This window comes from Euprymna scolopes, chromosome 22, assembly GCF_053919585.1.
Source record: "Euprymna scolopes isolate OS-2025 chromosome 22, ASM5391958v1, whole genome shotgun sequence".
Classification (NCBI taxonomy): Eukaryota; Metazoa; Mollusca; class Cephalopoda; order Sepiida; family Sepiolidae; genus Euprymna; species Euprymna scolopes.
In genome coordinates this window covers 33,548,801-33,620,889 of record NC_136503.1, presented here as the reverse complement: position 1 = coordinate 33,620,889, position 72,089 = coordinate 33,548,801, and the positions used below count along the sequence as shown (strand labels likewise).

Genomic DNA, 72,089 nt, shown 5'->3' with positions numbered 1-72,089 from the left:
TAGTAGTTTCAGTTAAAAGAGTGCTTACACGCTGCAATTCGTTAATTCTGTCCTGTTTTGTGATGTAACACAAAGCCTTTGTGTAAAGACTGCGTTTTAAACAATAGATTCACGACTTACCAATGCTCGAAATTTGATTATTTAAGGGGACGGCTCAACAAGAACTTTCTTACATTGAACTTGTAGACGACCATGTTGTAGTCAGTTGGGAAGCAATTCCGTGGTACAGATTTCCAAGAGCGAGCAATTCTTGAAAACAAACTCTGTTCATGGAATTTACGTTTAGATTCAAACACAGATAGAGAATGGAGGGAATTTTTTTATAGTGGTTATAGCTCCACGAAAGTTTGTTGTGAATGTTTTTGCAGGAGGGAAAATGAATTGAAGCTCAGTCGACTACCTGCTATGAAAATAAAGATAGAGCAGAGATAGACTTGCAACGTCTCTTTTGTGAGAAAAAAGGTTGCAGGGAAGAGAAGCGACATCAGCTACAAGATTTGTAGCTAGTATTGAACCATGTCACGGCACAAAAGTGTGCCTCAATCAGCTCCTCCCCAGATGTGGCAACAGTACTCCATTTCCAGGGATTCTGCCGCAACACAGTTAGGCCAACATAAACCACGAAGAGAAAGTGAAAAAAGATTAATGCCTATTTTCGAAACTGTCAATGGAAGGGCCTCGTCGAGATATAAACAATAATTGTCTATGATAGTGTGTATCTAGAAAAAATGACAAATCGGGAGTTGGCTGTCAGCGATTACGTTTAAAGGCATGTTTTTAGTCTTATTCATACCAAACAAGGCATATTGTTACTTGGGCGTAAGGGACTACTATTTGGGACACGATAACTTACAAACTTTCTCTTGTCCAAAGAGAAATTCGTCACCACCCCCTCGTACGGGCAAAACACTGTTAACCTACTATATTCCAAGTAAACTAGTGAAAAAAGCCTAGGCAAAGTGAATTCCAGAATTTATCACTAATCCGGATTTATTTTTTCCTACATCAGAAGAAGATAGGACTATTTAAATAATATTCTTAATATCTACATTTACCATGAGCTCGCTTTATTGCAAATGTGGCTTCCTTGCTATCTATATAAAACCGTGAATATAGTTTGTCTTACATTCAATTATATTTGTACCTAAAACATACAGTGATCTTAGACACGTCACTAAGACTACTTTTGAATAGATACACAATGCTTTGTGCCTGACCTAATAGACTGTCTTTAACTACGAATTCCGATGCGCCATGTACTAACAGTTTCTCTCTCTTACGATACAAACACACCTACTGGCTTGCTACGTATATTCAATACATACTTTACCTCCAAGACGACTGCCTTTGTCTGATTTGCATGTTAAATTTAAAAAAAATCTTTTTTCCCTCTAAGTAAACTTTACTTGACACTCTACATTCTAATAATTATTTTCACAGTATTCTGTAAGATTAATCCCCTCCTGAAAACTAGCAATCTGCTTCTACTCCCCAAGCTGCCTCTAACACTCATCCTTAACCTTCGGATGCTGACCGATTGAAAGTCATTATCACTAAACATTTATCCATTTCTACCTTTAAGGCATGCATTAATTTATTCTTATCCAGGTAGATACCTACTAGTTATAGTATGTACTTAGATTTACAGCTATCTACATTACATAGCAATAGCTGACTCTTCCTTAGTTTAGCAATGAAAACTACAAAAACTGAACCGATACTCTGTAATGCAAAACACAACTTCCTGATTCTTAAACGAAAGCTGAAAATATCTGCATTAGAAGTGGAAACATATTTAATACCTACAACTTCCATATATTCGCATCTACTGGAAATCTGCCCATATATATCTATTTACTTTATTATACAAACTGAATACACCATAGTTTATAATCTTCTTCCAATTATACCTGTACTTTATATAAAAATGACGTTACTTGCATCTACATAGAATATACATCTTAACCCTCTTGCCATCTAAAATATTCAAAGCTTTGGCAACAAAATCTTTTTAGCTAATTCTTAATATCAAGCCACTCTGTAACACGTCATCACATTCCTAAGCCAACATTAAAAAATTTGATTATAAATTTAAAGAAAAAATATTAAACCATATAGTAACTCCTTCCAACAAACCTGTTGCTAATATAGCTGCTTCCACTGCATGAACTTTTACTCACACCCTCTCCAGTAACAATGAAATAGCAATGTCGCTCAATCATTTTGAGGAGTGTAATTTTTCAGTAGATATATAACCTGTACAAACTAACCCAGTAACATTAACTACCCATGCGGGATCGCAGAAATACCTGGATTAGGACGCAGGCGCTAGATCTTCTCAGGTCATCCGTCTAAGAGAAGGAAAACTCTGAAGATAAACCTAAGGGGAAGGAGGCCCCTCCAGTCTTGGATGACAACCTTCCTAGAGCTGGTAACTCAAACAAATTACCGGCCTGCAAATCTAAACTATTTAAGGAGTAGATAGGCACTGTCTATCGCCCGGCTTCGATACTCCTTTTTTGCTTATTAGCCAGGCGTAGAGGTCGATTTACAGGGATTCGACAGAAACATAGTGGTCGATCTTGTTTCCTGACTAGGGCAATGAACGCCGTTTTCCTTACTCCCGACATATCCCATCCCTCTAAACTGGTCGCTTGGGAGTGCTTGAATGCATAATGCCAGTGCAAGTAGATTGACCATCGTCTGATGGGTTGAGGGCACCGGATTGACAGTTCCTGGCTGTTGTTTCCGACTGGTAGTACAGGTGCCCTAACTCTTTGGTAGCGCTTAGAGCGGCTGCTCCATCAACACCTGAATAATATCGGGATGTTTGTCGCGCATGGAAAGGGACCCTGCACTCATCCCCGGTAGAATTTCCTGTGCCACAATCCTAGTAGATGGAAGGTCAACTGATGGTCTATTTGGGTTGCATGTCTGGTTTTCTGCATAACCACTTGTTCTGCACCCCTTGCCTAAACTGAAGCTTTTTAAAAAATGAAAGTATAATCTAAAATTACGTTTAAACCAGGACAAAACTCAAACAAAACGAAATTGCCTTCTCCCTTGAGGCTTGCATTTACGAACATCCGTGGGCTTAGAACTAATTTAAATTATGTTGAAGCATTTCTCCTAACAAACACTCCGGATATCTTGGCACTAAGTGAGACTAACCTACACTCCTCTATCCCGTCTAACTACTTTAACATGCCTGGATATCTCCCACTCTGCCGTAAGGACTCAGACAGACATATGCACGGGCTTGCAGTCTATATTCGAAACACCTTCCCCTTGACTAGAGAAACAAAATTAGAATCGGACGATCAAGCCTTTATGTGCTTTAGACTTAACATGCAACATAACATTAATTACTCTTATTTTCTCTACCGCTCTCCCTCGACCCAGGATTGTACCTTAATAAACAAAGTCTCTGACAGCATAGATACAGCACTCTCCTTGAACACTAGCGCACAAGTGCATGTATTTGGTGATTCAATGTCCGCCACAGCAACTGGCTTGGGTTTTCTTACACAGATGCAGCTGTTAGCACAGCACATAGCTTCTCTATATCTCATTCCCTATCACAGACGGTTATGTTTCCAACCCGTTTCCCAGACCAACAAGAACAACAAGCATCACTTCTATATCTGTTTCTGACCGTTTGCCGATGTTTGTGTTACAAATGCCCATAGCCCACTTGGGAACGCTGATCATGCAGTGATAATGGTTGGACTCGCCCTAAACTCTAGAGCCAAAACTGAAGAGCAATTGCTTAAAACAACAAGATATTATAAAAAGGCTGACTGGGAAGCCATTAGGGACCTCATCAGGGACGCTTCATGACAAAATATCTTTTCGCTTCCTGCTGAACAGTGCGTAAATCAGACCGGTGAATGGTTCAAAACGGCAATTGAAACACATGTTCTCACACGGAAATTTTATAGCAAGCCACACTCTCCTTAATGGTTTATTTCTACTTGTGCAACTGCCATTGCGCAAAGACAGCATGCGTACCTCAGATTTAACCGACATATGTCCAGTTCACACAGACAGAAGTATATAGAAGCCAGAAGTAACTGTAAGAAAAAAATAGAGACAGCTAAGAGAGAATTTACTGAAACCACCAAAAACCGCATCCAAGCACAGAAATTAGGAACCCATGATTTATGGAAAGTCTACAACAGTGTAGTAAATAATGAGCAATCAACAATTCCCCCACTATCCAACAATGATGAGATTGTTTGCTCAGCAACCCAGAAGGTTAACATACTTGCCAGTTAGTTTACCCCCAACTCCACAGTGGACCCTGCTAACCACCCTATTCTTGACTTTTTTTTTGCGGACAGACACCACACTAGACGATCTGAAAATCACCCCTTCTCAAGTGCATGCTATCATAAAACATCTTAACACTTCAAAAGCATGTGGACCTGATCTCATCCCGGGTGTGCTATTAAAAATATGCTCCGCCGAAGTAGCTCTAGTTCTCTCTAAACTTTACTTCAGATGCCTTAATCTTGCTTTCCTGCCTACTGGAAAACTGCTTCTGTGGTATCAGTTTTTAAGAATTCTGGCGAAAGAATTAGCCCAGTAAATTATCGCCCCATTAGACTCCTCACAGTTTTCGCAAAAATATTTGAGTCCATAATTAACCAAGCTCTAGTCCATCACCTTACAGATGCTAAACTTCTGACCGACCAACAATATGGATTTAGGTAAGCCCGTTCCACAGTAGACATCATAACTGTAATCTTTGAACGTATATACAATTCACTGAACAAAGCAGAGGAGAGTACAGCGGTAGCTCAAGATATATCTAAAGCTTTTGACAGGGTATGGCATGAAGGTCTTCTCAGGAAAATCACATCATACGGTATCACTGGAAGAATACTTAACATAATTAAATCCTTCTTAGATAAGATAAAAGTCCACGTTGTCTTCGACGGTCGTACATTTAAGCTATATGATATAAATGTGGGAATGCCTCAAGGGTCTATCCTTGGACCTCTATTATTCCTAATATCCATAAACAACCTCCCTGACAAAATTTTCTGTGAGATGGGTATATATGCTGATGACACCACGCTCTATAACAGACACGACAGGAAAAAAAATGAACACATATCTAAAGAAATGGCAGAAACACTAGAGGATGGCCTCCAATCTGTAGTGGAATGGGGACAAAAATGGATGGTCACATTCAATGCTGCTAAGACTAGACTTGTTTCCTTCAATAATTACAAGAAACCTTTTCTGTCACCAATAGCAATGGTCAAAGACTCTTTATCTGAAAGTACATCTTTTAAACTCCTCGGCCTAATGTTCACTGGAAATATGAGTTGGAATGATTACATTGCCAGGACCGCTGCGAAGAAAGTAGGTCCTCTCTACCGTGTTAGAAAGCTACTAACGCCCGAAAGTATCCTGTACCTCTATAAGGCCACCATCCGCCCATGTATGGAGTATTGTTGTCATATTTGGGCTGGTGCATCTGCTACTAGTCTCTCGCTCCTAGACAAGGTTCAAAAGAGAGTCGCCAACCTGATAGGTCCTGAACCTTCATCTAAAGCTCAGCCTTTGTCCGATCGACGAAATGTTGCATCCTTCTGTCTGTTCTACAAGTACTTTAACGGTGAATGTTCTGACGAACTGCAAGCACTTGTACCCCCTCGGCGTAAATACCCCCGACAAACCCGACAAGCAGGTAAAGCCCACCAATTCACAGTAGAGATCCCTAGATGTAAGAGAGTCTTCTCCTCCAATAATTTCTTCCCCAGAACCGCTAGACTTTGGAATTCCCTTCCGGGTCCCTGCTTCCCCAACTGTACTGACATGCAGAAGTTCAAGTGTACCATGAACCGACACCTTGCTGCCCAACTTCCCACATAGTACCCCTGTAGCTTATGTCCCTGACAGTAGCCCCCTACATCAAAGTAGCAATGTGCCTTGTTTGGGGTGAAAATATAATAATAAAAAAAAAACTATATAAGAAGCTGTAATTTTTTAAGCCAAGAGCTTAGTCTTATTTATATAAATAAAACAGTAGATGTATATATGCACATTTGTCTCTGTGTAAATATTTAACCGATAAACTGTTAAACTACTAGTTACATAATATTGACATTAACAAGAAATATTAATTATACAGAAATGATGGTTTATAATAAGTAAAATATTTGCTTAGCTGGATGAATAACGCGTACAGAGGTCGGCATATTAAAATTTTAAATATTCATTTCAGCTTACCGAAATTTCTATTAGTTTGTACATGCGTAAAAATTATGTAATTTTAAAACTTCATTGTCTATGAACCGTCTTAAACGGTAGCGAACCCGGCTGAAGGTTTAAGGGTTTTTGTTCAGATTCAAACTGATGGCACCGAAGTCATTTATTTTAAACGTTTGAAATCAGTAATATATATGTGGAGGAGTTAAAAGCAAAAAAGAAGATCAATTCTTTGAGAGGAGACTTATCAGGATAAATACAACAAAGCTCAACAAATTGTTTTGGAGTTTACATACAAATCAATGAAGAAAGAAAATGATGATATAAAAATATATACTGATATATATAGAGCGATTTATTTATTTATTTAATTAGGGTGATCTATTAATTACGGATATAGTACCATGGTATTTCGAAGTCTAATGCTTCTCATCAGAAGAGGAGAGAAGATGCTAGGTAACATAACAGGGATGCGACGTGATAGTGATAGTTACATTAGGAGCAAAATAATTGTGCACTGAAAACGAAAAAAGATTTAGACTGTTTGAGGGTGGAAGATCTTAATTGAACTCTGTGATATAGGAATATATATTCAATTGAGGATTGGTTCTGTAATAATAACTACGAAATCTTCATAAATTGAAATATATCTAAATGTATTTTACTAACGGCAAGTTAACATTAAATGTGATCAATTTACAATCCAATTCCACTATATATGAATATATATTGAATTGCATATAACGTTATCAAATTCATTTCGTAACGAATAAGTTAAAATATATCTTTTTCTAAAGTTTCTGTCATTGACTTAGATATGTGTCAGTAGACAATCAACCTATATATCACATGTTACTACTACATTAATGAATCAATAATATACATACATTCGAATATATTTCTTTTCATTAAAACTTTTCAAACTATTTTTCTTCCAAAACTTAAATTTTTTTTTCACAATTTATTTTTATTTCAAAATTCATTTTAAAATATTTTAATAATTAGTTTAATGCTTATTCCTACAAAGAAGAGTGTTAAAATATAGTCCATAATAACCCCAAAACCGTAAAATATAAGGGTGATACTATTTCTATTTAAAGTTTAAAATAAAAGTTATCTCTCTTACACGAGTATTTTCATCAATTTATAACAGTTTATTAAAAAATGAGTTTTAATAAAATAATATTTATGAATCTAGGGCAATGCCGGGTAAAATAATAATGAAAACTTTCCACCTTAGAAAGTACTTACAAATATTTCAAAAAATGGACGTACCTACTCTGGCTCCAGTTATAAGACGTCCGATCAACAGTACCTCCCTGGTGCTGGCCGCAACTGTGATGATTGTCCCTAAAATGTAACAGAAACAGGAAAGCATCACGCATTTCTTGCGACCAAATTTGTCGCTGAAGCAATCTCCGATCACAGAGAAAATGACGGCGCTGGGCAGAGATCTCGCCAAAATCAGTTGCTTCCAAAGTGGGGTCATGTGCATAAAGACAATGTTCTCGATGAGTAAAATAGACGTCGACATTGCACCCATTTCGGTTCCGGCACTGAACGACGATGATTTGGCTATAAAAGCCAGGTAATACATTGTTCTTGTTGATGAAGATGATGACGGTTTTTCCTTCTCTTTACATAGCGGAACAACCTCCATTTAATTGATGAAGAATTAGAATTTTAAATTGGGAAAATTTTAGTTTTCCTTTTATCTCGAACAACATAAAACAAGTGGCTGGCTGGTATCAAACAGAAATGTTTAACAGTTTAAATGTATTGTTCAAAATGCATGTCTTTAATCCGTTTTATGATTTAAATACAATTTCAAGCGTTTTCTAATATATACCGGCACAGTAAATGATCCCATTCGTTTTATTGGGTCGTATGACGTAAAAGAAATAGTTAAGAAACCTCTTCGTTTGGCGATGAAAATGCTGAGCGTGTATAATAAACAAAATATAATGTACAAAAATGATAATCTACAAGGAATACGCGAATAATCATACGCAAGAAAAATACAAATGTCTGCAACGATAATCACCAGTAACCATTAAAAGACAATAAAAAATGATATATGCTGATTGTCTTTGACAAATGCCCTTTCTCCTATTTTCAATTATGAGCAATGGTTTTTCCTTAGGGTCACTCAAAGATATGTGTAATCTGATAGATGGATGAAGTTGAATGATGCAGAATATTATGAGAGGCTTTTCATATATTTAAAAATAACACTTTTCCTTTTATTTGCTCGTAATTCTTTTCCTTTTATATGCTCGCAAAAACGTAAAAATATGTCCAGATAATCTGTACGTTTGACAACGAAAATGCTATCAGCAGGATTACATAGAAAACTGATAATCCATATAAATAAGGGAATAATCCAAGAGAAATATTCGAATATCCGGAACAATAATCACCGATAATTTATGAGAAAAAAAAAGAGAGAAGCACACATGTTTCGATTTGCATAGAAAAAATATTAATCATATATTTACACATATCTTTATGTTTTTCTCGCAATCACTAGGGGATAAGAGTAATGTGATGGACGAATAGTCCGGTAAATGATGAAGAATATTATGAGATGCTTTTTGTATATTTCTAATGTTTGGTCCCAAAGTTGTCATTTATATCGAATATATCCGAGCACAAATATTAAAAGTACAAAAATTAACGCGGATTGTGGTAATCGTTAAATTACTTGCAGTACAAATTTCATTTTATGCTAAGATGAATAAAAATAATTAAAAAATAAATAAAAATTTTGCAAGCTGACGCAGCTAAACTAATATCATTCGCTATATATTTATCAATATTTATATTCCTGCTTTAATTAATGTATATTTATTTTTGTTATCAAAATATTAATTATTCCTAGCAGTGCCCGTGGAAATTCCACGGTAGTTGAAAACCCTCACATCAGCAAAAAGAATAACCCTATTTTTCTATCATGTGTTGATATAGTTTTAAAAATACCAGCAACCAGCGAACCATCAAGGCACGATATTTGTGGTATTTCTATATCATCATTATAACTCTGGCCTGGATATTCGACAAGATTTGCGGTCCTGGATATGACCTTAAACTATATCCAGTGGTGAGACCTCAGCTTGTGGACTTTAATTACCATTGCTCCCAGGTCCACTCTGACCCGGAGTGGTAGTACCTGTTAGGGTTCCAACTATGGGTTAAATAGAAACCGACTTAAAAACAACAAATATATTCTATTAAAATTTTTTTCTTCAAAATCTTTGGATTCGGCATTAAATAACCCGAAAAGGGTTGATATGCCGTAAAACAAAAACAACCAACCAATCGACAAGATTTGATGTTCCATTTCCAAGATTCAGTTACCATGAGGCAAATTCACTTTCATTTGATGTTGCTCTAATATTTTCACACAAACTTTATTGCTTAAACTGAAGCCAAAGAGAAGAATTTTTAATGCAAAATTCAATTATTTCCTCACAACTTCCCCTTGATAATATTGGTAGGACTTGTGTGAACTCTTTTCCCCAAAAACATTTTTTCCTCCAAAAGCATTACTATTATTTTTTATGTCTTTCAAAATTTTGTCAATTGCATCTAAAGCAAACGAAAGGATCATATATACTTCATCTAATACAATCAAATCAATAGTTTTTAAATAGTTGCATGATCAAACGTAGGGGATGTATTGCAAATAGAAGTTTCTGTTAGTGGGATAAGTAATTTAAACAAACTGTGTATTGTTCCTACTCCTAAAAGTAAAGTAGAAGCAATACCTGTTCAGGCACGACAACATACTTGATAGTTATTTTTTGGATATGTAAGACTATGACATTCAACATATAAGTCTTGCCAGATCCCCTAGGTGCATCTGCATAAAAACAGGTATGTTTAGGAACTTTTCCTCTGCTCTTCATTGTAACAGATTCAATCACAATGTCACTGACCCGTTTCTGTTCATCAGTCAGTGTGTTTATATGTGGATAATTTGAGACAGCTGCATGTTCCATTTGCTGCATTTCCACAGGTCCAAGTAAACCAATTGTTAAACAATTAGTACCATTTCCAATCAGGACTGTATTTATAGATTGCAAAGCCATATTTTCAGCCTGGTCCATTGCAAATGACTGGTGTAAAAATTCTTCGATCATAGAGTTCTTGTGGCTATTCCATAAATCAAAAGGGTTTGAATAGGCACATATTGCAGCCACATGATCCGAAGTGTCGAAGGCATTTGTAATGCAGCAGCTTCAATCAAAGCATTTTCAAATGATTCATCATTTTGAAGAAGACCAAGTTTTATGCATGCTTCTTTAAATGTAGGCATAAGTTCACCTTCTACAATTCGCAATCCTTCAAAGTTTTTAGCTCCACGAACATGCAATAGAAACATCCGCAAATGAATTTTTTTTTATATCTTTAGGGTTCACAGTGTACATTCTACTAATTGTATTAATATTTCTTCTTCCTCTTGGTGTCCATGTTTTAGTATGGTTATTGAATACATAACGCAGAGAAATGTCAGGGTGCAAATAATTCTGTGTAAGAGTAGTGTCTTAGTGTGCAGCGTGTTGTGCATTACCACTATGAAAGTAAATCCTATGCTGATCTTAAAGGTTAACTGCAACTCTATATACTATGTGGGACATATCATGGAGTCTAAACTCTGATAATCGCCATATAGCTTCAGGAGGTGAAACATATCGACAGGCAATGTAATTATTTATTTCATCATGTATGCATTTTGGTTCATTATTTGATTCTACACCGCGTGTCAAATTATTAACGAGATAACATTTTTACCAGTTTCAGAAACTTACCGGTAGTTTCAGATCAAAAGCTTCGGAAACGTCGGCAATGCTGAGCTGCACGGACTGTGAAATTTTCGTACTTTTCCACGCAGTGTAAACAACTTGCTATCGAAATTGCTTAATCCAAAGTATTTGAGGTGTGTCAAATTATTAACAAGGCAGTTTGTTTCGTCAATAAAATGGGCCGTAAAGGTGGTTTGAGTAGTTCTGTAAAGAGTACTATTACAGAACAGCTAGCGAAAGGTAAAACTACCCTCGAAATATCGAAAATGATAGGAAGATTCAATGAACCTGTATAGAATTTTGTCAACGACCCTACAAAGGTACGTAAGAGAGCTGATAAAGGTAAATCTAGAGTTGCTTCAGGCCGTTCTCTACTCCAAATTAAAGTGGATCGCTGGATTGACACGAATATCAGAGACGTGCCTAGAATGATGAAAACAAAGTTTCTGGCCACGGTTATGGTCTTTGGTGTGGTTTTAAGCGAGGGCTATATCATACCATCTCACATCTTCAAAGTCGGCTTGAAAGTCAACACCAAAGTGTAACTGGATGTGCTGAAGATTGTGCTGATCCCATGGTGTAATTAGGTGGCCGCTGGCAGATACTGGATGTGGGAACTGGACCCGGCACTTGCCCACAAGTCCGAAGAGACTCAGGATTGGCTTCAGAAGGAGTACTACGACCCTTCTCTCACTGGACCTCCTTCTCTCCCGACCTGAACTCACTAGACTATTTCATTTGGTCATACGTCGAGAACATCACTAACATGACCTCCCACAGCACTAAAGCCAACACTGACCGCCGGTGCTTGTGGAAAAAGCATGCTCCTAGTTCGAGACCCGTATCGAGGCAATGGTTGAACCAGAAAGCGACTAGATTAAATAGTGTGAGCTCTACTACATAATCAACTTATCTGAATTATTTTGTAAATAAAAAGTTAAAAATAATGCTGTTGTGTTGTTTTCTTTAAGGCGAAAACTTTTTCGTTCCACCTTGTGATATAGCCTAACAGAAATATTAAAACAATAGAAATCGACAGATTCTTACATTTTTATTTTAGATAATGCCATTTTTATTTTAAATACTGTTATGGCTCGCAAGTAGCCACAAAGAAGAACAGAACAACGGAGACCAGTTTAAACATGTATTACATGAAAACAACGGAAAAGTTACAAACGAAAAGTGTAGGTAATTCATCGAGCATGCGAGGGTCGCTCTGGTATTAGATCCCTCCTGGGATCGCAATGAGTAAAATTTATATGGATTAGTCCATCTGTTCGTAATTGACGTTCGGCCAAATGTTTTTGTAATTCGGTCTGTTTGTCCTCTGTACGTTGTTGGCGTTCTGCCAATTGTTTGTGTAACTCGGCCGACTGTTTTTGAGCTTCGACCGTTTGTTTTTAAAATTCATTTTGATGGTCCTCTGTAAGTTGTTGACGCTCAACCGCTTCAATTTGTAATTTAGTTTGATGTGTCAGCACTAATTTTAGTTCGTCCATTTTGTCTGGTTGGATTTAGCAATTTTAAAATGTTCTTTGTCTAGTTAGAAAAAACCTTTTTCTGGTTGGATTTAACAAAACGTTTTGATTTTTTCTCCCAGGACAATAAAACAAGCCAAAAAGAAAAAAAAAATCAAGTGTATATTTCCCTTTGGAAAAAAAACAAAGCAACGATTTACTTTTAATAGAGAAAAACAGCGACGAAATTTTATCCCAACTCCTTTTCGTTCCGTACTTATCTGTTTTTTTTTTAAGTCAATTAAAACAGTTGTTAATCAGATTTTTTTGAAATTTCCACGAGTCCTTCAGTCGCAAGTGTTATGCTAAACCTAACTCTTTCAACTTTGACCTTTTGGCAGCCAAATTTTCGCTCCAAAACTGATTAAAATGCTTGCCACATATCTAAATACCCGTTATGCATAAATTTTAATTGTTTAGACCCAAAATACTTTTTATCAACAGGCTCTTCGCAGCATTTTAAAGTAATGAAAAAATCCTTTAGTCACATAAGATAATTCTGTTCAACAGACAAAAGATGCAATCGACGTCCAAATAAATTTGAAAATATATATTTTTTGTTTTGTTTTAAGCTTTTATGAATAAGATTGATATGATCTTCGCAGTATTTTAAACTATTGAAAAACTCCTTTACCCACACAAAATGATTTTGTTCAATTGTTGATAAAAAGTATTTGAATCTCCACAATTACCAACCTTACGTCATAGATCCTGCGGAAGATACAATACTATAGGATTGCCTCAACAGACTATACTGTCGGATGAAAGAAACACTCGTTTCAGACCTAAATCATGGCAAACGAGGATATAGTATATGGTAATCATGTAGGACCACTCATGACGGGACTGATGTAGAACATGAACTATCTAATAGACCCTAGTGACGTCATGGGGAGCAGAATGACGGTTATGCGTCTTGGCGGAAGAACTAAAGAACCAGTCAACGGCAGAGCACAAAAGACACTGAGCGGAAGAATCATTAAGAGATCAACGGTCAGGTTCAACTAGTCTAATTGAGAAATTACTGCGATTGGCCTGTAGACGTAGCTCACACAGGTATTATCCGAGCTATCGAAAGATTCAATAAAATTCGAAATCAAACCAGAATTCCATACCGCATCGACCGCCACATGGGTAACCAAGGGTCGCGACTTAGTGTGCCGGCACTGGCCATAGCTATCGACAAGTTTACTACAGCACTAAAACCTAAGCTAGCAAAAAGTAGACATATCAAAATAACCACCTTTAATGTACGGACACTTCAACCCACATCTCAAATATCAGAACTTGTTGCTTCACCCAAAGACCACGATATCGATATTGTGTGTATTCAGGAGCACCGTCTCTTCCACAACGACATGGACATAAATTACCATGAAATTGGTAACAGCTGGACATTGGTATCAGCGTCAGCATGGAAAAATTTGATAAATAGTACCATTGGGGGAGTAGGACTTCTGTTTAGCGCTCGAGCATTGAAATCATTGAACAGTCCTGAGAAGATAACACAAAGGATAATTCTTGCTGCCTTCAGTGGTAATCCTGCTATTACTGTTATTTTTGTCTACAGCCCTACCAATGTCAGTGACAAGCAAGAGATCTCGAATTTCTACGATGAACTCTCAGCAATAGTGCGCTTAATCCCCAAACATAATTTATTGGTTATCGGGGGTGACATGAATGCACACATGGGACGGAAAGACAACAAGCATAAGTTCTCTTTCCATGATGGAACAAACCGAAATAGTATCTATTAACCTTGAAAACAATCTACAATGCCTGAATACCCGTTTTCAGAAAAGACCTGATAAGCTCTGAACCCATCAATCCCCAAATAGAGACAAGGCACAACTGGACTATTTTTTATTTGATATTCATATGCTACGAACAGTATTAAATATATCTTCGCAAAATCATTCCACGAAGCAGCAACTTTATGGCAACCTACCTGCCATATCTAATACAATCAGGGAAAGACGCCTAAGATTTGCCGGTCATGTTTGAGGAGCAAGCATGAATTGGTGAGTGATGTATTGCTATGAACTCCACGACACGGACGCGCAAGCAAAGGACGACCTAGATCCACGTACATCCAGCAAATAGCATACGACGCCAACTGTGAATCTGAAGATCTGAGGCAGCTGATGGAAGACAGGAAACTCTCGAGAGGAAGAGTCACATTGGTAAGGATCCCGTGCTGCTGCTGATGATGATGATGATGGCGAGACCCAAAATTGGCTGAGTAGTTTGCTAGACACCGCAAAGGTAAAAATCTTTTGAACTTTGAGCCCTTGGCAGCTGAAATTTTCGACCCAAACTGATTAAAAAGCTTGCCCTATCTCTGAATACCCTTTATGTAAAATTTCAAATGTTTAGATTAGAAATTGGCTAATTTGGAAGAGAGCGCAAAGGTAAAATTTGTTTAACTTTGACCCTTATTTTGACCCCTTAACATTTATTTTTTGGAGCTCAAATCAAATTCAAATCAAAAACGATATATCCATGTCCAAGTAACCTACATTTACAATTTCAAGTGTTTAGACACAAAATTGGCGGAGGTAGAGTTTTCAAAGCTCGTGGAACTTTGACCCCTCAACAACCAAATGTCTGGCCGAAAACCAATTAAAAAGATTTTCGCAAATCTCAATACCCCTTATGTCAAATCTCGAGTGTATAAACTGAAAATTGACAGAGCAATTTGGTAGGGAAATGTACACAGACACACACAGAGTCTTGTTCACTTTTATAGATATATAGATTAAACATTTTAATTTTTATATACTAATTTTCTATTTTTGATACTTACATTTTCACCTAAGGTAATAACTTTTCTATTTTAGATTTTTACATTCTCATTTTTAATAATAATTTTTGATCCCCCGACAAAAAGAGGATGGACCTGTAAATTCACCCTTGTCCGTTCATCCGTTCGTCTGTTCGCACTTTTCTCAATAACTACGCCTCGAGAATTTTTTGAAATTTTGCAACAACATTAAACATGATATGAGCAAAAAAGTACAGAACGGATTTTCCGGAAAAACTCCGGTTGCCCCCGTAGGGGTACCTTTCGGGTTAAAATGGTTAAAATTGACACTTTTGTGCTTATTAAAAAATAAAAAAATTGATGCCGTGGATTTTTATATCTGGAAAGTTGCAACAAACTTATTTCTATATAATTTTGTTTGTCTATACTTTGCGATTACTCTTCTGTGTGCCCCAGGGGCTCTTTTAGGGATGATAAAACCATTTCATTTTTGGGACTATTTTACCATATTTGTCCAAAATTTTCTGTGTTTTTCTATTAAGCAGGTTTGCATGGTGCTGAACTCAAATTTAAATATGTTAAGGCATTGGGGACTTTTTGGGCTAAATAAGAGGGATGATGGACTTAGTCATTTCCTTTTTTGTATGGTGCAGAACTCAAATTTGCATATGTTAAGGCCTAAAACACCACCGTCTGTTCATTTTCACCAGAAATTTACGTCCCATGAGAACTTTTGGGGTAAATGAGGGGCGCGCAGGTGCTGCACTTTGTCATTTTTTATGCCTCGTTCACTGTGCACTCACGGGGAACCATGCATGCTTCACTTGTTTTTATTTGAGATTCTTACATTTAATTTAAGATAATATTTCATTCGTTTCAGGTTCTAGTATTTTTACTTTAGATAATTACTTAATTTTAGATACTTACATTTTCATTTTAGATAATACCTATTTTATTTCATTTTAAGTAAAAACTTTTTTTAATTTAATATTCTTACATTTCCATCTTTGATAATAACATTTCTATGTTCGATACTTACATATTTATTTTAGATAATACCAATTTGGACTATGGATTCTAACATTTAAATTTTAGATAATAACTCTCTTACATGTTCCTTTTTGATAAGGACTTTTTTTTTTAGATTTTTAGATTTCATCCAATGTAATAATATTTCAGATTCTTATATTGTTATTTTTATACTATCTTTTTTTATTTTAGATGCTTACATTTATATTTAAGAAATATGTTTTATATTCTTACATTTCATTTTAGATAATAATAATTTTAGTTTTTTATATTCTTTAACCTTAGATAATAACCTTTCTATTTTAGATTCTCACTTTTTTTTAGATACTAACTTTTACCTAAGATTATTAAATTTTATTTCAGGTAATTATATTTTTATCTTATATTCTTATATGTCTATTATAACTTCTTTCAGATATTTACATTTATATTTAAGATACTGGCTTTTATTTTAGATTCTTACATTTTCATCTATTATTATAACTCTTGTATTTTAGAGTTTTACATTACATTTTAAATAATAATATTTTATTTTTTGATCTTTACATTTTTATGTAAGATAATAACATTTTAGTTTTAGATATTAACTTTTTACATTTTATTTTAGATAATAATTTTATATAAGATATTTACTTGTTTTTAGATTATCATGTTTTTGTTTTAGATAATAACTTTAAATATAGATTCTAAAATTTTCAGAAAGATAGAATGTTTTTTTTTTATATATTTTCATTTACATTTTAGATAAAAAAATTTTTTTTATATAAAATTCTGACATTTCGTTTTATATTTATTTTTAATTTATTTTATGTTTATTTTGAATTGCTTTATATACAGTTTAGATGTATGAATTAGATTTTCTATAATAATTGTTTTATTTTAGATCTTTACATTTTAGTTCAAGATAATACCTTATTTAGTTTAGATTCTTACTTTTCAATTTAAAATAAATTTTTATTTAATAGTTTTACATTTTAATTTTACATAATAACGTTTTGATTCTTACATTTGATTTTAGATAGTAATTGTTTCATTTCAGATATATACATTTTCATCTTATTTATTTGTATTTAGGATTCTTCCATTAAATTTTAAACAACATCTTTTTTACTTTTTACATTTTCATTTTAGTAAATATCATTTTTACTGTAGAAAATTACATTTAATTTTGGATAATAAGTTTCTTATTTTAGATCTTTAAATGTTTTAAATTAAGTAGTTTTAGATTGTAACTTATACATTTTATTTTTTCCGTTTTTAATTTCAGATAGCAAATTTTATTTTTGATTCTTACATTTCTATTTTAGAAAAAAACTTTTTTATTTTGGATTCTTACATTTTAATTTTAGATAATGACATTTTTTAGATACTTACATTTGCATTTGACGTAAATAATTTTTATATAGATACTTACATTTTCATTTTAGATAATATATTTTTATTTTCGATTTTTACAAGTCATTTCTGATTATTAAGTTTTAATTTTAGATTCTTACATTTTCATTTAAGATAGTAATGTTTTTATTTTGATAATTTAATTTTCACTTAGGTAATAAAGTTTTGATTATAGATCTTATATTTTCATTATAGATAAAAACTACCTTAGATTATTTAATTTTCATATCAAATATTAACTGTTATTTTAGATACTTTTATTTTAGATATTAATCTATTTATCTTAGATTCTTACATTTCATTTTTTGATAAAAACATTTTTATTTTAGATCATTTCCATTTTAAAATTGTTTCATGTCTTATTATAACATTCTTATTTGTGATAATAATGTTTAAGATTCTTACATTTCAATGTTGAATAACAACCTATTACCTTTTTTGAGGAAGAAAGCTCAAAACTTTTGTGCATTACTATTCAGAAAGGACTTTTGAAAGGACTTTTTATTATATTTAATTTTAGGGAATTACATTTTTATGTTCGAGTCTCCTGTTTTATTTCAGATAATAACTTGTTTATATTAGATTCTTCCATTTTGGTTTGATGATATTTTTTTTTATTTTAGATTGTTACGTTTTCCTTTCAAATAAAAAATTTTCACTTTAGATTTTTACACTCTGATGGTAAATGTTTTAGATTCTAACATTTCACTTTCAATAATATTTTTTAATTATAAATATTTAACCTTATCATTTTCGATTAAAACGTTTTGTTCAGATTCTTATATTAAATAATAACATTTTTATTTTGCACTCCAAGAATTATAGTTTAGATATTAACATTTTTTATATCTTTTTTTTGTATTTTTTTGTATTTTTTGTATTTTTTTTGTATTTTTTTTTTGTATTTTTATCTTAGATGACTTTTGATATTAGATTTTTACATTATTATATACAATAATAATTTTTTCTATTATTTTTTAAAGTTTAAATAATAACATTTTTATTTAAAAGTCTTATATTTATATTTTAGATAAGACTTGTATATTTTAGATACTTACATTTTCATTTTATATAATAAATCTTATATATCAGATTCTTACATTTGTAATTTGGATAATAGCAATTATATTTTAGATAATTTAATTTAAATTTTAGATGTTAATTTTGTGTCGTAGATCCTGCCATTTTATTCTAGATAACTTTTTATTTTAGAGGTTTACATCTTTTTTAGATAATACATTTGTATTTTTATTTTAAATGGTTACATTTAGTTTAAGAGTATATGTTTTTATTTTAGATTCTTACATTTGCCATTAGATAATACTTTTTTACTTTTGCTATTTACATGTTCTTTTGGATAATATCATTTTTATTTTAGATCGTTACATATAATTTTGGATGATATTTTTTATGCAATTAAGTTATTATTAAAAACGAGATGTAAGCATCTAGGCTTACATCTCGTTTTTAATAATAACTTAATTGCACCAAGGGATCACCAAACTCTTTGATAATTATTTTCATTTTGAGACATATTCTTATTTTAGACCCATACTTTCTCATTTTAAATATTAACTTTTCTTCCTTGTCATTGATACTTGCATTTTTATATTAGGTATTTGCTTTTCATTGTCGATACTTCTCTTTTATTTTTAATTCTTATTTTAAATACTTTATCGCTTATCGATTATTAATACTTATCGAAGACATTCCTATACTAAACTTGTCTAAGAAGACTGCCAGGCACATAAAATACATTTGTGTGAAATTAAAAAAAAATCGTCTCTGCCGTTTAAAGATCCTTAAAGAAACGAACTGACACACAGAGAAAGTTATTTTACGTAATAGTACAGGTACTTCCTGATATTATTTACTTCTGTTTTTATTTTTGATACTTAGTTTGTTATTTACAGACTTACTTTCGTATTTTTCATATTTACTTTCTCATATATGTAAAGCTATTGAACTAAAATAGAATAAAAAATATGATTTATTAAAACAAAATTTATGCAAATAAGATAGTAAATAATATCACTCATTTTAATAATGTTATTTTAGTTAAAAATAATGTATTAGCGATTTACAAATTAGGCTATATCTTTTGCTGTTTACATGAATGTGTAAACAGAAAATAATAAAATAGAAATCTCGTGTAGGATGATTTCTAGCATTCCAGTAAGCAGCGGAGAAACCGGATTTATGAACAAAAACTTCAAAAATTATCTGACGAATATACCCGGTAAATCAAGTGAAAAATAGACAAACAATTGCACTCTCGAATGGGGAGTCCGATATAGCAGAGGAATGCCCACCCCCTCTCCCATACTCAGTAGAACCAAGACAAAATTGAAGAATTTTAAAAATAGTATATAGGTTTTAAAATGGTATATAGTTTATATCATAACTTGCAATTGCTTTAACAAAAAGTGTACGTATTTATCTGTAATTTTCGCATTTAGATTTGAAAATGTTTGTAATGTATTCATAGAATTTAGATCTGTTCTTTTTCTGATTTAAATAATTCTTCGATTTCTTCCAACGATTTGTTTTTCGTTTCTGGGAGAATAAAGAAGAAAAAGATGGACCCAACAAAAGCCACGGCGGCCATCACGTAGAAAACACCTGCAAAATAATAAAAAAGATACGGAAATGTTAAATGATACGAACACATTGTACGATGCGACTTACAATCCTTTACAAAATAAAATCAGTTACATTTTCTTCATGGTAATTATGTTTTACGCAACAGTCAGAGGGACACGTACTTAACGATATAACTTCACTATAATGTAAACAACTTAAATCCAATCTCAAATTTCTCTTTAGTCACATCCAATCAATCAGTGTCTGTATCCTATATTGGAGCACAGGTGTCTAATTAGCATAAGCGACTAATATATTCGTATGCCATAGCCGAGCTGTTGGTAATGAAGTTTTGCTAACATATCAAATAATATAATGTGTAAAAATCGAGCTCTTCTCTGTGTGTATTCTCAATGGCAATGCTTAACATATTTAGGGTGAGTAGTGAATAATTTGACAGAATGTGGTCAGATTTAAAATAAACCAGAAGAAAGTTTAGACATGGTGTTACATATTCAACAGTAAGTGTAAACATTATTATCCGGATGCATTGGATCATTCGGTGGATTGACATCATGATGACCAGTGGGAATGCTGTGGTACAATAATTTTATATTTCCGTTAAAGTAAAAGTTTCTATGGCACGTGATTTTGCACACGTTCCTTTTCCCTTTTAAAAGGGCTAAGTTTTTTTTCTTTTTCAACATTTCGTTACTAACAGCTCTTGCGTTTACTGCTGCTACCTGCTCTTTACTATTTGCTCTAACGTTTATTATTGGCTGTGGAATTAGTTCTGTAAAGCCTAGTAAAGAGGTTTTGCTCTGTCTTCCGTTCTATGATAAAACACCACAATTTACCGAATTAATTTTTAATTATCCTCATGGAGAAGATAAGTCGTCTGGATAAATTTGATGTTTCCTCGGCAGACAGCTTTGGAAATTATGATTCCGCAACTTTAATTACTACTTATCAACTATTGCTTCGTTAAACCCTGATAAGCTAGAATTTCTCTGTTTAAACATCGGTCCCTCTGTTGCTGACGTTATCGAAGATTGCTCTGGTTTTGAACATGCCGTGGAATTATTGAAAGGCATTTACGACAAGTCTCCAAGCGTTATTCACGTTTACAAGAAGAAAGCGAGTCTGTCGACCCAAACCTTCAGGCCTTGAATCGACTTGCCACTTACTGTTGTGTGGTCAGAAGCTAAGAAAAACAGAAGTCTTACCATGGGTGTGCAGCGAGTGAGTTCAGGCCGAGAAAAGGAAAAACAAAGATGGCGGCCAGCATTTTATTACGTGCTTTCTCGCAAAATCTCGTGTGCGCGTAAAGCTGGAAACTACAAAACGAGCTTCATTTTTCGGTAGGAGAGTAGGTGCAACGGGAGTGGTAATTCTACTTTTTCGGATTTATTCCCTTTTGTGTGTTTGACGCTATTTCGGCGATGGCCAACGTTGGCTTAAGCAACATGATTAAGCCTTTTAATGGCGACGGTGATGTGGTGGCGTGGCTTAAAAAAGTGGACATTGTGGCAAGGATTCAAAAGTTGGACGATGTGGCCGCAGTAATACCACTGTTTCTAGAAGGGAATAGTGGCGCACTCGCAGCAGATGCCCAAGCAGAAGTGATCGACACTGGCTGTACCACTACAATGGTGCACACGACCCTGGTCGGAAGACGGAAAGGGAAGGTAGAAGTAGTGGCATTCGATGGGTCGCGAGTGAAGTGTTGAGGGAGGGAGACCGTCACTATTGATATTGCTAAACACCGGATGAGGGTCCATGCAATTGTCACCGATTATCTGCTGCCTGGCGCCCAAGCCATCATTGGAATGGATGTGATATGCCGACTCGGAGGCGTTATCATCACATGCAACAACGTGACGTTCGGACTAGCTGTGTCTGCTTGGCTAAAGTCCCTCATTTCAAGCGAAGAAAGGATAAGAACGAAAGAGGCAGCAGAGATGTTAGTGAAGCGCAGGCTTGGGATGCTAGCTGAGCTGGTGCAGGAGTTTGTTTGAAGCTTCGTGTAGACATGGTGGCTTCTGAGAAGAACCGAACAGATGCTCTCACGAGAGTGAAGAAGAGCTGGCTTGTGCCAAAGAAAGCTGTTGCTGCATCGGATCTAGATGATTTTGGCGTGCGAGAGCTGCACCATATGGGGGTAGAGAGGACGTGGTACTTGGTGGAGAAAGTCGACCCGAGTGTCACCAAGGAGCAAGTGAGGCAAGTGGTCAGGACATGCGACAGATGTCAGTCGATTGATCCTGCTCCAAGCACGCATGAGGCTGGTCAATTGGGGGTGAGTGGGACCTGGGAGAGACTGGCATGCGATGTCACCCATTAGAGAGGTGGACTTTACCTGACCATGATTGACTGCGGGCCCGGGCGATTTGCCCTATGGAAGAAGCTACATGGAGGAACATGCAATGAAATAGCGGCAATCCTCGATGAGGTGTTTTTGGAGTGAGGTCCCGTGGAAGAGCTGTTAACCGACAACGGGGCCGCATTCAAGTCCTCCTTCGGATTCAAATTCGTTAAAAAGATGCCTCGGTATGTTTTCTTACTACGCGAAATGGATACCTAAGTATTCACACAAAATTCGTTCGGTAAAGCCTAGTAAAGAGGTTTTGCTCTCTCTTCCGTTCTATGATAAAACACCACAATTAGACAAGGAATGAATCTGATTGGTTTGTTTCATCATGTGACATATTAGGTACTGCATGGGTTGTAAGATCGATATACAATTATCGATATACAGTGATATTGTTATTAGATGCTTTAAAAATTGGTACAACTATTCTGATCTAAGGTGTTTCGAATGTGTCACCTCCTAGCTTCTCCAGGCGTATAAATCTGGAATCTTTCTGTCGAACTCAGCAATCTGCAGAGTATTTCGAACGGAACCCTTATTCAATCCACGAAGGTAGCATGCTCTCTTTCAGTCTTCAGAGTAGAATATCTTGTAAGTAAGTAATCGACACCCTTGAGTTTGAAGTTCAATTCTCAGTGTAGGCGATTTTCAGAACACAATTGCGAATTATTTAGGACTTCACGTGGTCAGACCAAGAGCACACTACCCCAGTGAATTAAATAAATAGTTCCGTTCGGAATTCCGTGCAAATTTTGACAGGATACACTTGAAGAAGGTAGAAGGATAAATCCACCGGCAGTTGTGAAAATAAAACTCGAGATAAGAACAGTATTCTGAATAATCCGAAGAATCCGAATTATCTCATCTCGAGTTTGTTCTTGAAATACAGTTAGCATATCATTATCATTAGCATATCATTATATAAGATGAATAATTAAAAGACTCCGTGGACCATGTTTGTTTGCATCTTGTTTTCGACGATCGGCGATTACATCTTTTAAAAAAGGGATGGAACGTGAATTGATATATAAATATTAGACTTACTTAATACATAGGTTGGAGTATAATAGATCAAGCTTGGTTATTACCTTGAAATAAGTAGCATAATGCTAGACTCATATAGCTTGTTCTCCGAAATTTTATTTGATATTTAGGACGAGTAATTTCTTTTTCCGTGATCGTTCACTCAAGGTGTTGGCAGGAACGGAAACATAATTTTTTTTAAGCAGATGAAAACCTTTAATTCCCATTTGCATACTTGGGTTACCCTTTTGGCTCTAGATCAGAAAATCACTCGAAAAGTTCTATCACTCATTTCATCCACTCGACCGACGGTCCTCGTTATATAACATACAGAATAACCGCTATAATATTTTGCTTTGTGCTACATTTTACTATTTATTCAAGTGTGCGATTTTATTTGCCCTGGTTTACATGCGCCGTTATCTTTATTATCGTTATTACACTTTAATATCATTTCAATATTGATCATCCCAGCGAGCAAACGGATTTAGTAATAACAAGGTCTATGACAAGAGAATATTCTTTTCATTATTTTGACTCTCGAGTATATATCAGTTAATATCTTATATGCTGTTTGATAGAGTGATGTGGTTCTCGAGTGATTAACTGTGTCTAACTATGTCAGATATATACTCGATAGTCCAAACAATGATAAGAATATTCTCTTCGCATAGCCCTAGTTATAACTTTCGTAACAATTAAAATAAAATTAAAAATTTAATGATTAAATGATACCCTAGTTATTGCATTTAACGTTCAAATTCCTACTTTAAAATAATTTAACAAATATTTGATTAATAAATAAATAAAAGGTATGTGTAGGGAAATTAAAGTTCAAAATCTCCCGATAAACATCGACCAAGTAGAAGTTTTATAATTATAAAATACCGAGAGTTTTATCTCGTTTTAGCAAATTTAGAACCATTTTTTTAAATGAGAAAATCGCCCATGGATTTATGTTAAAGGGCCTTTAGAAAAAGGAGAATTAATTAGCTGATGTGCCGAGCATGCGCGCAAGTGCACAAGCGTATGAGTCGGGACTACCCGCGGTGAAAACGAACTTGGAACCTTCCAATTACAAATCAAGTCCACTAATGAACTACACCCACCTTACCCGAAAGTGACGATTTAGTTTCGCCCATCAGCTATGGAAAGAACAAGCCGATAAGTGATTCGTGGGTTTTGAAATACACTGCTTTGATAACGTGTCTCGCGTTATTGCATTTTCGTATTGGCGAGATTGTTCGGTCCTGCTTGGGAACACATGTGTCGATTCAACGGTACTTGTTTGTGGTGTGGCGTGTCGATTCGGCAGCGGTGTTAGGAAATGCGTGGGCGAATTTGTTAAGGACCGTGCCGTCCCTTGTAAAAACAAATATGCATATATATATTTTTTTTTCTGGTTCTTTCAGTCCCTCGTGAAGGGACCAGCTTTCTCGGACATCATGGTCTTCGATCTTAAGCTCATACCTATTTGATTGCAGTGAACTCGTACAGTCAGTAGTGGAGTGATTGGAGAAAGCTTAACTTATATTTCAGCTGAGTGGGATGAAGCGCATCGAGTGCGTCATTCCGATGCGCTTGTCAGGCGCCACATATCTTTATCTCGTTTAAGCAAATTTAGAACCATATTTGAAATGAGAAAAGCGCCAATGGATTTATGTTAAAGGGGATTAAAAAAAATTAGATAAAACACCGGAGACTATCAATTTAAATAGTATAACACGTGATTTGCTTCCCAGTTTTTTCATTACTGAAATGTTAACTTTAACAACACAAAAAGAAATGATCAATTATTTTATAGACTAACCGTAATCATGGATTATTTCGATAAAAGACAAGAACGTCATCGATTCGATGAAGAGGCTGATAAAATAAAGCAGGAATACGATTCCGGTGCTTGTACTTCGTGCCCACAGTGGGTAGATCTCAGAGTTGATTGTACAGGGAAGTTGCCCCGCACCTTTGAAAAACATAAAATAGAATTCATAAAAATAAATAAATAAATAATAATAAGTAGCAGGATAACCCGGCGTTTCCCGGGACCATAAAAAGTAAACAAAATAAAGTGTTTATTTTAAAATTAAGTAATAGGATAAAGGGCTTTCACGTTGTTCTCACGATACTAAAAGAACTAATTATAGATGATATTTATACATCTCCTACTCCTAGCAGCTGTGCTCCAAAACTGAAAATGATCGTTCAGTTAGTTTAGGTGTGAATTTAAGCCGAACAAATATAATACATTAAAAGCTGAAATTTTACTCTGGCTATATTTAAATTCAATTGTATGGCGACGTATCGTGTTGAAATAATAACGTTATTATTTGTGTGTGTGTGTGTGTGTGTGTGTGTGTGTGCATACGCTACAGATAACGCAAGGCGTAGGCCACAGTCGGGATATTTCGTATTCTTTAAAAATAGACTAAAGACTGACGTCTAAAAATGAAACTTACTTTAAAAATGAAAATAGATTTTTAAAAGTAAAAAGTAAAAATATGTGTTAGAGAGGAAGAGATAGAGAGATATACAATATATGTGTTTTTCTTTTCAAGTTAGAAAAAATTTAAAAATGTAATAAATAAATAAAAGATTCCAACCCCGACATAATTAAATTGTGTAAGAAACAAAAAAGAAGAAAATAAAATACAAATGCATTAATAATTGTAAAGTAGAAGATTAAAAAGAAAAAAAAGAAAAAGAAGAAGAAGAAGAAGAAGAGGAAGAAGAAATGCTATCGCTTTCCCAGACGCAACAGAACCGAACACGCGCATACAAACAAACTTATGCACGAACTAAAATGAATACAATTTGAGAAGGAAAATACGTGCGGTGAGAGCGAAAGAGAGGGAAAGGGGGAGGAACCCATTACACACACTGTGAACCCCGGATAATTGAAGGGAACTATTACAGGGATTTTTATCGTTCACACACACACACACACACACACACACACACACACACACACACACACACACACACACACACACACACACACACACACACAAACAAACAAACAAACAAACAAACAAACAAAACGAACTTGTCGAAAAAAATAGAAAAGATAGTGTTGTAGTGTATAGTGTGTGTTAAAGGTTCCAAATGTAAGCATAATGTTAAAATGTGTTAGATCGTTAAAAAACCCAATCGCCATGCTGTGTAATTCTTTCTTGCTATTTTGACGACGACGACGACGACAACGGAGGAGGTTCTTGTAGTGGATAGCGTGCTTTATAATTTTTCAAAGAAAGCAAGTAAACTGGTTATTGAACGTTCGCTTAATGATTTTTATCTTTTGTATTTCTCGATATTACATGACTGAAATGACCGATGCATTATGGCGGAATAATATGTCTCTTAGTGACGCCATATATCAATGTTAGTAACCGTTCGTTTATAAAGTGAAGAACTGGGTTTTGGAATATAAGAATTATCAGAGTTTAGAATGGACGAACCTTGGCGAGAGAAGCTTTATTATTCATGAAACAGAATTTGGAAACATTATGCTAGATCTATGTAAGTATGTAAGTATTACGGTCGGTGTAATAGAATCTGTGGAACGTGTAGAATTCTTCCCGGTTGTGGTAAAATTACATATTATGAGATAAAATAGGGACTCTTTCTTCTAACGATATTGCAATTTTCATAATGTTGCTCTAGGATGTAATGTAGTATTTTATTATCACGGCTTAATGGGTCTGAAATGATGTTTGAAAGATACATAAGATAGTAGCTATTAGCTTAGCTGTATTGAATTTGTATGTGGCATGTACTGTTTCAAACCTTCGACACCTTGAAGAGAAATTGCTGTGCCTACTTTATTAATATAGAGATGACAAGCATGACCCATACAAATTCAACGTAGGCTCTCTTCATTAAATTTGAAAGACTTTGAATTGCAGATAAGGGTTTTCTTTTCATAAATTAAATAATTTATTTTGAGATTTGTTTACAAATTTCTCTTTACAAATGTTGGTAAATAACGTTCTAACATAAAAGACTCAGCAATAACTCAAGCAATGGAAATGTATTTAACAGGTCAATCAATATCTACGAAACAGCCCTAAAAATAGTGAATACGAAATATTGATATCAAATATAAGCCAAAAAGCACCATAACTATAATAAAATTAAAGATAGAAGAAAAAGAAATATAATTTGGTATACGGCGCCATACAATCAAATGTTAAAAACAAAAATTGGCAAGAAATTTCTAGATCTCATCGAAAAGCACTTCCTCGTAATCAAGCCCTTACACAAAAGTTTCAATAAAATAATCTTAAGTTATCATACAACTGCTGCGAAAATTTAGAGATGATAATTAAAGCACATTATAACAAAATATTAAATAAAAGCAATGAAAAGAACAACAAAATAAACAATAAAAAAGTGGACACCATGACAAAAATAAATCTAACACAAAGAACACATATGTAACTAGTAGAAATAATAATAATAATAATAATAATAATAATAATAATAATAATAATAAACCAACCCCAGACAAGGACAACCATACTAGAAATAAAAATAAAAATACTAATAACGAACACGATAAATGCAACTGTAGATACCGAACTCTTTGCCCACTTCAAAATAAATAAAAGCATAGTTTACCAGGCCACAATATTTGCGAAAGAAAACTCGAATAACAAGAAATATTACGTAGGTATGTCTTTCTTATATTTCAAAACCTGATATTATGACCACAAAAGTACATCAAAAAAATTAAAAAAACACCGAATGAAAACAACTCTAGCAAACAAATACTGGGAACTCAAAGTCAGCGGACGTTCGCCGGTATTCGAATGGAAAATAATAAGACAAGTAAACACATGTAGAGACCTATACGATCCATGTAGATTATGGCTTCATGAAAAATTTGCTATCCTATATTTTAAAGAACTCCAACATCTATTAAACTGTAGGAGAGAAATAGCGAACAATTGTGTCCACAGGATAAACTTTATTTGTTACTAGACTACCCGTGACCCGTTATGAGCGTGACACTTGTGGCGTAAAGAAAATAGTTTTTTATGTCATAACAGAAACATTTCTATGAAAGTATATTAAAATAAAAAAGAATATAGATATATTTCTCTAAGTCATTCTGTTTATAATTTTTTATTCTAGAAAAAAAAACTTACAGCCATTGAATTATAAGTGGTTTGCCATACTTATAGGTAAGTGTGAACTGAATAGATACCATAATACTTTAAGTTAAATTCCAATTTTGATATATCTTTTAATTTAAACGGGAAAAATAAAACAAAACAATTGGGACGCTGAAAACGTATACAGTAAAACAATATGCTCTTATGATTGTCAACGGGTTAAGTAGATTTATTTGTAAGAAAAATGCGTTATAATAACTTAAGGGTAATACGGAAATGAACGATATAAAAAATGAAATTATTAACAATTGTTTATTTGGATGATTTAAACGCGAAAAAAGTTGGGACAGTAAAAACGCACACAGTGAAACTACGTTTTATTGTCACGCTGATTATTTAGTATAATATATATTGTATATATGAAGCAGGTCGATGATTATACGTATTATTTGTAATCACGTTTTTCGTTTGCTTCCAATATCTTGGATTTTTTTATTCAATAAATTTAAGATATTCGTTTTTCTAAGGACGTCCGTTTGTTCGAACGAAACCGGTCCAGCGATTTGTGTATATTTATTTTCGCTTTTATGGGTTTATGTTTATGTACGCATGCACAACCGGAAGTCGTAAACCGGATGTTGGGTTACAACACCAGTTACAAGGGCATTTTAGTTTTATAATTATATAGATTGTTGGGTTATCCGTTTCTTACACTGTATTTAGTAGGTTTCTTTTGTCATGTAAACTATAAGTACACCGATATAATTCATAAGTTGTTTTATGAAAACTTCTTCTCCAGAATACATCATTTTTCCTTATTTTCAATACCGATACCAGGGGAAAGGGGGGATGAGGTTAGAGAAAAATAATTAAAACTAATGTCCTCATTTACTTGCATCCCCACGAGGGCAGAGTTAGTCAGACACGAGGCCAATTTTCCATGTGAGCAAAATTCATCATCCCATATATTATCTGCTCCTTTTTGTTTGTTTATAAAATTTAATCGGTGTTGCTCTGGATTTGTTATAATTATACCATAGCAAGTGTGTTTAATTGCCTGCGAAACAGATTTTCTTTATAATTTATTTGATATCTTAAATTAAAAATGGTCACTTTTTACGGCGTGACCCAGCGTCGTTTAACCCATAACAAAAAATGAAGACCTACTTTTTGGGGGCCTCATACGTTTAAACAGTCTTTATAAATAATCTGAAAGAAGAAATTTTGAAAAAATAATTAACATTTTAGCGTGGGAAATCACTTTTCTATATAAATTTAACGTAAAATGAGCACCCACTTTTTGGCCAGAAAGCGTTCAACGAGACATGTCATCTCTAGCAGTTTTTCAAGTTTGGTGATCGTAGGGGTGGGGGGCAAAACAAGAGAAATACATTTTTTTTGTTTTTTTTTTGGTGGTGGGAGCGGGAATTACATTTGAAACATAAAATAACTATAAATTTAATTAATTTATATGAGATCATTCTGTACTTTCATCTAACAATTTTATAAACAAAACGAACCTCAAAATATGACAAATTCAATTTGTTTTGTTGGGGGAGGGGAGGGTTACATTAGAAATATAAAATGACGAAAAATTTAAATTAATTGTCTTTGGAATTAATTTTTGGTAGATTTTTTTTCCGATCGCACGGGCATTTGCAGCTATTTTTGCTGAAACAAAAGTTGTAATGATTTATTTTTAATCATTTTTTTGTTGGGGGTGTTCTTTCCAGTGCTCAATATCCGGAGAATAGTTTATTCTCTTTGTAGCCTTACTGCCGAAATATTTGGTGAAGAGGGTATCACGTACTTCTTCATTTTTGGGCGATTACATTTGCATGTTTTCATCCGTTCTTTTATTTTTGTTGTGGGGGTATCCACGTTGCCCATGATGAAAAGGATTAGTATACAGGTGTGCTTCAACCGGAAATTTATGTCACACCAGGCAACGCTGGATACACATGCTAGTATATATATATATATATATATATAACCTAAAACAACAAACACATTTAACCTAGGTTTAAAATAGGTCAGAACACTAGATATCTACGTTCCCCGCTAAAATAGCACACACAAAGGAAGGGGTGAACCGGAGGTCAACTGGACCTTTGTTCTGAAAGTACCTGCTCAATGGCTGATTAGAAAGGGTGTGGTGGAAACTAGGAAGCTGATTGGCTAACTAAAAACTGAAGAGAATGTGCGTATATAAAAACGCGAGACTACAACTCCTTGCATAATCCTGATGAATCCTACCGTGGATGAAACGCGTAATATTCTGTGTAGCTTAATTGCCATATATATTTTGTAACTAACTAACTATATATATATATATATATATATACATAACGAATAAAACAGTTATAAGCTTTTATACTTTTCGTATTCTTTTTATATATTTTCACACACACACACACACACACACACACACACACACATATATATATATATATATATATATATATATATATATGCATAATAGGCATTTGAGGAGAAATAGTTACGGGCACTGATTTTTGGTCTAGTGGTTAGAGCTGCCGATGGTTGTAGGTTCGATCCACGGCTGGGAAATGGTGTATGTCTAGTCGCACATGAGTTGTGATACAACGAAGCAGTACTGTATGTCGATGACTAATAAGCTCCCCTCTTAGTGTTAAGCATTTTGTAAATATATTTTCACCCGACGCGTATTTAAGCGAATAAGCGAAGCCCACAGTTTGTTTGTAAACAAACTGACAGTTTGAGCCCTCTGCGACGGGCAAATGCTAATGTAATAGGCATTTGGGGAGAAATATTTACGGCCACTGATTCTTGGTCTAGTGGTTAGAGCTGCCGACTGTCAACACGATGGTTGTAGGTTCGATCCACGACTGAGAAAAGCCGCACTGATGAGTTGTGATACCATGAAACAGTACTGTATGTTGATGACTCTCTCTCTCTCTCTTTCTATATATATATATATTTACTTGAACCATAAATCAGTTTTATACACTGATCGTCTTATCCTGGTTTAAGAAATTATTCATATAAAAAATTGTCCCATTAAATTTTTTTTTCAACTAGAACTTTCCATCTATCTATAAAATTAAGAAAGTTTAAGCTTAATGAATGTTTTTTCAGAGCATATATATTCTAATATAATAGCTTTCAAAGTTCCAACATCAAGTCTCCTCAGTTGCTAGTTTATTATATTTCAAAAGGAAAATTATTATAATATTGTTTAGTTTGCAACTAACAAGTCAACAAAATTATGTCTTTGTCGCATTTTTAGTGGTTTACTCATCAGATATTAAATTATTGTAATATATATATGATCGGCCTATTTGGATGAAAACTTCTATTTGGAGTGAACGTGTGATCATCACGACACACGAACTTAAAATTCTATCATCAATTGATGTATTGCACAAGAAGAAAAAGAAACATGCTTTTAGTAAAATAAATAAATATTACTTACCTATAGAGTAGAATATAAGGTAAAATGAGAGTGCGACAACTGCAGCCCACGAGAACGATATGGGACAATAGTTATAAGCCCATTTCCTGGAATATTTCTGAAGAGCTAATGTTGAGTTACATGCTCCTAATTCAGATATCAGACGAGAAGTGTCGCTGACTGGAAGACAAGTTCCGTTATTCACGTATGGTTTATTTTCATAACAAAAACCACACGCGACATCGTTGATACAGTCATTACATCGGCTGAAACGAGAACCATTATATCGTTTGAGAAATATCTACACTTATTGAAATAGGTTGATCAATATAACAGTTACGTGAAGAGTAAAGTTTACATACCTGCACTACCCGTATCACACGATAATCTACAGAAAGCCATCCGTTGATATTACGCCGTTAGAAGTTAGAAGGCTTTAAAGTTTACATGATTACTGAATCTGAATCAAGTAGCCATCTTCATTTAGCAGATTTTAACGGAAACAAATGTGGCTACTTTGCTCAAAATCGATATTTACACGTAATTTACATGCGTATAGCTTCTATTGATTATTAAACATTTTTAACGTAAACAGAAGACGAATGAGTATCTAAAGCCAAATTAATTATTTTTGATTAATTGCTAAACTGTATTGCCTTTTAAATACGTTATATGTTGGCCATAGTAGTGTTTACCTATTACTATATATTATGCTACATATTAGGGACGCTACATCAGTTGCGATTAAACTAGCTGGTGTGAATTTTCACAAGGACAACGTTTAGTGCATTTCAAGGTAACCTTAATCTACAAACAATCGTTCCCAGAGAAAGTTGACGTATATTTAAGGCAGGGAGAAGAGTTTAGACACTATAGACAAAATAGGAGTCAACCGATGACGAATGATGTCATGTTTTTCGGCGAGAAAAAAAACCTATGCGTGTTTAATTAGTATCTCGGTGGAAGCCATGCGAACAAGTCATATAAGAAATTTGTAATCCAAGACGAATGTTACTTTGATGTTTGTCCGCACGCGTCACTCATTTTGTTAAGTTAGAAGATTAAGTTTAAAGAAGTAAATAACTGGCTAAGATAACATTAGTCTCTCACTCCTGAATAAATTATCCAAATAAAATCATATATGAACACTTTTGTCAAATGTCGAGTTGTTTACTTTTTGTCTGAAAACAGATTTACTCATCTTAAGTTAAGTTTAAAAATAAATCGCTAGGTACGATAATATAAGTCCCTCACCCCGTAGTATATTCGCTCCAAATATAAACATATGTGAAAACTCTCGGTGAATGTCGCCTTGTGTATTACTTTCAACATGAAAAAGAGATTTATTTATCTTAGTTGAACAGCCGTAAGATTTATATATTTTCTTGAATAAAACTGTGTAAAGGATTTCAATCCAAATTAAAATAAGGATTCTAGACATCTGGTTCAGTATCATTATATTTGGATTTTAATTTTCGTAAGAGGACATAATAGTGGTTTTGTTGAGGGAATTAATTTTAACCTTCCTGGGACGGAGCGTCCCTTCATCGCCACTCTTCATGGAAATGCCCGATTAAACTTTCTGATGCATGTATGTTGGTTCGGAAGAATCGTTTAATTAATTGTTTTTTAAAATGTTTACTTATTTAACAGATTTTAATGTTTTTTGTTTCATTCCTGAAAGACTATTGACGTTGACCATTTTCCTATTTGGATTAGTAGTACTAATAATAGTAATGTATTGTATGGTCGGCGGTATATAAACAACGCCCATTTAACAGATGTTTGTTTAATGTTGTGATATATACAGTGTGACGTCTAGTGGTTAAATGAATGTATGTGTCGGTTTTCACACATAATAAATCAGTTCATTAACATTCAGGCTCTGTCGGTGGCGCATTAGAATACGCCGACTGCCTCCCTGCAGAGGTTAAAAGTCCCTCAATGGGGGTCCTGGATATGACCTTAAACTATATCCAGTGGTGAGGTCCCAGCTTGTGGACTTTGGGGAGTGTGGAGCCACCCTTTGATTACCATTGTTCCCAGGTCCACTCTGACCCGGAGTGGTAGTACCTGTTAGGGTCCCAACTATGGGTTAAATAGAAACGGACGTGAAAACAACAAATATATTCTATTAAAAAAAATTTTCTTCAAAATCTTTGGATTCGGCATTAAATAACCCGAAAAGGGTTGATATGCCGTAAAACAAAAACAACCAACCAATCAATCATTAACATTCAATCTGTCTCTCGCAGGTAAAAACTAATATATCTCTCAGTTGTGTCTTTGTCTCTTCTCATTAATCAAGTTTATCAGCAAACAACAATAGGATATGTATTTTGTATAACTTTATTGTTGAATTGCAATTGGGGCCGCAAGACATTGTAATTTTCTACATTATATTAAAGTCGCATTTATTCCAGCTTTCAAACGGCTGAGACGATATCTTTCGTGTAAACTTGTCCGAACTTTCCCGTCTGACGTCAGACACTAAAGTAAGCTGCACCTTTCTAAATATATTTCTCGTTATGTCATTAACTTACGTAACATTACTATTAACTAAAATTATATTCACTGTTTGTGGTTTTAGCATTCCTGTGTTAACATTACTTTTAACTTTAAAGTGTGTATAATTTGGTATTAGTGCACCCTTTGAACCAGACGTAACTCAGCGTCCACTCGGCTTTCTCCGGTAATGACGTCAACAGCTCGGGTTTAGCTGTGGTCTGACATAACATGACGATCACCATATCATAACGCCACGCGCTTAGTTTCAACTCAACGCGCGTGCACGCAAATGCTTCTGCCGAGCAGCAGACGAGAAAAGAGATAAATTTTGGAAGCGGAAAAAAATCAAATAAAAAAAGGCACCATTTCTTACATGCAAGTCAGTAAGAAAGAAAAGAGCAAAACATGAATTTGACCGTCTTGGGCCAACAACTGCTGACACCAAAGGCTGTAAATTGACTTTTGTCAGATGCTGAAACTACTGGCTAAAATAATATTATGTGCAACACGCGGGAACAAGTGCAGCATAGCAAAAAGAAAGAGAGAGAGAGAAAGCATTACCGACGGCTATATATATATATATATATATATATATATATATATATATATATATATATATATATATATTTAAATAAGGGAGTAGTCACCAACAATGTGTATTTTTTAACATTATTTTATTATTCCGTGTCTTGGTTTTTCATTGAGAATTATGTTTGGGGCATTGTAATAATGTTTTTAAGTCATTGAAATCGTTTACGCGCGTTTCAGACGGTCTGTGATGCGTCCTCGTCAGAAATTATTTTCAAATGTGTTGGAGATGTAAAAATGGCGATTTTCGTAGGTAATGTGTAGTTTTTCCAAGGGGTGGAGGCTTGTAAGTGTTTATTATTCATTGGTATGCTGAATTTTTATTGCTCTTTTATTGTAATCGAAAGTTTTATTTATTGAATAAATTTATTGATTTTAATTTTATACACACATATATAGATATACACACCGACACATGCAAACACACACACACACGCATATATGTATATATGTATGTGTGTGTATGCGTGTGTGTGCGCGCGCGCGTGTGTTTAAATTTTATGAAAAAGTAAATATTTACTTACCTGTATGTGGAACAGGAGTTGTTAAAGGAAATACTTGAAGTGTTCACCCAAGGGGAATATATGGTAGCAAAGAGAAACGTGGTGGCCAAACAAAAACAGCTTACAGACACACCTGCAAGAAAGAAGATAAGAAAGTAGAACAAATAAGTGTGAATATTTAATCTGCGCATTAATCGAATAAAAGGTTATTTTAAACATGAACGTTATCGATAGAGTGACAGAGCCTCGAAGAATAGAGAGACAGGCACCCATCTAAAAATAAAACGTGCATCGAGATGAAAACGGTACTTCAAATGTATGCGCAAGCCAAGAGACAAACTCTGGACGGATACAAAAGGCATATTACGCGTATCTTGAAATAAAACCGGTATTGTGATGAAAATGCTATTGCAGATGAATGCCTGACTAACAGTTAGAGATTTGGTGGATGAAGAGCAAGGGCTATGTAAGAATAAAAAAGTGAAAAGTCTATTTTAAATGTGTTGGACAGACAGAATTTCAACGGCATATCTCGCGATGAAGACTTTTCATATTTAATCTCGACATACGTCTCGATAGACAGATTATCTTATAAATATGCGTGGTCGCTTCTAAACATATCCTAATTCTGAAGTTATCAGCATTTATGAATTGTTGAAACAATGATACCACCTATGATGCACTAAATTTATGTATTTCCGATATTGCCATACAACATGTCTAAACTTGTCTGTTTGTCACTTATAAGCTCTATTGCTACTCGTCAAATTTACGAAAATAATGTCACGGGGGATCCTTGTCATATGCGTTGCTATTACGACTATTACCGAGAAAATTAAGCACGTATTAGCTATGAAATTATTGCTTTTTATTGTGCCAGACACTTACAGAAACACTTGGGATGCCATATGTGTTTAGGGTATAAGATACGTACGATTAAGCAATCAGGTCTTCAAGAATTATACATCAGTACAAAACATTTAAAATTTAAACTTCTTCATTTTTTTTCTTCTTCATTTTCTTCTTCTTCCTCCTCTTCTTCTTCTTCTTCTTCTTCTTCTCTCTCCCCTTCCTCTATTAAGACTCGATATGTTTTCGTAAATAATATCACGAAGATGACCACCACCAGCACTACTACTACTACTACTACTACTACTACTACTACTACTACTACAGAATATTTTATAAGGTTTGAAACAACAGCTTAGAATTGCGCAGGATTTGGCATAAAAATACTTAAAATTCTGAGCATGCATAGGATGTAAAAGCGATACTTGTAAAAATCACATGCGTTCTTGTTATCATCCTATTTAAGGGGTCATAAGGAAAACATAGCGGGAATAGAGTAACAAAATACAGAAGTGAGGGTTAGCCCACAGGATATGAACTCCCGCCTTGCGGCTTTGTCTTCCGGTTTTATTGTGCATGGATCAATTCATTCGTAGATAACACAGGCAATTCCACCACAACAGTCCTTCCATATGTAGAAATCAACATTTCTATAAATTTTAAATAATTTTTTTTTCTGTAGATATTATTGATCATCATATTAAATCCGGGTCAATTTTCAATTTACTTCAATTTATTTTACAATGAAAATAAAACAAGTATACTTTCGTTGCTATTTAGGGAAATGTTGGTAGAACTTCACAAAGAAGAGGATACAGTAGTTCAGCACTTGTCAAAATTCACCTTAAATTGTTGCGTTTTTATTTCTTTAGGAAACATATTCCAAGGTCCTGTGATTCTGAACGAAAAACACGACCCACTTTTGATTCAATCAAAATCAGCGTTGAAATAGTTTCTTAAAGTGTCCATGCAGACGACTTTCTGCTGCAGAAATAAATAATACGTCCTGGTGTTAGCCAAAATTAGATTATTGCGTAATCCTTAGTGCTCAAAGAGGAAAGGAATAAATCTCTTGAAATATATTTTTAATAATAAAAATAAACATTTTTAAAACGCTCACTCTTCCAGCAATAGCAGAATTAAAGAATATAAATCTAAATCTATATAAATAAAAATGAAAAAAATATGTTTGTTCGTAATCGATAATAGGAAATACTACTGAACAGATTGCCTTGACATTTTGCGATAGCGTTTTTATCTAACCCAGGCGTGTTTTTGTATAATTACTTGCGGTTCTACCTGGCTTTGCTCGGGACCGTATAAACAATGAGAAAATTGAAGTTGATTTTGAACATATTTGTTATTCTTCGGATAGAGGGATTTTTAATGTCCATGTATCATTAGCTTTTTCGAGCAAATGAATATTTTACCTATCCTAGGACGGGTATTACACGTATCAAATAATTGTACCTTATCTAGGATAAGTAATTTATATCATATATATGAAATAATGTTTCCTTTGCGGGGATGGGTAATATACAACACATTTTAAAATAATTTTACATACCCTCGGACGGGTAATTAAAAACATAGATGAAATAATTTGACATAATATCGGCAGGTATTGTACAACATGTTAAATAATTTCTTTTACCACCAAGGCTACCATAATTTTAAGAAAACTGAAACAATTTTTAGAAAGTAGCTCGGGACCGTATAAACAATGAGAAAATTGAATTTGATTTTGAATATATTTGTAATTCTTAGGAGCGAGAAATTTTTAATGTCTATGTATCATTTGCTATTTCGAGCAAAAGAATATTTCATCTAGTTAGGACGGGTATTAGACGTATGAAATAATTGTATCTTTCCTAGGGTAGATAATTTACAGCATGTATATGAAATAATTTTACCTTTGTAAGTACGGTGAATATACAACACATATTTCAAATAATTGTACCTTTGCAAGGACGGTAAATATACAACACATATTTAAAACAATTTTACCTACACTAAGACAGGTAATTTAAATAGATATATTAAAGAATTTCACAAACTTTTTTTTACCTCAAAGCGGACATTACTTTCTCCAACTTAACCCCCAAAAGAAAACTCAAGAGCACGTTTAAAATTAACATAATCATGTTTCTTTCTACCCACTACTACAACCATCACATCGTTCCCGGATGAGTACATAAAACAGTTTAACAAATATAGACCCCTCTATAGAAACTGGCTTAGGAAACTTTCATAGAAAACCAGCAATATATATGTATTAATCTAATTGTGAAATCATTAACTGTTTAAGTCATATCTGGAATCGACTTCACAAATGAAGTAATTTGAGATAGAAAATTGTTTAAGCCATTTCCGGTACAAACTTTATATTTCACCACCCTCATTTAATCCAGGGTGACGCTGGTTATTCTGATAATATATATTTGCCCCTATCTCATTCAATCCCGGGCAACGCCAGGAATTTTGCTTATATATATTTCCATCAATCTCCTTCAATCCCGAGCGACGCCGGGGATATTGCAAATAAGTTATCTCACGTATCTCATGCAAGCTTGAGTAATGCCAGATATTCGGCTTTTGTATAAGTGCAGCTATCTAATACAATCACGGGCGACGCCAAGTATTCATCTATTCTGTATTTGTAGCTATATCATTTAATCTCAGGCGATGCCAGGTATTCTGTTAGTATTTATCTGCACCTGCATTTTTAAATCCTTTATATTTCCACAAATCTCATTCAATACGGGGCGATGCAGGGTATTCTGCTCATATATATTTCCACCTATCTCATCCAATCCCAAGCAACGCCAGGTATTTTGTTAATATATATTCTAACCTATTTCATTCGATCCCGGGCAACGCCGAATGTTCTGCTAGTATATATCTCAATCAATCCAATTAAATCCTGGGCGACGCAAGGTATTCTGTTTCTGCTAATATATATTTGTATCTATCTCATTGCATCCCAGGTGCCCATATATTCTGCTTGCATATATTTGCATGTATCTCACTCAATCCCGGAGGATTCCGGGTAATCTGTAAGTATATATGTGTTGACGTATGTCGTTGAATCCCATAATTCTTGGATATGTTACAAATTTCCACAATCATTTTTCATAATTAAACCCATATGTCTTCCCACTCTTACTAAAATAATAACTTTGATACATTTCACATGTAAGCATTTTTTCATAATTCTTGGCTTTGTTACTAATTTTGACAATTATCTTCACGATTGAATTTACATTACCCCCCCCCCCTCGTACTAAAGTAATAACTTTGATATATTGTCTGGGCTGTTTATTTTATTACAAACACACCAATAAAATAAATCACATTTCATCATTTTTCATAATTTTTGGATATGTTACTTATTTCGACAATCATTTTTAATAGTTTAACCAACATAATCGCGCCTCTATTACTAAAATATCAACCTTGAGACATTGTCGGGCTGGTTATTTCATTACAAACACACCAATCAAATAACTCACATTTCAACACTTTTCATAATTCTTGAATATGTTACTAATTTCGACAATCATGTTTCATGAGGTAATCCATATTATCGCACATCTCTTACTAGAATAATAACTTCGAGACATTGTCTAGCTGGTTCTTTCATTACAAACACATCAATCAAATAACGCACATTTCATCATTTTTCATAATTCTTGGATATGTTACTAATGTCGACAGTAATTTTTCATAAAATAACCCACATAACCCCCCTCTTCTTACTAAAGTAATAGCTTTGAGACATTGTCTGGCTGGTTATTAAATCAAATAACACAAATTTCATAATTTTTCGTAATTCTTGGATATGTTACTAATTTCCACAATCATTTTTTATGATTTAACCCACATAACACCACCCCTCTTTCTAAAATAATAAATTTGAGACTTTATCTGGGCTGTTTGTTTAATTATAACACACAAATCTAAAAACTTTTATTTCATCACTTTTCATAATTCTTGGATACGTTAATAATTTCGACCATCATTTTTCATGATTTAACCCACATAATCCCCTTCCTCTTACTAAATAACTTTGCTACATCGATCTACATAAAGCATTTTATATTCCCAAGTAGTCACCGATCTGATAATGACCAGACTCCATGTTGCTTAACTTTAGTGATCTGCATAAATCACTTGGTAATCCCAAGTAGTCACCCATCTTAGAATGACCAACGTCATTGTTGCTTAACTTTGGTGATCTACATAAAGACTTTTGTATTCCCAAGTAGTCACCCATCTGATGATGACAGACTGTATGTTGCTTAATTTTAGTGATCTACATAAATCATTTTGTAATCTCAAGTCGTCACCCATCATAGAATGACCAACCTCATTTTTACTTAACTTTAGTGTTCTACATAAAGCATTTTGTATTCCAAGTAGTCACACATCTTAGAATGACCAACCTCATTGTCGCTTAACTTTGGTGAGCTACATAAAGCATTTTGTATTCGCAAGTAGTCACCCATCTGATAATAGCCAGACTCCATGTTCCTTAACTGTAGTGATCTGCATAAATCATTTGGTAATCCCAAATAGTCACCCATTTTAGAATGACCAACCTCATTGTTGCTTAACTTTGTTGATCTACATAAAGCATTTTGTATTACCCAGTAGTCACCCATCCGATGATGACCAAGACAATGTTGCTTTACTTTGTTGATCGACAGAAAGCATTTTGCATTCCCAAGTAGTTACCCATCTGATTATGACCAGACTCCATATTGCTTAACTTTGTTGATCTACGTACAGCATTGGGTATTTCCAAGTAGTAACCCATCCAATAATGATTAGGCTACATATTGCTTAACTTTGGTGATATACATAAAGCATTTGATATTGCCAAGTGGTCACCCATCTGATAATGATCATACTCCATGTGGCTTAACATTAGTGATCTATATAGAGCATTTTGTATTCCAAAGTAGTCACCCATCTGATAAGGACACGGCCATATGTTGCTTAACTTTCCATGTAGTCAACCATCTGATAATGACCAAGACAATGTTGCTGAACTTTGGTGATCTATACAAAGCATTTGGTATTCCCAAGTTTTCCCCCATTTGTTAATGACCAAGAATATTTTGCTTAACTTGGTGGTCTACATAAAGCATTTGGTATTCCCAAGTAGTCACCCATCTGATAATGACCAAGACAATGTTGCTTTACTTTGGTTATCTACATAAAGCATTTGGTATTCCCAAGTATACACCAATCTGATAATGACCAATATAATGTCGCTTAACTTTGTTGATCTACATGAAGCATTTGGTATTTCCAAGTAGATACCTATCTGATAATGACCAGCCTACATTTTGTTAAACTTTGTTGATCTACATAAACATTTGGTATGTCCAAGTAGTCACCCATCTGATAATGACCAGTCTACAATTTGCTTAACTTTGGTGGTCTGCATTAAGCATTTGGTATTCCCAAGTAGTCACCGACCTGATAAATGCCAGACTCTATGTTGCTTAACTTTGATGATCTTCGTAAAGCTTTTGGTATTCCCAAGTAGTCACCCATATGATAATGACAACAATCAATGTTGCTTAACTTTAGTGATACACATCAATTATTCTTTATTCCCAAGTAGTCACCTATCTGAAATAACCAAGACAATGGTGCTTAACTTTGGTGATCTACAAAAAGCATTTGGTATTCCCAAATATCACCCACCTGATAATGACCAAGACAATGTCGCTTTACTTTGGTTATCTACATAAAGCATTTTCTATTTCCAAGTAGCCACCAATTTGTTAATGACCAAGACAATGTTGCTTAACTTTAGAGATCTATACAAACCATTTGGTATTCTCAAGTAATCACCCATCTGATAATGACCAAGACAATGTTTCTTAACTTTGGTGAGCTACATAAAGCATTTTGTATTCCCAAGTAGTTACCCATTTGATAATAACCAAGACAATGTTGCTTAACTTTGGTTATCTACATGAGCATTTAGTATTCCATAGTAGTAACGCATCTTAAAAATTGTCAAATTGGACCTGTAGTGCAGAAGCACCTTCAAAATTGTTAGGTCCAACCCATACTGCACAAGACCTTCAAAATTGTAAAATCGGACCTATACTGCACAAGCACTTTCAAAATTATCGAATCAGACCTATACGACAGAAGCACCTTCAAAATTTTTCAAATCAGACCTATACTACACAAGCACTTCAAACCTTTGCAAATCGGACCTATACTGCACACACACAGTTAAAATTGTCAAATCGGACCTATACAGCAAAAGCATCTTCCAATTTTTGCAAATCGGACCTATACTGCACAAGCACCTTCAAAAATTTTCAAATCGGACCTATACTGCACAAGCGCCTTCAAAATGTTTCAAATCGGACCTATACTGCCCAAGCACCTTAAAAAATTTTTCAAATCGGACCAATACTGCACAAGCTCCTTCAAAATTATAAATCGGACCTATAATGAACAAGCACCTTCACAATTGTCAAATCGGACCTATACTGCACAAGCACCTTAAAAATTGGCAAATCGGACCTATACTACACATGCGCCTTCAAAATTGTCAAATCGGACCTATACTGCACACGCACTTTCCAAATGATCAAATTAGACCTATACTGCACAATGACCTTCAAAATTGTTAAATAGGACCTATACTTCGTAATGACCTTAAAAATTGTCAAATAGGACCTATACTGCACAAGCACCTTCAAAATTTTGTCAAATCCGACCTATACTACACAAGCACCTTCAAAATTTTTCAAATCCAACCCATACTGCACAAGCACCTTCAAATTTTTCAAATTGGACCTATACTGCACAAGCACCTTTAAAATTGTCAAATCGGACCGATGCTGCACAAGCACCTTCAAAATTGTAAAATCGGACCTACACAGCACAAGCACCTTCAAAAGTATAAAATAGGACGTATACTGCACAAGCACCTTCAAAAGTATAAAATCGGACCTATACAGCACAAGCATCTTCAAAATTTTGCAAATCTGACTTATACCGCACAAACGCCTTAAAATTTTTCAAATCGGACCTATACTGCACAAGCACATTAAATTTTTTCAAATTGGAGATATACTGCACAAGCACCTTCTAAATTGTTTAAATCGGACCTATACTGCTCAACCACCTTCAAAAGTGTCAAATGGGACCTATACTGTGCAAGCACCTTAAAAATTTTCAAATCGGCCTATAATGTACAAGCAACTTAAAAATTGTCAAATTAGACCTATAATGCACAAGCACCATCAAAAATTTTAAAATCGAACCTATATTGCACAAGCCCTTTTAAAATTGTCAAATCGGACCTATACTGCACAACCACCTTCAAAATTGTCGAATCAGACCTATACTTCACCTATGTCATACAATCCCAGGCGACGCATGGTATTCTGCTCGTACACATCCACTTATGTCAGACAATCTCGGATGACATTGGCTGTTCTGCTAGTGCATATACACCTACTTCATCCAATCCTGGGCTATGCCGGGTATTTTGCTTGTACAGATATCCACCTATGTAATCCATCCCGGGCGATGCTGGGCATTTGGCTAGTACATATATCAGCCAATTTTTTCTAATCCCAGGCAACGCCAAATGTTCTGCTAAGAAAAATTCCATGAATTTTATCCAATTCCAGGCCATGTCGGGTAATCAGCTAGCATATATGTCATGCTAGTACTATGTCATACAATCCTGGGTGACGCTGGGTATTTTGCTAGTACATATACACCAATTTTATCAAATCCCGGGCTACGTCGGGTATTCTGCTAATACATCTTATCCAATCCCAGGCAACGCTGGGTATTCTGCTTGGAAACATTTCATGTATTTACACCTCTGGACAAAGCGGGGGAAGGCAGAGCGGTAGCTCTGGATATATCTAAGGCTTTTGACAGGGTATGGCATGAGGGTCTCCTCAGGAAGATTAGATCTTACGGTATCACTGGTAGAATACTTAACATAATTAAATCCTTCTTAGATAAGAGAAAAATCCAGGTAGTCCTCGACGGTCGCACATCTAAACAATATGATATAAATGCGGGAGTGCCCCAGGGTTCTATCCTTGGACCTCTATTGTTCCTGATATTCATAAATGACCTCCCCGACAACATTGCCTCTGAGATGGGTATATATGCTGATGACACTACACTCTATGGCAGACACGACAGGAAGACGAATGAACACATTTCTAAAGAAATGGCAGAAACACTAGAGGAAGACCTCCAATCTGTAGTGGGATGGGGACAAAAGTGGTTGGTCGCGTTCAATGCTGCCAAGACTAAACTAGTTTCATTCAATAATTACAAGAAACCCTCTCTACCACCAATAGCAATGGCCAACGACCCTTTATCTGAGAGTCCATCTTTCAAACTCCTTGGCCTAACGTTCACAGGAAACATGAGTTGGAACAATTACATTGAAGGCATTGCCAGGGCCGCTGCAAGAAAGGTAGGCTCTCTCTACCGTGCTAGAAAACTACTAACACCCGAAAGTATCCTGTACCTCTATAAGGCCACCATTCGCCCATGTATGGAGTATTGCTGCCACATCTGGGCTGGTGCATCTGCTACTAGTCTCTCGCTCCTTGACAAGGTTCAAAAGAGAGTCGCAAATCTGATAGGCCCTGAACTGGCATCTAAGCTTCAGCCTCTGTCCCATCGACGAAATGTTGCATCCCTCTGCCTGTTCTACAAGTATTTTAGTGGTGAATGCTCTGATGAACTGCAATCACTTGTGCCCCCACGACGCGAGCACCCTCGACAAACCCGACAGGCTACTAGATCCCACCCCCACACTGTAGAGGTCCCTAGATGTAAAAGATCTTTTTACTCCAATAGTTTCTTCCCCAGAACCGCAAGACTCTGGAATTCCATTCCAGGTCCCTGCTTCCCCAACAGTACTGACGTGCAGAAGTTCAAGTGTAACGTGAACCGACACCTTGCTGCCCAAATCCCTACATAGTACCCCAGTAGTTGTTGCCCCTGATAGTAGCCCCCTACACCAAAGTGGCAATTTGCCTTGTTTGGGGTGAAAATGTAATAAAAAAAAAAAAAAAAAAACCTACATCGGCAAATTATTTCAACCATTTTTTTCCAATCCCAGGCGACGCCGAGTGTTCTGCTAGGAAAAATTCCATGAATTTTATCTAATCCCAGGCTGTGATGTTTGGAATATGACATCTTGTCTTAATTTAATATACGAAAAATATATAATACACGTCTTTTTTTTTTTTACTTGGCCTTTTGGCTAAGATAAAAGTTTAGTATCTGTTCTTAGAATTAAAGCGGTTTCATCTTTCGGCCCCACCTCCTCCAGAAGAAAATAAAGAGGAGGTCATACCCGGGATCTCAAGTTGTAGAGAAAAAAAACGTTACTCGAAAATAAGGAGGATGTCACCAAATCCGTTAACTCTCATTTCGTATTATATTAAAATGTGTAAGTAAACAAACGCTGATTAACTCATATTATGCCTCCCACCTTCCTCCCTCTAAATAGAATCAGGTCATAGTGTAACTAATATAAAAAAAGAAAATGGCGGTTTGATTTTGTTTTGTTTTATTGTGAAAACAGGCATCGGCCGTCTCATGCTAAATATTTTTAAGCGTAATTTTTTTATTTACTTATCATTTTTGCTTATTATTTGAGGTTTAAATCTCGTATTTTACTATTTTTAAACTTTGGTAACGTTTTCATAACGTATAAGTTCATAGTTTAAGTTGTATGAGTGTTACATTTTTTTACCGATAACAATGCAATGTTTTTATATACAGATCGCCATTACAGCTTGCTGACATCAAGATCACGTGACATGACTCAGTGGCTTTTGAATACAGGGTGACGGCAAAAAAACCCCGGCCCCGTGTATACTTTATGTGGTAGAGTTGGGCCCGTTTTTTGGGGGTACTTATCAATCGATTTAAAAATACGTAATGTTTAACGTTAAAATGTCAGTTTTTTGCTTCCCCCTGCAGAAAATCGGTTAGCTAACCCAGTTCTAGTGGTCCTCTTGGGCCCAAATTTCAATATTTGTCATCCAGTGGGTGGAGCTTCAATATGATACCAAGTTTGTTAAGTTTTGTTCTGTCTGTCGAACGTTTTTAGCGGACATACAAACACACACACATTTTGTTTTTTATATATTAGAAGATAAAAAAATATTACAATGTTAAAAATATTTTTCGAAATCGTTTCTTTTCGGCAAAAGTCGTCCACTTTTGAACGTGACAAAAATTCGTTTTTTGTTTTCATTTTTTCCTTAACGATTGTTTTACTATGTGGCTTTGCACTAATATTGCTTATTTTCATACATTTACTAACAACAACAACAACAACAACAACAACAACAGCAACAGCAACAGCAACAACAACAACAACAGCAGCAGCAATAATAATAATTATAATAATAATAATAATAAAAATAATAACATTAAAATCATATTGCTTAAATAACGATTGTTACTTTACACGTATGTAATAACATTTTTACCAATCGTTCAAGAACAAAATAATTTCCACCCAAATCTACATATCATCACCAACCGCTGGCGTAATATAAATCTGGTTATTTGTTTATCCAAACCAAACTTTATATTTTCCTGTGTTTTCCAAAATCTCATTCGTCTTGTAGTTGTTTATTATTTCAGCTGTCAATCACTTTTCCCCAATCTAATTGTTTATTTTTCGAATCATAATAATCGATCCAGCGACCCTCCCTTGTTCAAATCAATTATTATTATTATTATTATTATTATTATTATTATTATTATTATTATTATTAATAATAATAATAATAATAATAATAATAATAAAGTTTTGACCCATGACCCTGCCTGCCACAGTTAACACAGATACTACGCTATGATCAAAGCCAAAGGGTCACAATATTACAAGACGTTGGTTCTTTTTTTAATTCTGTTAATTTTTTCTGGTGATTGTATGATATTTACATGTTTTATTCAGTATTTTCCCTGATAACTTTTTTATGCTGTGATAATCGGTGACGCACAGCGAAAACCAACGTCATGTTTCGAGCAAAACCAAACGGCCAGTTAGTTACGTCTGGTTCAAATTCCGCACAAGTAACAACATTTAAAGTTTTGCAAACGACCATCGAATTCATAAACTGAAATGGCGTATTCGGTGGAATCAAATGTGAAATGTCCTGTGAAAATTGTTGCTTCTATGTTGTTCATTAATTTTTTATCTGCAAGCCATGTACCATTGCAAAGCTTGGGTTGGTTTACACTTTGCAACATGATAATTGGTACACCAATTTTCAATTGCAATATATGCGATGGAATCACTGGAAAATCTAGTGAATTCAAAAATTATGTTAGATAATTAACCACTTCATCATTTTCCACAACAGGCGTTTCGAATTTTACACTAACAACCACAAAACGCGTTATTTTGTTTTCTCGCAATTGCGACGCAATTTAGTGACTTGGTCTTTTTTATTTAATTCATTGAACATATGAAGACCTTTTATTTTTTTCCAAAATGAAGCATTATCATTGGGCGATACTTTCAAATACATTTAACACGGAACTACCTGACAATGATAACGTTGAATATATTGAATATAATTGTTCTGTTGTAACACAATAGTAAAAGAAGAAAATCAAGTCGAGGTTGGTTTAACAAACGAAGTGTATTAACATCACAGGTACAAAGGTACGGGAATAAAATCATGTTGCCTTTTCTAGAGCGAAAATTTTATCATTTCCCCCGTTTACAGTTAACTGGATGCTAGCCTCGATTCTATCTTCAAGTGTTTAAATTCACAAGATTATATCAGGAATACTCTTTTGTGATCTCTCCCTTCTTCCAAAAAAAAAAAAAAAAAAACTTTACGCATTATCATGTGACCTTGTTCGAACAATCACGGCTTTTTATTCATCAGCCTACCCTCTTAATATTCTCAAACACTGAATGGTAATTTCCCAAGTGTGGTCAATCTAGCCACATTTACTTTATGTGACACGATTTGCAACATTCTTCACAATGAAAAACTTTACTTAATGCATTCGGTAAGACGATCTCAGACGATGGCATTGTGTTAGGATTGTATAGATGATAATTTAAAACAGTATAATAAGATATAAATATTAGGCTACAACCAGCGAACAGAATTGATTGGTCAGGTGTTCACGTTTATGTGGATATATTGAAAGTGGAAAAGTGGAGAACTGAGAGACCGGGGATAGAAAGCAATAGCTAGACCACCGCTGGTTGAGTGCAAAGAGGCTTATTGCCACCTGGAATTTTGTAAGCATCAGTGGTCGCCGCATACGAGATATCAATGGTAAGCGACTGTTATGGTAACGCAATTTAATCTGCAAATTTTATCGAAAAAGGTGGAGAGTACCATGTATCTGAGGATATTTTTTGTCACTCAGACTCCAGAGAACATCGCAAGTTGTTCTCAAGAAGAAATCCTAGATGCTGGCTTGTGTGACTACTTCCTGTGAGTGAGTAACTACTACTACTACTACTACTACTACTACTACTACTACTGCTGCTACTGCTACTACTACTACTAATAATAATAATACAACAACAACAACAACAAAAAGATTAATACTTTCTTTTCTCTTCGGTGCTAATAGATCACGTTTATATGGATATATTTAAAACTGATAATAATAATAAAAAAATATAATAATAATAATAATAATAATAATAATAAGAAGAAGAAGAAGAAGAAGAAAAGAAAAAATGAATACGTTTTAGTTTTCTCTTCGACGCTAATCAGATCAGCCATCGAAATATTTGTTCTCGCGGTTTCATCTTAGATCGTGCACAAACCAACGAAAAAAGACACAAAAAGATACACACTTTCACCTTAAATTTGGTACTGGCATTCTCTGCAGGACTTTATAACCAGTGTAACTAATAAAATAATACTTACCAAACAGAGTAAAAAGTAATAGAGTCCTTCTATTGACACGGTGCATCGCCCACACTCCGACAATTGAAAGCACAAAAGTAAGGAAATTAACAAGCCCAGTATCCAACATGGCGGATGTTACGTCACCAATGCCAGACATTTGGATGATCACACTGCTGTAGTATCTAGACATTAAGTAAAAAGAAGAAACGACTTAAGCATCTATATAAAATTGATAAATATGAAGACACATGATGAGTCTCCGTGAATCCAGGTGAGTAAAGTTATACTAATTGTAATTATAATGATATTACGGCTTATAACTGTAATAGTTTTTATTACAGGAAGCCCATAGAGCCTCAAAAAGACTTTAGATATATAATTTTTCATTATTTTGTTCGTCCTAAACGTATGTTTGATATCTAGGCCATTCGTACCGAGAAATCATTTTGACAATAGAGTACACCTGGCGACAAATTCAAGAAACGTTTATATATCTGCTGCAGCCTGTTGTCAAATATGATTCAAAGACTATATATTTTCTAAACATCAACCTTTGTCATGTCTCGATGTAAACACTCGTTAGCGATAAAAACACACGCAGATGATTATAAAAATATTTTGTTTATTCAAAAAAAACTTTTCGGTTTCCGAATGACAGTTTTGACATTACTGACGGCGTGCGTGGTGGGGTTTATGTATGGAGAAAAAGTGTCGTTTCTTGTAGTTGCTCTCCCTTTTCCTGTTGTCTCCGATTTCTTTTATTGGCCCAGATGACATCAACATTCAAACCTGCATTGTCCTGAAAATATCGGGTCATCTCATTGATACAATCTGCGAGGATTGTACATTCCACATTTTAACCTCATTTGACGTCATTTCCGGGCATCTACCCAGGCTTCTGACCGACTTTATTTTTTTAAGTAATTCCTGCGAATCTGGATTATCCAAAAAATTACAAAATAATCATGAGTGTTTCAGTTTCTGTCGGGCCGATTGTCGAGGTCGAGTCAAGTTTTTACCCAAGTTAACCCGACGCGAGCCTTCATCTAGACTTGTCTTAATCAAACCTATGCATAGTGTCTGGAAGAGTCCATTTAGTCATGAATAGGATGAATAGCCATCAATACCTAACAGATATCTTTAGAGTTAGCGTTACTTGTAAATTCTCCACCACTATTGTAAATAATCTTTTTTTCATCGTCTGTATACCTACGCCTTAATGGAACCTCTAAGAGCATATTGTCTTTTCAAGGACATATAACATAACACCACGTACTGCTTCATAGCTGGCTACAACATGATCTCTAAGTACTTGAAAAACTCATTGATCCTCGAGTGGAGAGGTGACAGAGGTCAAGTGGAAAATGACAAGAACTGAGAAACATGGGTGTTCCAAGTTCTAATCCAGTTGGTTCCACTTAGGTTGCTGGTAACTTTTATGCGGTCCCTCGTGTAAGTACTTGACTTCTTTCTAGAAAGAATTCTGACTTGAAAAATATCGAGGAACCTATGCAAGCGATGGAATCTTAGATTTATACGATATGATGATGGTGATGATGATGATCTTTAATAGGCCTTTGACCTTAATAAATAGTGACACATGAGTACAAAAAGTGAATGTCTTACATCATTGTATGAATGCCAGAAAACTCTGTAAACAGTACTAATCCACAGCCGACAATCAGAGTTCGCCTTATGGAACTGCTTTTAAGCATTTTCACAAGCAAATTGCCACCACCTACAAAATATTAAAAAAATATCATTCATATTACGACTGATTATTTTTACAGCGCGGAACGATCAATTTGTCGCTCTAACGAAAACAACACTACAGATTTATTTTAAAAATGTTATTGAAAAAAATCAATTACGGTAACTTGATTAGTAGTTGAGCTGACATCCATTCAATGTAACCGACTTCAGCCTCAATTACTGTCTCGATATGGGAATGCATAGAAATGGGAAAATGCCTTTTCCACAAGCGTAATGGAAACATATTATAAGGTATTTACAGCTTCTCTTACAATTTTCGGATTTTAATCATGTCAAAACGCACTTTATTTCCTTTTGATGTATTGATTGTCGATATTTCTTCTGATGAGTTAAGGGCAAAATAATTGGTGCACTAATTAAGTGATTGATTTTGTGCTAGGAAAATTGTCAAGAATTGTATATCTTAACTGAAATAAAGGAATAAATTGTAAGATGGTCAACATCATGAACTTTGGAATATAGAATTTTGTCATTCATTCATTCTCTCTCTCTCTTTATATATATATATATATATATATATATATATATATATATAGATAGATAGATAGATAGACAGATAGATAGGTATACCACCATTTTTGGCAATTTTGTAAGTTCCAAATCTCAGCGACTATTGATAATGATTTTACAAATGAAGGCTCGTTGGAAAGATAATGACCTGAATTGTACAGTGGGCTATGTGTACATTTGTCCTTAAGGTCGCACATTAAGGGGATCAATCATCATCCAAACACTTTTGGGTACTTTTTTTACAGATATAAAATATTTCAATCATAGTCATTTGTTTTACTAGTTTTGCATATGAATTACAAAATATCTGATATTTCCCCAAAACTTCTGGCCTTGATGGAGGGTAACCTCAAACTTGCTGCTATGGTTTCAAATGATCTTAAATAACAGCAAGGAAAGATTTGATTCCAAATATTTCTCATATGTTATATCTCCCCTTTTGTTTTTCATCCATAAATTCATACCGAAAAGTTTGTAAAAAATCGGAACTTTTGGAGGTATCAGAATTGAAAAAATCTGTCCCTAATTTACGATTGGACGATTCCAAATATTTTTAACTTACGATTGGACGATTCCAAATTTTTCCCCGATTCCGATTCAATTACCGATTCTTTCTTAAATTCCTGATCCTTTACGATTCCTGATTCCGATTCTTTTTAAATGTCTAAATATTTAATCAGTGATTTGTTTTTGTCCTTTTTTAATTACTCTAAAACCTCATGTTTGCATATATTTTTGCAAACACAAAATGTACTTAGTGTGTGTGTGGGGGGGACATATATTAAATATACGGAGGAGGGTTCTTAATATTTTTCTCGAATGTTTTCCTTTTAATTGATTGAAAATTTATGAAACAACTAAAGATGCATTCTCTTTTAAAACAAAGCCGATTTACATTTGTCATTATTTGGCAAAATGCTATTGGAGTATTTCATAAACAATTAAAAATAATTAACGATTGTTATGCAAAATAAAACGGTATAGAAAAATAGTTAACAAAGTCCCCTCTCAATTTTAAACATGAGTTTCTGAATAACATAGTTACTATATAGAAACAATTCTCAATTTTAGAACGGATGTGAATGTAATCTTAACTATTCTATACGTACTCTCTACCAAAGAATGTTCATAATCATAAATCTTTGCCAATGTCATAGATATGTAGTAGATTGATTTGTTTTAATACAAAAAACAAAACAAACTAAAACAACAACAAAAAAATGAAACAAAAAACAAGATACAGATAATTAATTATAGAAATACTTATTGATAATATTGTGAGAATTTTAGACTAAAATCCTTGGCTAAAAATTATATTTTCATTTTGTTTCATGCGATTGCATATGGACACCTTGAAAATCTGTCCGGAAAAAAAGCACAAACAATTATTTTTAAATTTAAACTTTCGTACAATAATTTAACCTTAAATGATGCATCATCATCAGCTACTCTAACATTGTAGAAATGTTCACTAACCCGAGGTTTGACTGGCAAGGTTGTGAAACTATGCGTAATCATTTAGACCCCGCCTCAAGGGCTTACAGAATTTATTTCCATGAGGAAAATAATTTTTGGTCAGTATTCTAAAATGCTACAATGTCTCGGAAATAAAAAAATAATTTTACGTTTTTTTTTTTTTTACATTTTAATCCCAAACAAGGCACATTGCCACTTTGGTGTAGGGGGCTACTATCAGGGGTAACATCTACTGGAGTACTATGTGGGGATTTGGTAAGCAAGATGTCTGTTCACGTTCAATTAATATTGAAGCATTAAGAAGAAAGAAGTAGTGTCGAATGTTACGTGAGAACACAGGAAAATATCCGACATGAGGGATCATATCTTGGAAGCCTCGATAAATATGTTTAATCCTACACATTTTTGCAAAACTATTTTTGAAGTTTTAATAGGAAAGTTACGTGATTTACAAGTCACACATATTCGAAAATGTTTCAGCATAAGTTGCGCTGTTTGCACGCGGCTATTTTTTGTTGTTCTCGTACCGCTTGAGACTACGTGTTTTTCCAGCTCAATAAACATTTTACATTAAGTAACACCACTAAAAACTTATCCAGAAGAGTAACTTATCTTGCCTTTGGTAACATTTATTTATTGATATTTTTTGTTTTTTTTTTGCACATTTTCGAATCTCTTTGGATTGTAAAACAAACACTAAAAACTTTTCAAACATTTATAATAAATAGATTATTGAAAAATAATAAAATATATTCTTTATAATGTTTGTAAAAGTTCAAATAACACTCTACATGCAACCCGTACTTTATAACATCCATACTGACTCGAGAATTGTGAGAATTTTAGACTAAAATCCTTGGCTAAAAATTATATTTTCATTTTGTTTTATGCGATTGCATATGGACACTTTGAAAATCTGTCCGGAAAAAAAGCACAAACAATTATTTTTAAATTTAAACTTTCGTACATTAATTTAACCTTAAATGATGCATCATCATCAGCTACTCTAACATTGTAGAAATGTTCACTAACCCGAGGTTTGACTGGCAAGGTTGTGAAACTATGCGTAATCATTTAGACCCCGCCTCAAGGGCTTACAGAATTTATTTCCATGAGGAAAATAATTTTTGGTCAGTATTCTAAAATGCTACAATGTCTCGGAAATAAAAAATAATTTTACGTTTTTTTTTTTTTTACATTTTCATCCCAAACAAGGCACATTGCCACTTTGGTGTAGGGGGCTACTATCAGGGGTAACATCTACTGGAGTACTATGTGGGGATTTGGTAAGCAAGATGTCTGTTCACGTTCAATTAATATTGAAGCATTAAGAAGAAAGAAGTAGTGTCGAATGTTACGTGAGAACACAGGAAAATATCCGACATGAGGGATCATATCTTGGAAGCCTCGATAAATATGTTTAATCCTACACATTTTTGCAAAACTATTTTTGAAGTTTTAATAGGAAAGTTACGTGATTTACAAGTCACACATATTCGAAAATGTTTCAGCATAAGTTGCGCTGTTTGCACGCGGCTATTTTTTGTTGTTCTCGTACCGCTTGAGACTACGTGTTTTTCCAGCTCAATAAACATTTTACATTAAGTAACACCACTAAAAACTTATCCAGAAGAGTAACTTATCTTGCCTTTGGTAACATTTATTTATTGATATTTTTTGTTTTTTTTTTGCACATTTTCGAATCTCTTTGGATTGTAAAACAAACACTAAAAACTTTTCAAACATTTATAATAAATAGATTATTGAAAAATAATAAAATATATTCTTTATAATGTTTGTAAAAGTTCAAATAACACTCTACATGCAACCCGTACTTTATAACATCCATACTGACTCGAGAAGCCCCGATCAAAATTGGAAGGGCGTCTCTTCGGTTTAACCAGTAAAAACACTAAAAACTTATTCAGCTAGGTAGAAAGCAAATAGTTTAAAACATCTGTTTTTAAACAACAGTGAATAAGTAAAAAGATAATATTATGGGGGGGTAGTCTCTTTTTAAAACGATATCTCCTTCAAGAACGGTCATAAAATGTATTTCCAGTCGATATTTATTCATTAAAATACCAATTTCCCGACTTAGCAAAAATAGACGACTCGTCCGAGGACGAATTTTACGTAGAAGAATCTTCCGGCATTCAAAAAATGGAACGAACGCAAATTTTAGTGAAACGAAATTCGCGAGTACAGCCTAGCAAGAAAAACAAAACAACAACCCGACAGCTGATAACAACTAATATCTAAATTTCTAAATTTTTAACTCGTCTGTACTTGTTATGAATATGTTAATAGTGAAATGGGTTAACGAAGATAGTTTTTTTGTTTGTTTGAACTTGACTGTAAGTTGTACATAACATTTCAGTAAACAAAAGATATCGTAAAAATAGAATTTCATCGTCCTTTCTCTACATAAGAACCAAAACGAAACAATGAAATGAAAACAACTAAAACATTTTTGTCGTTTTTCCCCAAAATGGTTGAAACAAGAAATAAACAAAAACAAATGTTACCAAAGGCAAGCTAAGTTACTTTTTTTTTTTTACTTACAAGATATTTTTTTTGTGTTTTGATTCATTTATTTATATTTTCTAACACTACTTTGATCCTTAAATAAAAAAGACATTAACATTGCTTTGTTTGATATTCTGGAAGATTACATTATTTTTTTAATATTTCATTTCATTGTTTTTTTTTTTAAATTTTTCATTTCATTGTTTTGTTCTGTTAATTTTGTACATAAAAGATCATGAAATTCAATTTTTGCGGTATATATTGTTCATTAAAATATTATGTAAAACTACAGTCTAGTTGAAACAAAACATTTCTTCGTTAATTCATTTCATTATTAACATATTCACAACAAGTTAAAAACAAGTATTAAAAAATTAAAACACGCTTAATATAAGTTTTTGTTATCCGCAGTCGAGTTTTTGATGTTATTTTTTCTTGCCAGACTGTACATGTGTACTGGCGACTCGCTAATTTCGTTTCACTAAAATTTTATTTTACATCCGTTCGCGGCCGTCATCTTGCGTATGACTTTAGTCAAGATTGCCCATTCCTTGTATTTTTCTATATCATTTTCATAAATGAAGAAATAGTTTGAAAAGTATTTAATTATTATTTTAATTACATTTTTGGGTTTGCTTTACAATAAAGAGAGATTCGAAAAAGTGGTAAAAAAACAAATATGCAACAAATAAATGTTCCCATTGGCTATAAAAGTTACTTTGCAACCTAGCTTAATCATTTATTGGTGTTTTAAAGTAGTAAAAACGCTCTTTATTTCACCTTAACTATAAACTTTTTAAGAGTCGTAAGAATTCAAAAAGGCGAAACATGCCCTCCTCTTCGTCTTCATGAGGTAAAAGCGAGGGCTTCGTTTTCAGATTGTTTTCGTTGAAAACTGAACCACCCAAAAATAGAAAATAAAATACTCAACAAAATGGCCAAAAACATATATAACATTTAAAATAGAAAATAAAATGAAAGACTCTTTTCCCGTAAGTTTCTTGTTTTAGTAGTGACGGGTCTCTCTCTCTCTCTCTCTCTCTCTCTCTCTCTCTCTCTCTCTCTCTCTATATATATATATATATATATATATATATATATGTATATATATATATTTAAGGTTAGGTATCTCAGAAAAATGATTTTATAGGGGGGATATCTCACCTTTTGTGGTACTAGTACGGAACAACACAAGAAGGTGCTTACACAGAGAAATGGCGTGCTATTTTTAAAAATAGAATTAAATTTTTTCCAGAATATTTGCGTGAATTTTCAAAGAAGGCATCGTAATGAAGAGAATGAGGAAGCAAAAAAAAATAAAAAAATAAAGGCACACTGGAAAGTCATGGAAAATACTTCTATGGCCGAAATGGCCGAAACGAAATTCGAAAATCATGTTGAAACAGGAAATGAAGTTTATATTACTAGCATTGATACTGTTACTTTGGAAGTCGACATTGACAGTGTTGATGCATCAAAAACTGTCAATGATGATGACGCGCCTGAAGTTGAAGAATTGGAAAGGTAATCACTAGTTGGCGCGAAAACATACACTGCAACCGATTTTACAGGTGTTGGTTTATGGCCAGTTGGGATTAATCGTAAAATTCGCGCTATGCTTGTTTGGCAGGGATCTGCCGCTGTGCAGCATTTTGATCATGAATTCAAAGAAGTAGTCCGACTAGGAACAAAAACAAAAGGCGACATTAGAAAGCTAACTATAAAATGATTCCATCGGGAATTGTGCAACGGTGAGAAACTTTTGAGAACATGGATGGTGTATTCTCCTTCCAGAGAAGCCTTATTTTGCTTCTGCTGCAGACTGTTTTCAAGTGGACTGACGGGTTTTTCTTCTCAAGTGGGTTTTACAAATTGGTGGAAATTAAACCCAAAAGTATATGAACATGAAGTTAGCACATCTCATGCTTAAGCGTTTCTTCATTGGAAGGATCTAGGGATCCGACTTACTGAAGGGAAGGTAGTTGACAAAGTACAGCAATATCTTATTAAGAAGGAAACTAAGAAGTGGCGGGAAATTCTAGCTAGATTTCTGGACATCATCAAGTTTCTCAACAAACAGAATCTGACACTACGAATTCACTGTGAAGACATCCATAATGATGAAAGAGATCAAGAAAACAAAGTGAATTTTTTAGAATTGGTAAATTTATTGGCCAAGTATGACCTGTGCTCTGTGAACATTTGGTGAAAGTTAATCTGGAAAAGAAAATCGCTACTTCTTATCTGTCACCAGAAATTCAAAATGAATTTGTGAGCATTTTGGAAAAGCAGGTGAGAAAGAAAATCATCGATCAGATCAAGAAAGCAAATATTTTCACATAATTTTTGATAGCACTCCTGATGTATCTCACAAAGGATCAGATGAGTGAGGTGTTATGCTACGTAAAAATTGAGGAAAGTAAAGTGACAGTGGAGGAGTCGTTCCTCCGCTTCATCGAGATAAAAGTAAAAGCGCCTATGACATTTCTAAACTGATTTTGAGAGAACTGGAGAACGATGGGATTAAGATTGGTTACTGCATCGGCCAGGCATTTGATAATGCTGCTATTATGGCAGCTCACTGATTGGATGTGTAGAAACGAATCACCGAAATCAACCCAAAAGTTCTATTTGTGCCATACACTAACCATTCATTAAATCTGGCTTGTGTACATGCCGCTTCTGTAAAGGTTCACTCTGTTACATTTTTTTGCATACTGGACCGATTATTCTCGTTCTTTTCTGCCGTAAATGTTGTGGTAAAAATTAGTCGTTATTGCCCTTGAACGGAAAAAGGAGAAAATGCAACCACAAGATCAGATGCATCTTTAATTCTCTACTCGGTATTATCGTTTCCGTCTCTGTTATTTCTGGTTCTTTGGAAAACTATTCTCCCAGAAATCAATGATGCCTAAACTTATCTTAAAAAAAAAGAGGGCTGTATCTGCAATAAACTTCTGTCAGGCTTACGATGTTGAGAGATTTTCTTCTTTTTTTTTTACACATGTTACATGATAAGGGCTTTTTTTTTGTTGAAAAAAAAGTGGAGGGATGTTACATGATAAGGGCTGTCCCCTGTTCATGTAAGTGTAAAAATAGAGAGATTAGTTAAAATGAAAATAAGAGAAAGCAGAAATCGAACCTTGGACATAAGTTTTAAAGAACAATAGGTTTAAATGAAATGTCCAGTAAATTGTTAATTCGGATGAAATAAATAATAATAAACTATTCAATTGTTAGAAAGAATGTGGATAATAAAATATGGGTTAAATAAATTAGATATGTAGGTTGAATTCCTTTGTGGAAACAACACAAGAAAAATAGGTTATTGGGAAATCAATGTCGGAAACGTGCAAAGTCGCGCATGTTGAAACACGTGAATTTTGCTCACGTGGCCGGAATGCATGGATTTCTCAATATAGGAAGGAGAGTTAGTTGGCAGGGGAGACAGTCAGGGGAGACAGTCAGTGAAAAAACTCAGAGACAGGCGGACGTCTGAAGCGGTGAAATGTTGAATTCTTAATGAGGAAATCACGACCGGTCGTAAGGAAATAAATTCATCATGTGTTTTGTGAATAAGCTCATCTTTGTGTTTGTGATTTCTACAAAAAGGTAAATTGTATTGTTATTATATGTCTGTGTTATAAAATGTCATTACATACACGTTTCGACATCTCATATTCACAACGTGAATCTACATCATATCTACACTAAGACTGCTGAACACTATCTCATCATTCTAAGAGCTTTCTTCATATCTACACGTCTAAGTAATGAACATTTAAAATATAGGAATAGTTATAAACGGACAATCTCTTTTAAAAAGCCTCTCTCTCTCACAAGAAAAAGCATCACTTATAATACTCTCTCTCTAAGACTCTTTAATGAAACCCCTATATAACACACAGTGATCACCACTTATCAAGGCCCGGAAGCCACTCAGGGATAAGGGTTATTGCAAGTACATTACGTTAGTGTGGAGATTTGCTGAAGTGTTTACTTAAGGGGGCGGTTCATTAGGAGTTTGTTAACATTGGACTTGAAGACACCCAAGTTGTAGTCCGGAGGGAAGCACGCAGACGGAACAGAGTTCCACAGGCGTGCAGTTCTAAGAAGGAAGCTTTGTTCATGGAATTTGCGTTTTGATTTAGGCACAGATATAGAGTGGGGGAAATTTTTCACAGTGGATTCAGCTAGACGGGTGTTTTTCGTGAAAGATTGGCGAGGGGGGACCAGAGATTGGAGTTCAGACGAGCATCTGCCATGGAAATAACGATAAAACAAGGACAGGCTCGCAACGTCTCTTCTGTGGGAGAGAGGTTGCAGGGTAGAGAAAAGGGCATCCCCCACTAAACCACGAAGTCTATTTTGCACTCTGTCAAGGCAGGATAGGCTGTTTTTAGCAGCTCCTATCCAGATATGACAACAGTATTCCATCCTTGGACGTACTTGGCTTTTATGAAGATATAGAATTGCATCAGTAGTGAGATATCTTCTGGAGCGGTAGAAGGATCCCACCATCTTTCCAGCGACCTTGGCAACAGACTTGATGTACGTGTTCCATTTCAGATCAGGAGTAAAGGTCAAACCCAGAAGCTTGTCAAAACACTGAGCCTCACCCAGACGAGAGCCATCTATCACAATTGATGCCAGCTGGGGATCAGAGCGTTGATGATGCAAGGATAGGAGTTTGGTTTTGGATGCATTAAAGGAAACCAGCCACATCTTCCCCCAATGAACCACGCGCTCGAGATCAGAGGAGAGAGAATCAGAGAGAACTTTGTCATTTACAGCCTTTGATGTGTTGCCGTAGATGGTCGTGTCATCAGCATAGATGCCAACGAATGATTTAAGTATGTGTTTAGGGAGGTCATTGATGTAGATCAGGAAGAGAGTTGGGCCCAGGATTGACCCCGGAGGGACTCCAGCATTTATATTGCAGGCCTCCGATTTTTGTCTATCTACCACTACTCTTATGAGTCTATAGGAGAAAAATGATTTAATGATTGAGAAAACATTTCCAGTTATACCTTCTTCAGAATAGAGAAAAGATGGTGGACATTGCAATAGATGAGTAAAAAAAACACCTCTACTCTGAAATGGGGATACGCATGGAGCATCGTATCCGCAAAAAGAAACGAATGGGTGGTGAACGATTGACTGATGCAGCACTGGGGTGTGATACTGAGTTGAGACGGGAAATGCTGTCATAAACAGGTTGACTGACGAAATATCTTTCAGATTTCAACAAGTTCACAGCTTTGCGAGTAAATACGATTTTCCTACACCGTCAAATCTGCTTGATGATAATTATGATTGCCAGCTTGTTGAAGTTGACAAAGATAAAGATAAAGATGAATTCTTTGCTGAAAGGAAGAGATTACAGTATTTTGTGAAAGCTTCAGGAAAAGACAAAATCAACGGACCTCTTGAACTTTTGAACTTTATACAAAGATACCAGATTGGGGATTCCGTCCCTAATATTGTGATCTTGCTGCCCATTTCCTTACCCGAGCTATTGCGTTGCCAGCTGTGAACGCTATTTCTCGGAACTGAAGCTCATAAAAAATTATCTTCAATAAAAAATGAGACAGACAAGGCTTACAGACTTGGCAATCCTCTCCATAGAGAGGGAACTTGTCGATAAAGTGAATTTTGCTAGAGTTATTGATATATTTGCAGAAAAAAAAACGAGAAAATTATGTTTGCAAATTTTCAACCGACTTGATGACTTGGGATAGTTTACTCACAAAAAAAAATTATAGCCTTAATTTAAATTCATAAATACATTTATTTAAAAAAAAAATTAAAACTATTTTTAAAAGGATTGAAACGTTATTAACAACAACTACTTTTAAAATTAGATACACCCAGTTGCAATATTAGAAGTGTATCGTCCCTGACCTAGACTACGGACTTGTACAACAAACCATGAAACATGTACCTAAACTTCCTCTCAAAACTGAAAAATACTGCTGATTGTATACTAAGTACCCCCTATAGATACTTTACCTCCAAGATGACTGCCTTGTCTGTTTTGCATGACAAACCTTTTTATTTTTACTTAAATTCTCTTTCTCCTGATCACTAACAAATCAAACTGCTCTATTTCTCAAGTTGCCACTAAACCTAATCCGTTTCACGTAACTTAGAGGGGTCCTTGCTCTCCGCCCTTGACCCTAACACTCGTAAATCGATACCCATTAACAACCAAAATTTCCTAGGCATGTTCCTGATTAAAACTCCTAACCCATAACCAAGCTTCTAAGTAAATACTTACTAGCCATAGTCCTATACACAGCCTTAAAGTAATCTATAATGAACAGCAACCATTAATATCTCTTTGTTAAGAGATAGTATTGCAATAATCATTACACAAACTAAACCGGTACTCATTGAAATAAAAACTTCCGGATATTAAGAGAAAGGCGAAGTCATTCTCCTTCGTTGTAGTCTAAAGGCAACTTACTCAAATTGTCTAAAATTCCATGCATTCGTATACAATACTACTTATCCATCCATCTATATTTAACTATACTTACAGAATATGCAATAACCTATATCTATCAGGTATAACTGTACTCCATATCAAATGTTCTCTTGTATCTATACTGAGCATATCTTATCTTTCAGTCTTACTAAATATTCGGTTTGGGCACCAAATCAGAATTTCTAATAGCAAGTAAATCATACCCTAAAACTTTATCCTAATCCTAAACCTACTAAACCATATCTAATCATCCATTCCTAAACTTACAAAACTATATCTAACCATACATTAACTCGTCTCTCTCAATCCAATACTGTAGCAAATTTAGCTGCTTCCACTGCACGAATTTTTACCTATAACCTCCCAGTAAAAATGAAAATGGAAGCATAGTAATGCCCTTTTTTAACCAGGTTTGAGGAGTGAAAATTTTCTGTAGAAGTTAACCTAAATGCCCGATTTTTTTCAGGAGATATTAACCTAAATAACCAATAAATATTAACTACCCATGCGGGGTCGCAGAAATACCTGGATTAGGACCCAGGTGCGGGGCGAACCCCCTCGGAGCTGATGGACCCGTAGGTCTTTCCAGGTCATCCGTCTAGGAGAAGGAAAACTCTGAAACTAAACCTAGGGGAGGGAGGCCTCTTCAGTCTTTGACGACAACCTTCCTAGAGCTGGTGAGTCAAACAAATCACCGGTTAGCAAACCTAAACTGCTTAAGGAGGAGATAGGCTCTGTCTATCGCCCGGCTTTCATGTTCCTTCTTTTTCTATTGGCCAGGCGTAGAGGTACTATCACAGGGACTCGGCTGAATCACCCAGTGGTTGACCTTGTTTCCTGACTAGGGCAATGAACGCCGCTTCTCCCCTCTCCCGCCACATCCCATCCCCCTAAACTGGACACAGTGGGGTGCTTCAGTGCTATATATGTCGGTGCAGTTGGACTGGGCTGGCTTTGCCTAACGGATTGAGGGTACCGGATTGACAGTTCCTGGCTGCTGTTTCCGACTGATAGTACAGGAGCCCTAACTCTTTGGTAGCGCTTAGAGCGGCTGATCCATCAACAGTTGTAAAATATCGGGATGTTTGTAGTGCCATGTCGCGCATGGAAAGGGACCCTGCACTCATTCCCGGTGGGCTTTCCCGAGGCCACAATCCTGTGGGTGAGGACAGCTGATAGTCTACTTGTATTGCATGTCTGGTATTCTGCACAACTACTTGTCCAGCACCCCCTCACTCACTCACCCTAACTGAAACTTTTAAATAAAATGAAATGAAATGACAGCTCAAGCAAAAGTTACGTTTAAACCAGGACCAAACTCAAAGAAAACCAACCTGCCTCCTCCCTTGAGGCTTGCATTTACTAATATCCGCGGGCTTAGAACTAACTTAGATGATGTTGAGTCGTTTCTCCTTGTAAACACCCCGGATATCTTAGCATTAAGTGAAACTAACCTTCACTCCTCCATTCCCTCTAACCACTTTAACATGCTTGGTTATCTCCCACTCTACCGTAAGGACTCGGACAGACATATGCATGGACTTGGAGTCTATATTCGTAACACCCTCCCCCTGACTAGAGAAATAAAACTAGAATCAGAGGACCAGGCCTTTATATGCTTCAGACTAAATATGCAACACAATATTAGCTACTTGTATTTTCTCTACCGCTCTCCCTCAAAACAAGACTGTACCCTAATAAACAAAGTCTCAGACAGCATAGATATAGCACTCTCCCTCGATACTAGCGCACAAATACATGTATTTGGTGACTTCAATGTCCACCACAGTAACTGGCTAGGATTCTCTAATCACACAGACGTAGCTGGTAGCGCAACACATAGCTTCTCTATATCCCATTCCCTATCTCAGTTGGTTACATTTCCGACACGTTTCCTAGACCAGCAAGATCAACATGCCTCACTTCTAGATCTCTTTCTGACAACGGTCCCCAATGACTGTACAACAAATGCCCACAGCCCACTCGGGAATGCTGTGATAATGGTAGAAATCAGCCTAAATTCTCGCCCTAAAACTGAAGACCCACTACTCAAAACAACGAGGTATTACAAAAAGGCTGATTGGGAAGCCATCAAGGAGCTTATCAGAGATGCCCCATGGCAAAATATCTTTACTCTTCCAGCGGAACAGTGTGCAAATGAGATCACTGAATGGTTCAAAACTGCTATTGAAGCACATGTTCCCGCACGGAAATTCTATAGCAAGCCCCACTCCCCCCAATAGTTTACTTCTGCTTGTGCAGCTGCCATTTGTCAAAGGCAGCATGCATTCCGCAGATTCAACCGACATAAGTCCAGCTCAAATAAATAGAAGTATATAGAAGCTAGAAATAATTGTAAGAGAGTGATAGAGACAGCTAAGACAGATTACTCTGAAACCACCAGAAAACGCATCGAAGTACAGAAATTAGGAACCCGGGATTTTTGGAAAATCTACAACAGCGTAGTAAATAATGGACAGTCAACTATTCCCCCACTAACAAACGATCATGAGGTTGCTTGCACGGCAACTGACAAGGCTAATCTGCTTGCCAGTCGGTTTGCCTCAAACTCCACATTGAACTCGGTACACCACTCACTCCCTGATTTTCCTCTGCGAACAGACGCCTCACTAGACGATTTGAAAATCACCCCTTCTCAGGTACATGCTATTATAAAAAACCTAGACACCTCAAAAGCGTGTGGACCAGATCTCATCCCGGCTGTGCTATTAAAAAAATGCTCTGCCGAGGTTGCTCCAGTTCTGTCCAAGCTTTACCATAAACACCTTAACGAATCTTGTTTTCCCGACTGCTGGAAAACCGCCTCTGTGGTACCAGTCTTCAAGAATTCTGGTGAAAGAACTGACCCACTAAATTATCGCCCCATTAGCCTCCTCCCGCTTTTCGCCAAAATATTTGAGTCCTTAGTTAATCAAGCCCTAGTCCAGCACCTAACAGCTGCTAAACTCCTGACTGACAAACAATATGGATTCAGGCTAGCCCGTTCAAGAGCAGATATCTTAACTGTAGTTTCTGCACGTATATACCGTTCATTGGATAAAACAGGGTAGGATATAGCGGTGACCATCGATATATCTAAGGCTTTTGACAGGGTATGGCACGATGGTCTTCTAAGGAAAATTAGATCATATGGAATCACTGGAAGAATTCATAATGTAATTAAATCCTTCTTAAGTAATAGAAAAATCAAAGTTGTCCTCGACGATCGTACATCCAAACAATACGACATAAATGCGGGAGTACCTCAGGGGTCTATCCTTGGACCTCTATTATTCCTGATATTCATAAACGACCTCCCTGATGAAATTGTTTCGGAGATGGGTATATTTGCCGATGACACCACTCTCTATAACAGATATGAGGGGAAAACAAATGAACACATATCCAAGGAAATGGCAGAAACACTAGAGGACGATCTCCAATCCGTAGTGGAATGGGGACAAAAATGGTTGGTCACATTCAATGTTGCTAAGACTAAGCTTGTTTCCTTCAATAACTACAAGAAACCTTCTCTACCACCAATAGCAATGGCCAAGAACACATTACCTGAAAGTACTTCTTTTAAACTCCTCGGCCTAACGTTTACAGGGAATATGAATTGGAATAGATACATTGAGAGCATTGCCAAGGCTGCTGCAAGGAAGGTTGGCTCCCTCTACCGTGCTAGAAAACTACTTACGCCTGCCAGTATCCTATACCTCTATAAGGCAACCATTCGCCCATGTATGGAGTACTGTTGTCACATCTGGGCTGGTGCATCTGCTTCTTGTCTCTCGCTCCTGGACAGGGTTCAAAAGAGAGTCGCCAACCTGATAGGTCCTGAACTGTCATCTAAGCTTCAGCCTCTGTCCCATCGACGAGATGTTGCATCCCTCTGCCTGTTCTACAAATACTTCAATGGTGAATGCTCTGACGAACTGCAAACACTTGTACCTCCCCGACGTAACTACCCCCGACAAACCCGACAAGCTACTAAGTCTCATCCCTTTACAGTAGAGATCCCTAGGTGCAAGAAAGCCTTTTACTCCAATAGTTTCTTCCCCAGAACTGCGGGTCCTTGGAACTCCCTTTCGGGATTCTGCTTTCCCAACTGCAACGATATGCAGAAGTTCAAGTGTAATGTCAACAAACATCTTTCGACTCATCTCCCTTCATAATGACACCGCTAATTTAGTCCCTGATAGTAGCCCCTGCTTCAAAGTGGCACTGTGCATTGTTTGGGGTTAAAATTGAAAAAAAAACAAATTTCTTAAATTTCGCGCTTAAACCTAGCGATTACACACACGGATTTCAAAAAGCACGCATACAAGACGTTTTTTTTTCTTCAGGAGGCTCGACCTCTAAATAATAAAATTATGAAAAAAAGGAAAAGAAAAGAAAACTACATCGGACTATCCTCCCCTTGGTAATAGCCATGTTTTTTTTGTGAAAATCCGGAAATATCAACAATAAAAAAGTAAATAAAATAATTTTATTATTTCTTAACCTTTTCATGTTTTCAAATGTTCTCATATAAATTTATAAATTCAAATTTCGTATATTGTCATTTAAATTAATAAAAAAAATGTTTTCTAAGATGTGTGACTTTCCATTTCTTAAATTTTGCGCTTAAACCAAGCGATTACACACAAGGATTTCACAAAGCGCCGATACAAGACGTTTTTTCTCTTCGAGAGGCTCAACCTTTTAATAAAACATTATGAAGAAAAAGAAAAGAAAACTGCATAGAACTATCCTCTCTTTTATACATTCATGTTATTCAGCGAAAATTCGGGCTTTAACAACAACAAAAAAGTAAATAAAAATAATTTTATCATTTCATAACATTTTCAGGCGTCCAAATGTTCTCATGTAAATTTATTATTATATTTGTTTGTGTAGCCAATTAATTTATTTAAATGCAATTGTAAAAAATCAGTAAATATTTGTGTCGGTTTACCTGCGTTTGAAATTGATGTCATCACTTGTTTGTAATGTGTTTCGATTTCCACAAGTTCCTTTTCGACGTCTTTGTCCTTTCTGAGTTTGAGCAGCGATTCTTTTGCTTCCTTGTGTCGAGATTTACGAAGTAACCAACTTGGAGATTCGGGTAAAAATAGTAAACCAACAAACTGGAAAAGATTGAAGATTCCCAGAAATTCCCAAACGTATCTGGAAATGAAAAAAAAATTGACTCAAAAACTGCTTTATAGCCTGATGTGTACACACTTGCGTATGCAGGGAGTGTTTGGTTGTCTCGCGTTTTATATAAGCGCTTACTTTCGAGTTTTTAGTTAGCCAATCAGCTCTCTAGTTTCTACCCCACCTTTCCTAATTAGCCAATGAACAAGCACTTACAGGACAAAGGCCCAGCTGACCTTCGGTTTACCCGTTCGTTTATGTTTGCTATTTTAGTAGGGAGCCTCCTGACCATGTTTTTTATGTTAGTTTATATATATATATATATATATATATATATATATATATATACGTATTGAGCAATTTATATATATATACGTATTGAGCAATTTTGAAGTAAATACTCAAAGTTTACGCATAAATTTATACTTTCGTATATTAATTTTATGTGAGTAAATGAAATAGTTATATATATATATAACTACTCACATAAAATTAATATACGAAAGTATAACTTTATGCGTGAACTTTAAGTATTTACTTAAAAATTGCTCAATACGTAGGTAGAGCTAGTTAGTAAGTTATAAGTTATGCATATATATACCCATATATATATATGCATACATATACATGTACATATACACACATACAAATATACATACACACACATGCTAATTTTTGTATATGCATGTTTATTTTATTTGTTTATGCTCTATTGTTATTGTTAGTTTAAAAATTATTTTGTATCGCTATCATAAAGTAAAGTTTCTCCTGTGAACACAGTGGTTCGCTATTTATCTCCTATAATTTAATAGATGTTCGGGTTCTTTAAAGTATAGGATCGCACATTTTTCATGAAGGCATACCTACATGAATCGTCTAGGTCTCTACATGTGTTTGCTTGTCTTACTATTTTCCATTAGACTATCGGCGAACGTCCGTTTTCTTTGAGTTCCCAGTATTTGTTTGCTAAAGTTGTTTTCATTCGGTGTTTTTTTAAAAGTTTTTAATGTACTTTTGTAGTCATAATATTTGGTTTTGAAATCTCTCTCTCTCTCTCTCTCTCTCTTTATATATATATATATATCGGGTTTTGATATATATATATACATACACACACACACGCACACACACACACACACACATATATATATATATATATATATATATATATATTAAAACCCATATTGACATGCAGCCCTCCCACTGATATGGTACTTTCTTCAAAGGTATACTTAAGCAAATTAATCGGTTCCTCTATGATATGTCTCCGACATCTGTAATATATAGTTTTTAAATAAATAATCAGGATTTGCGATCGCGCAGTTTATTTATATCTTTTTAACACATCTGGAAACCTTTTACACACACACTTATATATATATTGCTACGTTATAGTTTCATAGCTATAAATCTACTAAAACTCTGGAGTTTAACAAAAATAGCCGAATGACAAGCAGTTCTTACATCTATACAAATGACTTTCATTTGAACAAATAATGATAAATAAAAGGAATAAAAGTGCAATAAGTAGTATAGAAACGTTGGAGGTTCACAATTTTGTATTAAATCATATTTTTCCTTCTCTTTCATCTTTTAGTACCGAGATTATTATCTATGATCTTGATCTAGAATTTGAAGCAGCTAGTAACCATTTTTGCATTAACCACCCCACTTTCCACACTTAATCTATCAACTACTTAGGTCTGCTTTTTAATCCACCCATCAATATATAGTCATGATTACATACACATATCCCACACAGGTACACATATAAACGTATGTATATACATATGCACATACACACACATATATATATTTATACAAGCATACACACAAATACATATATATCCAAACACATGCATACACGCAAGCGTACACGCACACATAATTCTTTAAACTTACCACATATTAACATCGAAAGATGATTTACTAAATAAGCGACAAGACGTCATTCAATGATACTTGCATAGAACTGATACTTGTTGTCCCGGGCTAAGCAAGATTAAATATGATAATTTAGACTAAATAGTGGTATGGGAGAAGCTAATCAGGATCGGATTATAACATAATTTCAATTCATAACAGGTAAATAAAATATAAGTAAATTATGGAAATAAAATTTTTAAATCATAAACGTAGATACACTAAGTACAAAGTAATCTAAAGATATAAAACAGTAAAACCGAATATAGAACAAAGACATAACATTCAAGTAACATAATAATAACATTAGTAAGTGTCATAAATATATAAGACCCTGATAACTTTAATTTATCAGATGACTCTATGAATTAATAAATACTGATTATTAGATGACTATGAATTAATAAATACTGATTATTAGATGACTATGAATTAATAAATACTGATTATTAGATGACTATGAATTAATAAATACTGATTATTAGATGACTATGAATTAATAAATACTGATTATTAGATGACTATGAATTAATAAATACTGATTATTGGATGACTATGAATTAATAAATACTGATATACTATAGGTAGAATTAAAAAGTTAACTCTATTTAATATTACCATGCAGCAAGCTAAACACTGGAAAACCATAAATATACAGTAAATTTTAGCTAAAATTAATTTAAGGAAAATGTGACGTAAGATGTAAAGTATAAGTTGTGAAATAATTAATAGTTGATGTGATCAACTCATATGAAATAAAAAATAACTGAAACAAAACAAAACACTTGTAGTCTTTAATCGTAAATCGAGTCACCATAAGAACGTAAAAATAAGTAAATAGTTTAGGAAAAAACTTAAAGAAAATGTAAATTTATAAAAAAGTACTAAGTACATAGAATAATTATACTTGACGAATATCTGATCGATACCAGTCTGGATATAATTTATACCAGAATTTACAACAAATTAGATACAAAACGAACAAATACTAATCAACCAATGACAAAACGTTATGATTAACCATACTAATAGTTAGATAATCATGAATCCGTATATACAAAAACAGGCGCATAAAAAATCTTATTGGTGGTAAAATAGAACTTATAGAAAATCAAGGGGGGATGGAAGCGGCATGAGTGGAGTTCAGTAGAGGAAATAACAAGTTCGCATGAAGAATAGAATTAAAATCTAGTAGTATTAATAAATGTGGATGCATTTAATAGGTTGACTTATAATATTAAATTCATTAAATTAATTAATAGATGTATTAAAGATGTATTAAAAAATAAGTATTAATAATATAACACAAGGAAAATTGAAAATATCTTTTGAATAATCTCTCATAACTTGCTAATATATAGATATCATATTGGACTTAAAACTGCAAGGAACATAAAAAATGTAAAAAAAAACAAAACAATTAGAATGGGTTAGCAAAATGGGACACCCTAAGGAAAGAATAAAAAACGGTATCAATCAACTGAAATTCAATATAACTGATATAAGCTCCATTTTCTTTTCAATAAAGCTTATATACATAAATTATATATATAATTTTTATGTATTTCATTCCAGGTCCCTGCTTCCCCAACTGTACTGACGCGCAGAAGTTCAAGTATAACGTGAACCGACATCTTGCTGCCCAAATCCCTACATAGTACCCCAGTAGTTGTTGCCCCTGATAGTAGCCCTCTACACTAAAGTGGCAATGTGCCTTGTTTAGGGTGAAAATGTAAAAAAAAAAGAAGTAAATTATTTAGGTATATAAGTTTCGAAATTGATGCTAAACTTTTTATTAAATTATGTTTTTAATCATGATGCACCTGCATACAAGCTATTGTGCTATTGGTTGATAATATTTTAAAGTTAAATGCTAGTATATCTATAAAAGTGAACGTGTGTGTGTGTATGTGTATGTCTGTGGGTGTTTACATTTCCCTACGCAATAACTCTGTCAATTTTTGTCTACAGATTCGAAATTTGATATACAGGGTGCTGAGATTTGAAAAAATCTATGTGATAGTGTTTGGGCCGGAAATTTGGCTGTTAACGGGTCAAAGTTCAACGATTTGACTTTTGAGAACTCTAGCAACCTCCTCCGACACTTTTGGGTCTAAACACTTGAAATTTTAGATATAGGTTCCTTGAACATGGATCTAACTTAATAAATTGATTTGAGCCCAAAACAATAAATGTTAAGGGGTTATAATAGGGGTCAAATAAAAAAAAATTGACCATTTTTTTTTGTTCAGTATACACCTCCAAATATCCGGGAAACGCCGGGCACCCATGCTAGTATATCTATAAAAGTGAAATTATCTGTCTGTGTGTGTGTGTCTGTGTGTGTACATTTCCGTACGCAATAACTCTGTAAATTTTTAGTCTACAGACTCGAAATTTTATATACAGGGTACTAAGGTTTGGAAAAATCTATGTAGTCGGTTTTCGGCCAGAAATTTGACTATTAACGGGTCAAAGTTCAACGATTTGACCTTTGAGAACTCTAGCAAACTCCCCCGACAATTTGGGGTCTAAACAATTGAAATTTTAGATATAGGTTCCTTGGACATGGATCTAACTTAATAACTCAATTTGAGCCCAAAACTA

The 72,089-nt window shown here is 34.7% G+C and overlaps 1 protein-coding gene across 1 annotated transcript; it reads right to left on the bottom strand.

Moving 5' to 3' along the window:
* Nucleotides 1-19,836: 19,836 nt before the first annotated feature.
* On the bottom strand, nucleotides 19,837-51,373 carry LOC145243781 (proton myo-inositol cotransporter-like). Its single transcript, XM_080106823.1, has 6 exons — nucleotides 51,266-51,373; nucleotides 49,658-49,821; nucleotides 35,880-35,991; nucleotides 32,281-32,525; nucleotides 25,520-25,672; nucleotides 19,837-20,354 (listed from the first exon to the last, which is right to left on the bottom strand). Exons 1-6 carry the CDS (start codon nucleotides 51,352-51,354, stop codon nucleotides 20,224-20,226), a joined length of 894 nt encoding a protein of 297 aa, XP_079962949.1. The 5' UTR covers nucleotides 51,355-51,373; the 3' UTR covers nucleotides 19,837-20,223.
* Nucleotides 51,374-72,089: the final 20,716 nt, after the last annotated feature.

Excerpts from the sequence above, each read along its gene's own strand:
- LOC145243781 (XM_080106823.1), bottom strand. The coding sequence starts at position 51,354 with ATGCTTAAAAGCAGTTCCATAAGGCGAACTCTGATTGTCGGCTGTGGA. Across the intron at positions 32,526-35,879 it reads AACTCCTGTTCCACATACAG|CCGATGTAATGACTGTATCA; the intron begins GTAAGTAAATAT and ends TTCTCGTTTCAG. Across the intron at positions 20,355-25,519 it reads CGAAATAATCCATGATTACG|GTGTTTTCTACGTGATGGCC; the intron begins GTTAGTCTATAA and ends ATTATTTTGCAG.